The sequence below is a fragment of the Trichosurus vulpecula genome, chromosome 1 (genome assembly GCF_011100635.1).
Source record: "Trichosurus vulpecula isolate mTriVul1 chromosome 1, mTriVul1.pri, whole genome shotgun sequence".
Classification (NCBI taxonomy): domain Eukaryota; kingdom Metazoa; phylum Chordata; class Mammalia; order Diprotodontia; family Phalangeridae; genus Trichosurus; species Trichosurus vulpecula.
In genome coordinates this window covers 95,548,972-95,621,060 of record NC_050573.1, presented here as the reverse complement: position 1 = coordinate 95,621,060, position 72,089 = coordinate 95,548,972, and the positions used below count along the sequence as shown (strand labels likewise).

The 72,089-nt window shown below is 38.8% G+C and overlaps 1 protein-coding gene and 1 pseudogene across 1 annotated transcript; one reads left to right on the top strand and one right to left on the bottom strand.

Annotated features, from left to right (window-relative positions):
- Positions 1-22,717: 22,717 nt before the first annotated feature.
- Positions 22,718-24,436, top strand: LOC118834318 (WD repeat-containing protein 5-like). Its single transcript, XM_036741771.1, has one exon. The coding sequence runs from the start codon at positions 22,881-22,883 to the stop codon at positions 23,868-23,870; it is 990 nt and encodes a 329-aa protein (XP_036597666.1). The 5' UTR covers positions 22,718-22,880; the 3' UTR covers positions 23,871-24,436.
- A 633-nt stretch (positions 24,437-25,069) lies between these two features.
- Positions 25,070-62,390, bottom strand: LOC118834030 (annotated as a pseudogene).
- Positions 62,391-72,089: the final 9,699 nt, after the last annotated feature.

Below are 72,089 nucleotides of genomic sequence, written 5' to 3'. Positions count from 1 at the left end.
AATTAGAGGGGCAAAATTAGAATAGACCTACTGTTGACATTTAGTTATCTGGAGAATTATCTCAAAGGCTAATTTATGGTGATTACTTCCACAAGAAGACTAATGTTCTTTTTCCCCCTTCTTTTAGTGGGCCAGGAGAAGGAAAAATCTATGCATCTTATATGTGTGCACCTGTAAGAACTTGTGCCAGAATTGAAGGGGAAGGAGAGTTGGCTGAATTAGATTTGAGAAACTCTGCTAAAAATCCCCCTTTCCCTACTAAAGCATCAGTTAAAATCATTTGTCCGGGCTCTACTCAGTCTTTTGGTAACAGTGAACTCACTATACCTTTAAACAAGCCATTTCATTTTAAAGAACTGCAATAATTAGGGAATTCTTCCTAATGTTGAACCTAAATATCACTTTCTTTAACTACTACTAAAATTCCTATTAAAAAAAAAGAAAATTAGAAAAAGTTTTGTTTTTCTTCCCTAAGTGATTTCAGGCAAATTTTCTTTAGTTTTCTACTTGATCCTCCCTACCTAACATCCTTTCAGTTTCCCTCATCATCAAGATCTTGATCCTTTGAATATTCTTGTTTTTATGAGACATGAACCCTTAACTAAAAAAAAAAACAATTGAAGGCTTCATGATGGAGTTCCAATCATCACTGATGGTTGGAGGGTAAGGACATGTTGAGGAGACTGCCTTGACTACATAGGGGGACACCTACTGAATTTATACATGAGGTCAGCATGGTTCTTCAATTCTTAGGTATTTCTAAGTGTACATATTGCAAGACCAAGGGGTAGAACAGAGAAGAGGGAAGAACCAAGGTGAGTAATGCCTGTTCTATTCAGCATCCAAGACACCAGGGCCCTCCCAACAGGTAGGATTATACTATTTATCCACAGGGTAGAACTAGAACATTGTCCTCAGTTGTCACTAAGTGTGATAGATATTCTTACCTTTAATCAATAGTAATAAAGACTTTTAAAATTGGTAGAGAATTTAAAAGTTATTTAATCAAATTATAAAATATCATAGGGGAAAAGATAAAACCAAAGGAAGGAAAAATGGCCAATTAGGCCAAAGTCATATACCAAGTTATTTATGGAATGGGAATTAGAAGAAGTGTTTTCTGTGCCCAAGTTAAGTGATCATTCTGATGGGATTTAAATGTGAATAAAGATGTGGAGACAATATCATAGTCACCAGAAAGCTAGTGGATCAATTATACGGAACTCATAATAAGACAGAGAATCATAGGACCTTGGAGACAGAAAGACATCAGAAGCCATCTAATTAAAATTCTACCTGTGAATGAATATCCTTGGTATCATTCACTACAAGTGATACAAGTGATAATCCATCCTTTGCTGTTGTCTTTAACTCTAGTGAATTGTTTTTGAATAATCATTACTGCCTCTCTATGACATAGATATAGATTACTTAGATTGTGTCAAAGCTTTTGACAAAATTTCTCATGATTCACTGTGTACACAAGGCCCTTGACTGCTCTAATAGAGGCCTCCTTCGACAATAACATTGGACCATTAATAACTACATTTTGTGTCCTACACAAAATAGGGCATCTAGCCAAACTAGCCCTCATCTCTTCATCTTTTTTTCTCCCCTTTGACTTTTCAAACTGCACCACTCTCTTCATAAGAGGTGAATTTTTAACCAAAGGATACAAATGATTACAAAAGTGTGCTGGTAATCAAAATGGGCTCCTTAGCGCTTAGTTCAACAAGCCCCCTCGAAGAGTTTGGCCTTTGTTTCCTTTGATTAATTCAGTGTCTTTGATTGAGTCTTACTAGGTGCTAAGCCCCAGGCCCAAACCCCTATTAGGTGTAAAACCTTAGTGGGTGTGGACTGGCAACTAAGATGGGGCCCAAGGCGGGGCTAACTCCAGGGAGGGCCTAGTTTACATGTCTGGGAGAGCAGAGGCTTTTCGACCATGTGGGTTTAAGTCCGCCTCTTTGTGACGATTCTAGGTAACGTGGGTGAGTCGCATGTGTGACTCACCCCTGATGCTGAAAAAGATACAAAAACCAGGGATTGGCTGTCTGTTCCTTGGAGCTCTCTTACTCACAGCAGTGGTGGCATACGTGACTCTGAGCCAGCCCTTGTTCTGAGCTCCCAGGCTGAACCTAGATATTGGTAACTATGAATCTGTATTTGGTCTGTCTGTTGATATTTGTAATTTATTTTTATTTTGTTCTGAAGTTCAGGGTACTGGCTTTTTCCCCTGAACTAAGTGAATGCTGTCTGTATGCTGGATTAAAGTAAACTTGTCAACCCCTTCACCTTGCTTTCCTTAGTTAAGCAGATCAAAAGAACCTGTGCTGTTGGCAGCTTTCCAGGTGCTGGCTGTTGGTGGATCTTACACCCCCACAGAAGCTGCTAGCCGGATTGTGGAAACAAAAAGATAAAATAATTAATTTGTATCATGTGAAAGTGAAAAGCTTTACCATAAAAATTAATAAAACTAGGAAGATAAAAGGTCAAATAGAAAAGAAACTTTGTATGAAATACCTTTCATAAGTGTCTGAAATCTAAACTATATAAGCAACTTGCAGAAACATATAGCACACATACTCTGAAGACACTTTACCAACTCCCACTCTACTCCCATTCCCACTGACAAATAAGATTTTTAGAACATACCTGTGACATGGAGTTCTAAGGATAGGCCTAAGGAGTATGTGGGTATTCTTCTACTACCGTAATGCATGAGCCCCCACCAGTGTGTGTTCCATTATCATTATGAACTGATACCAATTATTCAGCAAACTTTTTTTTTATTTTTCCCCAACTACATGTAAAAAGAATTTATTTTCTTTCCTCCCTCCCCATACCCCCTCATGGAGAAGGCAAGCAATTCAATATAGGTTATGCATGTGTAGTCATCTGAAACATATTTCCATATTAGTTATATTGTAAACAAAAACATAGACAAAAAACTCAAGAAAAATAAAGTAAAAACATATGCTTCAGTCTATATTTGGACACCATCAGTTCTTTCTCTGGGGATGGATAGCATTTTTCATCACAAGTCCTTCAGAGTTGTCTTGCATCATTGTATGGCTGAGAAGAGCTAAGTCATTCACAACTGATCATCTCATGATATTGCTGTTACTTGGTACACAGTACATGGCACTTTGCTTAAGCTTCTGTAAGTCTTTTCAGCTTTTTCTGAGAGCATCCTCTTCATCATTTCCATCATAATCATGTACCACAATTTGTTCAACCATTCCCCAACTGATGGATATACCCTCAATTTCCAATTCTTTGCAACCTGAAAAGAATAGTTACAATATTTTTTCTACATATATGTCCTTTTCCTTTTGGTTTTTTATCTCTTTTGGGGTACAGACCTAATCGTGGTGTTATGAGTCAAAGGGTATGCATGGTTTTATAGTACATTGGGCATAGTTCCAAATTGCTCTACAGAATGGTTGAATCAGTTCACGATTGCACCAACAGTATATCAATGTCTCATTTTTCCCACATCCCCTCAAACATTTGTCATTTTCCTTTTCTGTCCTATTAGTTAATCTAGTGGGTATGAGTTAGTACCACAGAACTGACTTAACTTGCATTTCTCCAATCAATAATGAGTTAGAGCATTTTTCATATGGCTATAGATAGCTTTGATTACTTCATCTGAAAACTGTTCATATATTTTATTATTTATCAGTTGGGGAATAGCTCTTATTTTTATAAATTTGACTCAGATCTTTATATATTTGGTCTTTAACAGAGAAGCTTACTTCTATTTTTTTCACAGTTAGTATTGCTAACTGTATTTCCCTCCATCCTATTTCCCCCTTTGTTTATTCTATTCTCTCTCTCACCCTGTCCCTCCTCAAAAGTGTCGAATGCCTTCCCCAATCTGCCCTTCCTTCTATTATGCATTGCCTCCCCACCGACCTTCTCTTATTGCCTTCCCTCCTACTTTCTTGTAAGGTAAGAGATTTTTATATCCAATTCAGTGTGTATGTTATTCCCTCTTTGAGCCAGTTCTGATGAGAGTAAGGTTCCCTCACTACCCCTCACCTCCTGTCTCTTCCTCAGCACTGTAGAAGCTTTTTCTTTATTTTGGATGGGGAAAGCAGGGCAATTGGGGTTAAGTGAATTGTCCAAGGTCACACAGCTAGTAAGTGTATCAAATGTCTGAGGCCTGATTTGAACTCAGGTCCTCCTGACTCCAGGGTTGGTGCTCTACTCACTGTGCCACCTAGCTGCCCCTAGAAGTCTTTTCTTGCCTATTTATGTGAGATAATTTGCCCCATTATACCTTTCCATTTCCCTTTTCCCAGTGCATTCCTCTCTCACCCCTTAATATTATTTTTTAGGTACTGTCCCTTCATATTCAACTCACACCTCTGCCCTCTGTCTATATATACTCTTTCTAATTGCCCTAATAATGAGAAAGTTCTTATGAGTTACAAGTATCATCTTCCCATGTAGCATTGCAAACAGTTTAATCTTACTAAGTTCCTTATTATTTCCCTTTCCTGTTTACTTTTTTTATGCTTCTCTTGAGCCTTGTATTTGAAAGTCAAATTTTCTATTCAGCTCTAGTCTTTTCATCAGGAATGCTTGAAAGTCCTCTATTTCATTGAATATACATCTTTTCCCCTGAAAGATTGTGCTCAGTTTTGCTGGGTAGGTGATTCTTGGTTGTAATCCTAGCTCCTTTGCCCTCTGGAATACCACATTCTAAGCCCTCCAATTCTTTAATGCAGAAGTTACTAAATCTTGTGTTGTCCTGACTGAAGCTCCATGATATGTGAATTGTTTCTTTCTGGCTGCTTGCAATATTTTCTCTTTGACCTGGGATATGGCTATAATATCCCTTGGAGTTTTCATTTTGGCATAACTTTCAGGAGGTCATTTGTGGATTCTTTCACTTTCTATTTTACTCTCTCGTTCTATAGTATCAGGGAGGTCTTCCTTGATAATTTCTTGAAAGATCATGTCTAGACAGGCTCTTTTTTTGATCATGGTTTTCAGGTAGCTCAATATTTTTCCAATTATCTCTTCTAGATCTTTTTCTAGGTGAGTTATTTTCCCAATGTGACATTTCACAGTCTTCTATTTCCTCATTCTTCATTCCTAATAAAGTCATTAGCTTCCATTTGCTCAACTGTAATTTTTAAGCAATTATTTTCTTCAGTGAGTTTTTATACCTCCTTTTCTATTTGGCCAATTATGCTTTTTAATGCATTTATCTCCTTGTTGTTTTTTTTGTATTTATTTTACCATTTGGCTTAGTTTGTTTAGGTATTATTTTTTAAGGTATTATTTTCTTCAGTAGTTTTTTGTACCTCCTTTACTAAACTGTTGATTTTTTTCTTGATTTTCTTGCATCATTCTCATTTCTCTTCCTATCTTTTCCTCTACCTCTCTTGCTTGATTTTCAAAATCCTTTTTGAGCTCTTCAATTGCCTGAGATCGATTCTTTATTTTTTTGAAGCTTTGGATGTAAGAGCTTTGACTTTGCTTTCTTCTTCTGAGTGTATGTTTTGGTCTTCCTTGTCACCATAGTAACTTTCTATAGTCAGAGCTTTTTTCCCCATTGTTTGCTCATTTCTCTAGCTTATTACTTGACTTTTAACTCTTTTTTAAGGTAGGACTCTGCTTCCATGTTATAGGGTGCATTGTCCCAAGCTTCAGGAGTTTTGTGCAGCTGTTTCCAGAGATACTTCTAGGAATTTGTAAGTTTTTAGCTCTTCCAAGGTGGTATGATCTAAGGAGAAGTGTTTACTCCTCTCCTGGCCTGTGCTCTGATCTGTGAGCAACTCTGAGTGTTCTTTTCTGCCCTGGAACTGTGATAGTCCCTGATCCACTGCAGCCACAAACTCTGATGTGTTAGTCTTTCTCCCCACCCTTTGACTGCTACCCAGGGCTGTGACCCAGATCTGAGTATGGGAAAAGCAGAAGAGTCCTGCTTCAGTGCTAACAAAGAGACCCCTGTAATCTCCTTCTGATCAGTTATTCGACCCCCTTACCATCTGTGGGCTCAGAGCTGTGGAAGCAGGCACTGCCTTTACTGATTCTGTGGCTCCCAAGGACTGCTTCTGGTTTACTGGGGCTTGGACTGTGTTGGTGCAGCCTGCACTGGACAGTCCTTTACTCTCATCCAGATGCAATAGACCTTTTCTGCAGACCTTCTAAACTGTCTTTGGATGGAAAATCATATCACACTTTCTTTTTGTTCTGCTAATTCTGCAAATTATTTAAAGGTGTTCAGAGGGTTTTTGGGGAGAGCTCAGACGAGTCGCTGCTTTCTCTCAGCCATCTTGGCTCTGCTTCTCTATTCGGCAAGTTTTAATTGGTCTTCAGAAGTATTTACTATGGTAGGATTATTGGTATAAAACATGCCCTTCTTCCCTATCCCTAAAAAAAAGTATGTGACATACTCTCCTATCAGTTTATAAAGACAGCAAAATGCAAAGTGATCTTAATCTTATTTTTTTTATGTGAGTAATGATATTTATTAATACTGTTGAAATTGTTACAACATTTAAGTGTGTACATTTAATTATCTTACAGAGAGTGAAATCTTTAACAAAGCTCCATGGTAATTACATTATCATTTGGTTCATATTCCAAGAGAGCTGTTCAGCCTAATAGCCAGTTGCATATTTTTTTCTTTTTTTTATTTAAATTTATTTATTTAACATATTTAGTTTTCAGCATTGATTTTCACAAGAGTTTGAATTACAAATTTTCACCCCATTTCTACCCTCCCCCCAACTCCAAGATGGCATATATTCTGGTTGCCCTGTTCCCCAGTCAGCCCTCCCCTCTATCACCCCACTCCCCTCCCATCCCCTTTTTCCTTCCTTTCTTGTAGGGCAAGATAAATTTCTATGCCCCATTGCCTGTGTATCTTATTTTCTAGTTGCATGCAAAAACTTTTTTTTTTCTTTTTGGACATTTGTTTTTAAAACTTTTAGTTCCAAATTCTCTCCCCTCTTCGCTTCCCACCCACCCCCCCTAAGAAGTCAAGCAATTCAACATAGGCCATATGTGCATCATTATATATAACCCTTCCACAATACTCATGTTGTGAAAGACTAACTATATTTTGCCCCTTCCCAACCCATCCCACTTTATTGAATTTTCTCCCTTGACCCTGTCCCCTTTCCAAAGTGTTTGTTTTTGATTACCTCCAACCCCATCTGCCCTCCCCTCCATCACCCCCCCTTTTTTATCTTCCTCCCTCTTCTTTCCTGTGGGGTAAGATACCCAATTGGGTATGTATGGTATTCCCTCCTCAGGACAAATATGATGAGAGCAAGGTTCACTCATTCCCCCCTCACCTGCCCTCTCCCCTCCTCCCACAAAACTGCTTCCTCTTGCCACCTGTATGTGTGATAATCCACCCCATTCTATCTCTCCCTATCTCCCTCTCTCAGTATGTTCCTCTCTCATCCCTTAATTTGACTTTATTTCTTTTAGATATCTTCCCTTCATCTTCAACTCACCCTGTGTCTGCTCTCTCTCTCTCTCTTTTATATATATATATATATATATATATATATATATATACATACATATGTATACATATACATATACATATACACATGTATACACATAGATATATACATACATACACATTCACTTATATATATATATATACATACACCTAAATATATATCTATATATCTATATCTATATCTATATCTATCTATCTATCTATCTATATATATATCTATATCTATATATCTATATATCTATATATATATATATATATATATATATATATACACATACGCATATTCCCTTCAGCTACCCTAATACTGAGGTCTCATGAATCATACACATCATCTTTCCATGTGGGAATGTAAACAAAACAGTTCAACTTTAGTAAGTCCCTTGCAATTTCTGTTTCTTGATTACCTTTTCATGCTTCTCCTGATTCTTGTGTTTGAAAGTCAAGTTTTCTATTCAGTTCTGGTCTTTTAACCGAGAAAGCTTGAAAGTCCTCTATTTTATTGAAAATCCATATTTTGCCTGGCAGCATGATACTCAGTTTTGCTGGGTAGGTGATTCTAGGTTTTAATCCTAGCTCCACTGACCTCTGGAATATCGTATTCCAAGCCCTTCGATCTCTTAATGTAGAAGCTGCCAGATCTTGGGTTATTCTGATTGGGTTTCCACAATACTCAAATTGTTTCTTTCTGGCTGCTTGCAGTATTTTCTCCTTGATCTGGGAGCTCTGGAATTTGGCGACAATATTCCTAGGAGATTTCTTTTAGGGATCTATTTAAGGAGGCGATCGATGGATTCTTTCAATTTCTATTTTGCCCTGTGGCTTTAGAATATCAGGGCAGTTCTCCTTGGTAATTTCTTGAAAGATGATATCTAGGCTCTTTTTTTGATCATGGCTTTCAGGTAGTCCAATAATTTTTAAATGATCTCTCCTGGATCTATTTTCCAGGTCAGTGGTTTTTCCAAGGAGATATTTCACATTGTCTTCCATTTTTTCATTCCTTTGCTTCTGTTTCATAATATCTTGATTTCTCAACAAGTCACTAGCTACCACTTGCTCCAATCTAATTTTAAAGTAGTATTTTCTTCAGTGGTCTTTTGGACCTCCTTTTCCATTTGGCTAATTCTGCCTTTGAAGGCATTCTTCTCCTCATTGGCTTTTTGGAGCTCTTTTGCCATTTGAGTTAGTCTATTTTTTAACGTGTTGTTTACTTCAGTGTATTTTTCAGTATTTTTTGGGTCTCCTTTAGCAAGTCATTGACTTGTCTTTCATGGTTTTCTCGCATCCTTCTCATTTCTCTTCCCAATTTTTCCTCTACTTCTCTAACTTGCTTTTCCAAATCCTTTTTGAGTTCTTCTATGGCCTGGGACCAGTTCATGTTTTTTTTGGAGGCTTTTGTTGTAGGCTCTTTAACTTTGTTAACTTCTTCTGTCTGTATGTTTTGGTCTTCTTTGTCACCAAAGAAAGAATCCAAAGTCTGAGACTGAATCTGGGTGCATTTTCACTGCCTGGCCATATTCCCAACCAACTAACTTGACCCTTGAGTTTTTCAGCAGGGTATGACTGCTTGTAGACTAATGAGGTCTATGTTCCACATTTGGGGGGGGGGGGATTTGCCAGCCCTGCCACACTAGCACTGCTCCTTCCCCAAGAATCCCCAACCCAGACTGGGCTTAAATCTTCAGCAGGCTGTGTACTCCTGGTCTGATCTGCCACTTAATTCCTCCCACCAGGTGGGCCTGGGGCCAGAAGTAGCAGCAGCTGTAGCTGCCCCACGTCTGCTGGAATCCGAACCGTGAACTCCTTCCACTCCCGCAGCTTTTCCCACTAACCTTCTCTGCTGTCTTTGGTGTTTGTGGGTTGAGAAGTCTGGTAACTGTCACAGCTCACTGATTCAGGGTGCTAGGGCCCCCTCCGCCTGGCTCCTTGTCTGGTTGGTCCACGCTGCTCAGGCTGGGCTCTGCTCCTCTCTGTTCCCAGCTCCCAGCTCCCAGCTCCCAGCTCCCAGCTCCGTGTGGGATAGACCACACCCAGAGACCATCCAGGCTGTCCTTGGCTGGAGCCCTGCTTCTCTCTGCTGTTTTGTGGGTTCTGCAGTTCTAGAATTGGTTCAGAGCCATTTTTTATAGGTTTTTGGAGGGACTCGGCAGGGAGCTCACGCAGGTCCCTGCTTTCCGGCTGCCATCTTGGCTCCGCCCCTAATCTCATAGAACAAATGAGGCAACTCAAGAGTTCTGAATTTATAGACACACTTTCCTGTCTTTTATTGGGAGTATTCATGACATTTCTCATAAGCATGTTGCACTTTTTTAATGGCCTCCTTTATCATTACATCATCTATTGTTGCTTCTTAATATAGATACTACTTCCACTCACTGCAGTCTTGAGAATGATGCTGAGATGCTAAGCAAAAACATGAAGTCTAAAATCATCTGTACTCTTCCTTTTTTGGCCAAGGGATAGTAGGAAGAAGACAAGACCACAGTCTCCCAAACCCTTAAGTAATTCTTTGTCCAGGACTCTGCTGAAACTACACTCTCCTCTCTCTGTCTCTGTCTCTCTGTCTCTCTCTGTCTCTATCTCTCTGTCTCTCTCTGTCTCTCTCTCTGTCTCTCTCTCTGTCTCTCTCTCTCTCTCTCTCTCTCTCTCTCTGTATACACACACACACACACACACATGCATATAAATATATATATACACATATATACATACACACATATCTATCTGTCTATCTATCTATCTATGGCTTCATTAAGCACACAGCTTCTGGAATACAGAGAATATAATCTGTCTGTATTTTATCCTTGTAAGATCTCATGTGGGTGTCTTAATATATGTTAGTGATCTGAAGAGGGTCCAGATGAAGTCAGCTAGGATGGTGAAGAGCTTTGCTGTGTTCAAGTCTGTATTATATATTCCTAGCTGAAGAATCTAAGTATGTCCAGTCTGAAAAAAGAGATTTGAGAGCTGTTTTCAAATATTTGAAGATCTGTTATGTGTAAGAGGGAATCTATTTCTTATGTGTGGTACTTTATAATAGAATTTAGGCTAGATGTCATAAAAAAGAGAAAAAAAAAAACAGCTTTCTAAGAGAGTTGACCAAAAGTGGAATGTGCCTCGATAGGAAGTGAAATATTCTTCCTCATTGGCGGTCTTTTAGGAGAGACTGGACAATCAAGTGTCTGATATGCTATAACTGTGATTCACTTCATGTATGTATTGGGTCAATATGGTCCTTCTTAACACTCATATTTTTATCATTTTGTGAACAAAACAAATGCATCAGAATGTTGAGCAATTATAAGGACCATACTTGTGTTCAAAGAAGAGATGTGAGAAGTCATTTTCCTATTTTTATTTTATTTTTATTTTTTGCAGAGGTGAGGCATTGTTTGATGTGTTGGTTAATTTTGCTGACTTTTTTTTCTTTTAAAAATTCTTTGCTATATAATGAATAATTCTCTAATTAGGGAGAAGGAGACCTAGGAAACTTCAGGTGATATTTAAAAAAACCAGATCAATAACAGTACTTGGTGCATGAGTTCCTTGTGTATCCACATTGATCTGTAATGTAACTCCCTGCTGTCATCTTCTTTAGAATTTTTCTCATTATAGCCTTATGATGTCATTCTTGAGGGCTTTCTATAACTCTTGAAGAATTTTTGTCCTTTAAATTCTACTTTTTTCTGTGCTGTTGTAGCTATCTCTTGTCTATTAACATGCTGTTCTCAAGATCCATACTAATCTTTATTAAAGATCTTCATGAAGGAACAAAGTATTTAATAATAAAACAACAATAATAACATTTTTATCACACTAACTATATGTTAGACACTGTGCTGGGTGCTTTACAATTATTACATCACTTGATCCTGGGAACGAGCATGGAAGGTAGATGCTATTATTATACCCATTTTACAGATAAAAAATGGTAGGCAGGGGGCGGAGCCAAGATGGCGGCTGGTAAGCACGGACTAGAGTGAGCTCCGTACCCGAGTCCCTCCAAAAACCTATAAAAATGGCTCTGAACCAGTTCTAGAACGGCAGAACCCACAGAACAGTGGAGGGAGGCAGGGCTCCAGCCCAGGACAGCCCGGATGGTCTCTGGGTGGGCTCTATTCCACACGGAGCTGGGAGCTGGGAGCTGGGAACGGAGTGGAGCAGAGCCCAGCCTGAGCGGCGTGGACGATCCAGACCAGAAGCCGGGCGGAGGGGGCCCTAGTGCCCTGAATACGTGAGCAGTTACCAGACCCCTCGACCCACAAACACCAAAGACTGCGGAGAAGGTTAGTGGGAAAAGCTGCGGGAGTGGAAGGAGTTCGCCGTTCGGCTTCCAGCCCCGGGGGCAGCGGAGGTGGGGCAGCTACAGCTGTTGTTACTTCCGGCTCCAGGCCCACCTGGTGGGGGGAAATAAGTGGCGGATCACAGCAGGGGTGCACAGCCTGCCGAAGATCTGAGCCCAGTCTGGACTGGGGGTCCTTGGGGAAGGAGGAGTGCGGCTCTGACAGAGCTGGCACCTCCCCACCAAACGTAGAACACAGAACTCTGTAATCTACAAGCAGTCATACCCCACTGAAAAACTCAAGGGTCAAGTTAGTTGGTTGGGAATATGGCCAGGACGCGAAAACGCGCCCAGATTCAGTCTCAGACTTTGGATTCTTTCTTTGGTGACAAAGAAGACCAAAACATACAGCCTAAAGAAGACAGCAAAGTCATAGAGCCTACAACCAAAGCCTCCAAGAAAAACATGAACTGGCCCCAGACCATAGAAGAACTCAAAAAGGATTTGGAAAAGCAAGTTAGAGAAGTAGAGGAAAAATTGGGAAGAGAAATAAGAAGGATGCGAGAAAACCATGAAAAACAAGTCAATGACTTGCTAAAGGAGACCCAAAAAAATACTGAAAAATACACTGAAGAAAACAACACCTTACAAAATAGACTAAATCAAATGGCAAAAGAGCTCCAAAAAGCCAATGAGGAGAAGAATTCCTTGAAAGGCAGAATTAGCCAAATGGAAAAGGAGGTCCAAAAGACCACTGAAGAAAATACTACTTTAAAAATTAGATTGGAGCAAGTGGAAGCTAGTGACTTTATGAGAAATCAGGATATTATAAAACAGAACCAGAGGAATGAAAAAATGGAAGACAATGTGAAATATCTCCTTGGAAAAACCACTGACCTGGAAAATAGATCCAGGAGAGATCATTTAAAAATTATTGGACTACCTGAAAGCCATGATCAAAAAAAGAGCCTAGATACCATCTTTCACGAAATTATCAAGGAGAACTACCCTGATATTCTAGAGCCACAGGGCAAAATAGAAATTGAAAGAATCCATCGATCGCCTCCGCAAATAGATCCCAAAAAGAAATCTCCTAGGAATATTGTTGCCAAATTCCAGAGCTCCCAGATCAGGGAGAAAATACTGCAAGCAGCCAGAAAGAAACAATTTGAATATTGTGGAAACCCAATCAGAATAACCCAAGATCTGGCAGCTTCTACATTAAGAGATCGAAGGGCTTGGAATGCGATATTCCGGAGGTCAATGGAGCTAGGATTAAAACCTAGAATCACCTACCCACCAAAACTGAGTATCATGTTCCAAGGCAAAATATGGACTTTCAATAAAATGGAGGACTTTCAAGCTTTCTCAGTGAAAAGACCAGAACTGAATAGAAAATTTGACTTTCAAACACAAGAATCAAGAGAAGCATGAAAAGGTAATCAAGAAACGGAAATTGCAAGGGACTTACTAAAGTTGAACTGTTTTGTTTACATTCCTACATGGAAAGATGATGAGTATGATTCATGAGACCTCAGTATTAGGGTAGTTGAAGGGAATATGCATATATATATATGCATATATATATGTTTATGTATATATATAAGTGAATGTGTATGTATGCATGTATCTATGTGTATATGTATGTATGTGTATGTATGTGTATATATATATATGTAAAAGAGAGAGAGCAGACACAGGGTGAGTTGAGGATGAAGGGAAGATAGCTAAAAGAAATAAAATGAAATTAAGGGATGAGAGAGTAACTTACTGAGAGAGGGAGATAGGGAGAGATAGAATGGGGTGGATTATCTCCCATAAAGGTGGCAAGAGGAAGCAGTTCTAGGAGAGGAGGGGAGTGGGCAGGTGAGGGGGGAATGAGTGAACCTTGCTCTCATCAGATTTGGCCTGAGGGGGAATATCATACATACTCAGTTGGGTATCTTACCCCACAGGAAAGAAGAGGGAGGAAGATAAAAAAAAAAAAAATAAAAGGCAGGGGGATGATGGAGTGGAGGGCAGATGGGGGTGGAGGTAATCAAAACAAACACTTTGGAAAGGGGACAGGGTCAAGGAAGAAAATTCAATAAAGCGGGATGGGTTGGGAAGGAGCAAAATGTAGTTAGCCTTTCACAACATGAATATTGTGGAAGGGTTATACATAATAATACATGTGTGGCCTAGGTTGAATTGCTCAACTTCTTAGGGAGGGTGGGTGGGAAGGGAAGAGGGAAGGGAATTTGGAACTCAAAGTTTTAAAATCAGATGTTCAAAAACAAAAAAACTTTTTGTATGCAACTAAAAAATAAGATACACAGGCAATGGGGTGTAGAAATTTATCTTGCCCTACAAGAAAGGAAGGGAAAAGGGGATGAGAGGGGAGGGGGGTGATAGAGGGGAGGGCTGATTGGGGAACAGGGCAACCAGAATATACGCCATCTTGGAGTGGGGGGGGAGGGCAGAAATAGGGAGAAAATTTGTAATTCAAACTGTTGTGAAAATCAATGCTGAAAACCAAATTTGTTAAATAAATAAATTGCATTAAATAAAAAAAAATGGTAGGCAAACAAAAGTTAAGTGACTTGCCCAGAGTCACACAACTTCTAGGTGTCTGAAGCCAGATTTGAAGTCAGGTCTTCCTGACTCCAGTCCCAGGGTTCAATTCGCTGAGCCCCATCAATATTTCACAATATTTCTCCAGAAGAAAGAACTATTATAACTGAGAGAGTTGCAAAGCATGGTGTATCAGGTATAACAACTGGCACATTAGAAAACATTCATTTAAAATACAACTCTACCATTTACTTAATAGTCCTGGAATCCTGGGTGACTCATTTGCCTCTTTGGGTTTCCATTTCCTCATTTGTAAAATGGAGATGGGACAGCTAGGTGTTACAGTGGATAGACTGCTGGGCTTGGGGTCAGGAAGACCTGACTTCAAATCTGGTCTCAGACACAGTGTGGCCCTACACAAGTCCCTTAACTCCTATTTGTCTCAATTCCGCATTTGTAAAATGTGAAAACACTGGAGAAGGAAATGGCAAACCGCTGCAGTATCTTTACCAAGAAAATCCCATGGACAAAAATCCATAGGGTCAAGTAGAGTCTGACACAACTGAATGACTAAACTACATAAAATGGAAATAATAAGACTTGTGGCATTGATCTCATCTGCAAAATAAAGGTGTTGGACACTAATTCTCCTTCCACCCATAGTCATACCTAACATTTTTCACACAAAGACAAAATTTACAAAATATGTGCCAGGTCAAGAATTATTGATGTTAACCACAAATCACTTTTTGAAAACAAGTTTAATTGAGGGGAGGGGAGACAAAGAATGATCCTGTGGCAGAATGTACCAACTGGGGAGGGAGGAGGTGCTGAGGAACAAGTAATGAAGTAACTTGGGAGAAAGGGAAGTGATGGGAAGAAAACCCATGCCATTTGGTAGGTTCCTATTTTTATTAACTATTCTTGCTCACTCACCAGCTGCTAAGTTCAGTTATTCCTATGTTTTTGGAGAGTAAGTGGTATCAGTGCCCTCTAAACCTCAGCATCCTGGCACAACGTCCTTATTGCCCACCACAGTCATAGTGGATGTAGAGGAAGTCTGCCATGTGGTATCTGTTGCTAGATACTGGTAAGCCACACAGCCTTTGGAATTCTTGTGACTAACAGAGCTTTCAGGGCAGTCTCTCTCTCCCCAAACAGCTCCTCTGCATGGAGGACTAATATCTCAGTCAAGCCTTCCCCAAACCTCCTCCACAGCAAAGATAGCATTGGGACTGCCTTCTGGCAGAGGCCTCCACAATGAGGTTGATTAGTGTGGAACAAATCTCACTGTTGTGAGGGAACTGATGCCGAACAGTTCTCTGCTCCAATGACAAGCCTTGCCCTCAAATTTGCCTTAGCAGCTGTAAAGGCCCTGAGCAGGGAGAGAACTTGGCAATGAGTCCAGAGCTGTTTCAATCAGCTCACTCTTCATATCACAATAGCATAGAAGTTTGATTGACAGCCATTTAGCAAGCAAGGCAGAAACCAAACAGACAATTCTTTCTAACCCAATGGTGCCTTAAAGCCTGGTTTGGACGCTGGGGATCAGCTTTCCCAAGCCAGCCTCCCAGGAGGAGGATAATATATGTGCATATTTTTAATATGCTCCCCCAACTTTTCCTCAGAGTTTTGTAACCATTAATTCTAGCAGCTACTTAACTTGTCCTTCATAACCTTTCTTTGCCCAGCACCTATCTGCTCTTAGAGGGTTGAGAATGAAGATGGAAGTTCAGCGCCTTTAATGCTCAGAGTTTTCTGATCTAAGGCATATCTAACAAGAAAGAACAAGACAAGAAAGTAACATGGAACCTGACCAAATAGGCAATTGTAGTCGGGGCTTAAAGATGTAAGTGATCTCTGCTTTCTTCTTAGATCTTTTTTTTTATTCTTAATAGACATAGGAGAAAATGTTGCTCTGTTCTCTCTCTCTTTCTCTCTCTGGTGGTCAGGAAAGCCAAGACTTCTTGGGTTTACTCTGTGTCTCTCCTTCCTATTCAATAGAGCAGAGGATTCTTTTTCTTTTTTTCCCACTAGGAAAAAGAAAACTACTTTTTCTTCTATCTTCTAGTGGCTGTTAGAGAGGCTCCATTGGACACAGAGCTCATATAAATCCACAATCCATTATTATCTTCCAGTCAGCAACAGTTGTGTATCACACAAAGTCAACATTCACAATTACATTTTAATGCATGAATCATTTTTGAAAAATATGTACATTTGTACTAGGTTAGGAACTGCCTTAGTCATTCATTGACTTTTTAGTCCCCATTAAATAACTTCTAGTCATCTTAGCCAAATTGTTCATTTGTTCTGTTTTTAAAATAGGGTTTAACCTGCCAAAATGATACATTTGCTATTAGCAAAAAAAGAAAAGATTCCCAGGTAGACAGAGAATTGCCCTTTAATCCACTTAATGTGTTATAGTCTCATTAAAAGACTATAGTCCTCTTGCCCCAACAACAAGTAAACAAAAACAAATGGCAGCTATGTGACACATGGATAGAACATCAGTTCTGGAGTCAGGAGGACCTGAGTTCAAATACAGCCTCAGAAACTAGACACATATTAGCTGTGTCACCCTGGGCAAGTCACTTAACCATGATTAACTTTCTCCCCCCCCCAAAAAAAATAAAATTAATAAAAGACTATCAATAGGAATAAATTAGGTTCTACAAATAAGTTAGGTTCTAACAAATAAGATAGGCAGAGGAATACAGTAAGAATTTCCCCCAAAACTCTATGTGTTCCAAAGTTGGTAAAATGCTCTGTTTCCCTGACTGAATTTGTGCTCCTTCTGTCTGGAATGCCCTCCCTCTCTATGTTTATTAAATTCTTACTCATTATTGGAAGCCCAAAATTAACTCTTTCCCTATATGAATACTTTCCTAATCACTGCAGTTGGTAAAGATATCTGAGAACTTTGTTTTGCACTCCAGTTCACTTAGTATATATCATTTTGTATCTGAGGTGGCACCATGAATTGAGAGTTGGAGTCAGGAAAACCTGAGTTCAGATCCATCCTTACATAATTACTAACTATCTGTGTGACAATGGGCAAATTATTTAACTTCTGTCTGCCTCAGTTTCCTCATCCCTAAAATGGGGTTAATTATAGCACCTACTCCCTTATTGCACAGATAAACAAAAATTTTATAAAATATTTTGCAAACCATAAAAGATGTATAAAGTAAGCTATTATTATTATATTATTATTATTCCACTTATCTGTGTTTGTTTCTTAAGAATGTAATCTTCACAAAGTCAGCAGTCATGTTGCTATATATTTGCTATATTGAACTGCACTTTTATTTACAGGACCACAGACTATAAATGTGTTTACTCCCTTTGAGCATATATTATAACCCAGGAATTGTTGTTTTGTCCTTCATTCTTGAAGAGGACCAACCATGACATCAGGGAAATGATGACATGACTTGCAGTCGACTTTGACTTGAGTGAAGGAGGGCTGTGCAAAGTCACCAGGCTCACTTTCTCCTCCGGAGCCATTCAGGCCCATTGGTTAGATATTCATTAGGACTGGAGATGGCCCAGGATGAGGTAGCTGTGACTCAAGAGCATTTTGCTGAAAATTTACTGAGAGGAGGAGATCATGATATAGGGGATAGTCACTTCCATAGACTACTATTAATGATGTCTCTCTCTGTAGAAACATACTGAGGAGTCTACTTCCAAGAGAGTACTGATGACTTATAAAACTAGTAAAATTTATAGAGTATATGTATACCTTCTATAACTGATTCTAGTGTGCTAAACTTGTGGTTAAAAGAAGCATTTTATAATTGGCTACATAGCCAGAACCGGAGTTGTCTTCAAAAAGTATATTTTTCCTTCAGCCTATGAGAGAATAACCCTTTTTGTCTGAATGATCTAGGGGAGTTGCAGTGACTTTTACTTTTATTTTTTTTTGTTTATGGGCCAGTGAGAGACAATACCACAAGTGAAGAGGTCTTGGGGCCTTTTCCCCTCTCAGTCTATGTGTCCCTTTGAAAGGACTTTGGTCCTTGGCTTCCCCATTTGTTCATTTCTGATTTAGGTGGAAGGATTAAAGCCTCCATTGTCTTGTCTTTCAAAAGTCAGGAAGGCATCCCTTCTAGATTGTCGATTTTGCAGTACCCAGAGCAGCAAGGAGGGATATTCAGGTTATAAGGACTAACTGAACAAAAATCTAGACATTAAGTTGATGAGGATGACATTGCCAGTTAAAACTAAACTGTGTTCTGAGTCTATTCCCCCTAGAGATGGAATTATAGAGTATGCCCTCAGGTTTTGAGGAAAATGCATTTTTGTTCTTCCTATTTCTTTAAAGTAAATATGCCTTTGTAAAAACTAGTTGAAGGAATGGATGAAGCGTTCCTTAAGCATTTACTATGAGCAAAGCGCTACACTAAACACTGGAGTTACAGACAGAAAAGACAATCCCTGCTCTGAAGGATCTTACATTCTACATAAACATGTATGGAAGTTTTCAACTGTATGCCAGATGGAAAAGTCTCACGGTCCTTAGGGTACAGAGGCAAAGAAGAAGATGGTTCTTTAATATCATTTTTACTGGTAAAATGATAAAATTTTATTATATTGAATCATTGGATAGTGCTGAATATTAGGTAACATTTTTCTCCTAGGTCTTCATGAATATAGAATCTGTAGGAACAGTTTTCTGGTTTCTTTATATAGTGATGATGTTGTCTTTTTCCAGAATGATGACTGAGGCCACTGGGTTGGGAATATCACTATTCCAAAGGTTCTTGGTTTCAGAGTCTTGAGTTGTTTTCCATTGCATTATTTGATCCCCAAATGTAGAGGATGTGGCTTTTCTGTTCACTCTGATGATCTTATACTTCTCCAGGGGCACAATGAGGCAGTACAAGCCCTTGATATGTAGAAATTCCATGATAACACAGAAATTTCTTATAGCAAATGGGGCCCAGTTTTTCTATTTCTATTTTGTAAATAGTTAAGCAATGGACTCAAAGTCAGAAGACTTGGGTTCTGGCATTTATTATGACCCCAAGTTATTAATTTCACCTCTCATAAGCATCATATTTTTCACCTGTCATATGGATAATATTTGTCCTAGATAACTGCCAGGGTCACAGTGAGGTAAGTGCTTTAAACAAATGCTACGTAGGTGTGAGCTATATGACTAGCCTTAAAACATCATAAGAAACTAGCTCTGTGACCTTGGACAAGTCACTTAACCCCAACTGCCTTGCTTTCCCCCCTCCAAAAAAACCAAAAACATCGTAAGAAGCTAATGATGGGACTACAGATGGCTAAACTTTTTTTTTTCTTGCTGTAGATGCAAACAGCATCATCAAATTCCACATTTCCTCTTTGAATAAAAACATCTAGAGAAGTGAGATGATATCTCTCCTACCTTGATGGTGTATCAATCCTTTTGTTGTTGTATTTCTTCTATTTAATTACGAAAACTATATGTGACTCACGCGAGCCTTTCAAAACTCAGTTTAGCCTTCTGAATATTAATTAACATTGTTTCAAAGAAACCATTGCTCTTTATCATTGAGTTAAATTAAATATTGGGACGGAAATTAAAGGGTTTTTTATTTCATTTATTCAGCAGCAACATTACAATTTACACAAATGAAAGATAATTAAGCAGCCTGTCATTAAATTAAAATTTGCATTCCATGTAAGCAAACATATTAAAATGGAAACACTTGTCACGAATATAAAAACAGCCTGCCAGCAAGATTTCCCACATAGGATGCTTATATTTTTCCCAATTTTTTCTTTTTCCCTTTATGCTCATAATCCCATAATGCAGCTATCATGCTATGCTTATTGTTTATAATATGTGAAATTTATTTGTTTGTACATGAATGATCAAGGAGCAGATGATTGTCTACAATGAGGATGATGAGGATTTCATATTATCTAATATACTGCCAATTTAAAGTACATTAGAAATGGGGTTGCCTTAGCAATTCTTTTTAGAGACCCAGAGTGGTTAACTGGCAGTAAATAGAAGACCTAGGATTTTCACCCACCTTTCCAAATGCAAATTCAAATCTGCTTCCATGACAACAGTGATCCTAACCACACTGAGAGTAGTTATCTTATTGGTGGTCAAAGAGAAAGCATAATACAGTGGATGGAATGTTCGATGTGGAGTCAGGAAGACCTGTTTCAAATCTAGCCCTAGACACACTAGCTGTGTATCCCTGGGACCTTAAGGAACTTTGCCTCTCCTTGTTTCATTTTCCTGATCTGCTCCTCCTGGACTCTTACTTGAGGACAACCTTGTGATCTTAGACAAGAGCTTTCCACCTTATCATTATGGGAACCAAACGTCCATGTCATTTCCTACTCATCATTTACAAACCATGCTTCTTTACTCCTACCACTGCCCATGCCCTCCTCAGGCCCATCCACATACTCATCCACATGAACATGTATATCTATACATACATTTAGTTGTATATCCACATCTGTCTATGCATCCATCCGTCCATCCATCTATCTATCTATCCTCTCCATCTATCTATCCATCCATCTATCTACTTATATATCTATTTACTTATCTATCTCCCTCTATCTACTTATCTATCTCCCTCCCTCCCTTTATCTATCTATTTATCTATCTGTCTATCTATCTATCTATCTATCTATCTATCTATCTACTTATCTATCTCCCTCTATTTATCTATCTCCATCTATGTGTCTATCTATCTACTTATCTATCTCTATCTATCTCCATCTATCTAATTATCTATCTCTATCTATCTATCAGTCTATCTACAAACACACATATATTGATGTGCAGTTATTTTTTCAGTCATGTCTCCATTTGGGGTTTTCTTGGCAAAGATACTGGAGTAGTCTGCCATTTCCTTTTCCATCTCATTTTACAGATGAGGAAACTGAGTGTCTGAGACAAGATTTGAGATGAGTCTTTCTGACTCATCTCTATCTTCTGTGTCACCCAGGACCTAGATGCCTATACGCATACATACACACACATTTATATGTGTATATGTATATATTTATACATACAGATATATGTGTGTAGAGGTATATGTGTGTATATGTTTATATTAATATATACAAATGTATGTACATATATATTTATACATACATATGCATGTTTGCATATGTATATGCATATGTACATTTAAATATACATATATGCATGTATATATACATAAATACATATATACACATATATACATTATGCATTTTTAAAGTTTTAATATACATTAATAACATTTTCTCTAACACTTTCTTATGTCTAGAAAATCAACAAAATAATAAATTAAGCCCTGCGTTGTGTCATTAGTGGCTTTCCAGGGTATGAAGGCTCCCACTGAACATTTTACATTGAGTTCTTGGTGACCTGTAGGAGCTGGCTCTTGCCTCCTTCTGCCTTCAGTTCATGTATGTCAGCGACCCCTTCTAAGCCATGTGCCAACCTGAAAGATTTTCCACATCCTGCTTTTATCAAGAGGAAGACTTGTTGCAATGAACGACACTGCCATCTTGTAATATTTGCCAAAATTGTTGCCAGAAATATTTGAAGTGTAGGGGCCTATTTGCATTCTGGGATAAAATGAGTTATACCAAAACCTTAGAGTTTATTTGTGGGGCAGTTACAACCCTAGAATGTTAGAGGTGGAAAAGACCTTAGAAATCATATGGATCCATATCCTCATTTGTCAAAGGAAATATAGTGCCAGAGAAATGCTAAGAGTCACAATGAGTGGCAGAGCTAGAAGAATCCAGTGCTCTTGACTCCCATTTATCCAGCGATTTTATCACTATACCCACTGGTGCTAGCTCTTGGAGGTCAATAACAGTAATAAAAACTAACATTTCTTTACTACCTTGGCATTTACTAACCTCTTTCCTCAAAGCAATGTTGTGGTACCCAGGACATGTATTTTTGTTCTCATTTTGTCAATGACAAACCTGACATTCAGAGAGTCCAAAGTTCCTTGCCCGTAGTCACATAACTGGATAACAAATTCGTGATTCCTCTATTCTCTCTGGATCTATATATGCCTCATACAATTTGAGGTTGGCACAAACCTTAGAGATCATTCATTCCTCTCCTGTTACAGAAGGTGAAACTAAGTTCTCAAGAAGGGCAATGACTTGTCCAAGGTTACAAAGGTGAGAAAGAATCAGGATGGGGACTCAGGTTCCCTGCTTCTAATTCTTGGGCAGTTTCCATGGCATCCTGGCCCTTCACAACAGCAGACCATACCTGTTGATCTGTTGATCTCATGGCTCTGCCTTCTCTGCCTGGTAAGATTCTAATCATAGTACAGCCTGCTGAATACCTTATGACGCTGTCACAATGGGGCCTGGAATGCAGCAATAGGTAATGAATATCTAGTGAAAGCAGTAGGCCTGAGGAAGTCAAGGCAAGGAAGAGAATGAGTAGCAGTGGCCCCATGGTCCCCTCCAGTGCTTGATCATGGTTCCTCTTCAGAGGCCACTGCCATCTTTATGAGCAGCAGACAATTTAGCCATAGTCTTGGGTGAGTACAGGTGACATTCAGAACTATGGCAACAGAAGAGAGGAAAGTCGAGATAGTCAGTGGAGCACTAGCTACCTATGAGAAGAAATTGTTTGATCCTGAAATACCCAACTATCAGCTAAAATTCACTATAGAAGGGCACACTAAAGCAGTATCTGCAGTGAAATTTAGTCCCAATGGAGAATGGTTAGCAAGTTCTTCTGCTGACAAACAAATTAAAATTTGGGGAGCGTATGATGGGAAGTATCTGAAAAAACTAATTGGTCACAAGCTGGGAATATCAGACATTGCTTGGTCATCAGATTCCCAACTTCTTGTATCTGCCTCAGATGATAAAACTCTTAAAATATGGCACTGCTTCACGGGGAAATGCAGAAAAACCCTGAAGGGACACAGTAATTATGTCTTTTGCTGTAACTTCAGTCCCCAGTCCAATCTCATCTATTCAGGCTCTTTTGATCAGAGTGTAAGGATATGGGATGTGAAAACTGGGAAGTGCATCAAGTGTCTGACTGCTCATTCAAACCCAGTTACAGCTGTTCATTCTAACTGGAATGGATCTTTGCTGGTGTCAAGCAGTTATGATGGCCTCTGCCGAATCTGGGATGTAGAAGCATGTGAATATATTAGAACAATTAATTCCGATAAGAACGCTCCAGTTTCTTTTGTGAAATTCACTCCACATGGAGGGTACATTCTTGCTGCAACTCTGGACAATACACTTAAATTGTGGGACTTTGGGAAAGGAAAGTGCTTGAAGACATATACTGGCCATAAGAATGAAAATTACTGTATTTTTGCTAATTTTTCCGAGACTAATCCAAGACTAATTGTGTCAGGGTCAGAAGACAATATGGTTTACATTTGGAATATTGACACAGAAGAGGTTGTGCAGAAGTTGTATGGTCACACAGATACAGTGATCTCAACAGCTTGTCACCCAAAAGAAAACATCATTGCATCAGCTGCTTTAGAAAAAGACAAGACGATCAAACTATGGAAGAGTGCCTACTAATCTCTTTCCTCATATCATCAATGATTCTATCAAGAACCACATCCTGAGCAACAGGAAAGAGGACTATTTGAGAATGAGGTTTCTCTGCCTAAAGGATAATTCCCTCCCCCATCCTACCCACCTTTCTCCCCCTTGGTATAGATAACTGGTGAGATGAGGCAGTATCTTTAATATTGGACAGGTAGACCCCTCTTTAATTTTCTGTCTTGTCAATGGGAAACATCTGATTCTCTCATTAGAAGGCCTCAAAAGACTCTCATTATATTTCTTACCAACTTTCCCGATGCTGTCAAGATGATTTTTCATTTTTGTCATCTATAAATCAGTTCCTTCCAACATTTATAAATCGAGTCAACCAGAAGAGTGGATTTATACTTTTTTTAAAAAAAAATTTAACTGTGGAAGGATAAATTTCATATCAGTATGAGTTGTATTTCCTTAAAAAATGTTCTGTGTCTTTAAAAATTTTCTTACTCTCACTTCAACTTTATGACCAAATACAACTATGTAAATTCCCGAACTTCTTTCCTCAAAATTTACTGACCTCATAGTGAAATATCTTTTACCCTTCTAAGAAGCCGATTGCTGCTTGTCTTTTGTATGGGGGTGGGAGATAGACCTGTGATTTTGTTGGTTCAGGGAATTCAAAACATATAAGGCCTCTACTACTACAGACTGGATTCTTCTTTACAACTTAGGGTCTTAAAGAGTTGCAAGGAAGACTGAAAGGTTAACTTGCATAATTGGCATAACTTGCCCATATTTAACCAGGGTGTACTGAGATAGGATTTGAACTCAGGGCCCTTTTGCCTCCAGGGTCAAATTTCTGTTGACTATATCATAATCACACTAATTCTTTTTATGAATGATTAAGAGAAGTGCCAGTATTAAGAAGTATTAAGAATACTGAAAATTTTATACTTCAAATTTTTTTCTGACTATTAATATATTGCTGATTATAGTATTTTGTAGCATACTTTTATATCTTCTAGAAATAAGGACAAGGACTAAAAGAATACTATGAAGTTGGGTTTTGTGTTGTTGTTTTTGCTTTTGTCTTTTTTTTTCTTCATGTCTTCTTGCCAGGCTGGCACCTTTTATTGCAATCTAGGAAATATGGTGGTTTCTCTACCATCACCTCCACCAGATGTCTAGAAGAGATTCTGTGGCAGGGACAGAGGTGAGGCTTCTTCTCAATGCTATTCCTTGGGCTGCTGGGGCCACCCACCAGGAGGTGAGACCTGCTGTGATGGAGGCAGGTCCTGGATGGGCAGCCACTCTGTCAGGTCCTGGAAGGCCACCGTTTTAGCAGACAGCATTGTGCTGCTCCAGGCAGAGCTCTGCCACTTGGCCTGCTTCTCCAGCCAGTATTCAGACTTGGCCTCTGGCACTTCCATGATATCCTGTTCCCCAGACAGTCTCTCCTCCTGCTATTTTGTGTGAGAATCAATAGCTGGAGTCAAAGTCACAGTGGTCTGTCTCTAACGTCCCACAAGGCCTTTTGTTCTGTTTGTCCAGCAGAATGGCTGAGGCATCTCAGGAGATGTCTTACCCAACCTTCTTGGTTCTCAGATGCTGGACTCCATTCAGATGCTTCTTCCAAACATGGAATGTGGAGGTTGTCTTGGAAGGAATGATCACAATAATCACAGAAATATCTCTTCCCTTTGGGGCTCCCTGGAAGTTCAGGGAGAGGCTGCTTAGGTTCTAGTATCACGTCCTGCCCACTATCACAGTCTGTCCATTATTTTAAGCATGGGGCCAAGCCCTAACTCCCAAGAAGCCTTTGGACCCTGTAACAAATTGGATTTTTGTTTTGTTTTGTTTTGTTTACGTGTGTGTGTATTTAATGTAAAGACAGTCTGCTAAAGTTTATGGTATAGGACTTAATAATGGTTTGACTATATACTTCAGCCTCAAAATTTTCCCACTTGTTCTTTTAGTGATGTAGAGGTTAGACTAAGTATTAACCATGTAGAGACTAGAAATTAGAGTAATGAAGACTATAATTCAAATCCAGCATCAGATGCCTACTGGTTGTGTATCCTCAGAAAGGCACTTCACCTCTGTCTGTCTGCCTCAGTTTCCTAATCTGTAAAATGAACATAATAATTGCATATTCCTCATAGGGTTGTTGTGAGGTTCAGTGAGATACTATGTAAGTGCTTTATAAAACAAAAACAAATAATATTAGATCTTAGCTATTATTTTTACACACTCAATACTAACCTATGTTATAATAAAATGGTCTGGCTCTGTGAAGAGAGGGAGGGAAGGAAGGAAAGAAGAAAGAAGGAAGGAAAGAAGAAGGAAGGAAAGAAGAAGGAAGGAAGGAAGAACGGAAACAAGGAAGGAAGGGAAAGAAGGACAAAGGAAGAAGGGAAGGAAGGGAGGTAGAAAGGTAGGAAGGAAAGAAGGAAAGGGAGAGAGGAAGAAGGAAAGGAAGGAAGGAAAGAAGGAAGAGAGGAAGGAAGGAAGGAAGGAAGGAAGGAAGGAAGGAAGGAAGGAAGGAAAGAAGGAAGGGAAAAAGGCAAAAAGCTACATTTTTCTGGGTTGGTATATGAGGTTGTAATATCAATTAAGTTGGGTGTCTTTGATTGAGTCTTACCAGGTGCTAAACCCCAGTTCCCAAACCCCTATCCATTAGGTGGCAAGCCCATGTGGGTGTGAATTGGTAACTAAGGTGGGGCCAATGAAGGGAGGTGCTAACTCCAGAGCCAATAGTAAGAGCGTAAGTTCTGGTGGCTCAGATGACGGTTGATGATGTCTGAAACGGTATAAAATGAGAGAACAGAGTTATTTGCTTAAGGCTCTCACTCCCGGAGGGTGGGACTCTGGGCAGCCACTGTAAGGGCCTTCTGGCTGAACTCAGATGTTGATGGTTCTCTTGGTAACTATGAATTGTTTTTGGTCTGTTGATGTTTGTAATTTGTTTGTATTTGCTTTGAAGTTCAGGGCACTGGCTTTTTCTGCTGAACGAAGTGAATGATATTTGTATGCTGGATTAAGTTGATATTGTCAACCCCTTTTAACATTGCTTTCCTTAGTAAAGCAGATCAAAAGAACCTGGGCTTGCAGTGTTCTGTGAGCTGGTTGTTGTTGGTTTTACACCCCCCACAGCAGCTGCTAGCCGGATTGTTGAAACACAGGTGTTCATATGCTTTGATTGAGAACTAAATTCACAATTTATAGTGAAGGCCTACACAAAGAACTATAGTCAAAAGAAACTACTGGTTAGTAAGAAGGGAAACAGAATCACAGAATATCAGAGTTGAAAGAATACTCAGAGGACATTTAGTTTAGCTCTTATTCAAATAGAGGTGTGTTCTAATATATCTCCCACAAATAATAATACAGACCTCACATGAAGGCTTATCATTTAGGGAAATGTTTATGTCTTTAGTTTCCTTAATTTTAGGAGAATTACAATTGTTGGGAAGCTTTGTTGCTTTTGCTATTGTGGTCATAGCTGTTTTTTTTCTTTTCCCCTTTACATAGAATACAATCTGCCTTACTACAGCAACTACCCTTTGTTACTGGGACTACTTGAGGCCAAGAGGAACAATTCTAATATTTCTTCCCCTTGAAAACCATGAACTTCAATCATGCAATATTTAAGTCTTCTGTCTTCAGACTAACTCTCCCTAGAGCCTTTATTCAAAAGTACATGCTCTCCAAATTCAAACTCACCTTCCTGGATGCTCTCTTCCAGGAGTGTGCCAAGTTTTGAAAGCCCTTTCCAAAATGTAACACTTAAATCTAAACTTTATATTTCAAAGGTAGACTGCCCAGAGCAGAGGACAGTGGTACAGTGGTGTATATTGCTTCTCTCTCTCTCTCTCTCTCTCTCTCTCTCTCTCTCTCTCTGTCTCTCTCTGTCTCTTTCTTTCTCTGTCTCTTTCTGTCTCTCTGACTCTGTCTCTGTCTCTTGCTCTCTCTACCCTCTCTCTCCTCTCCCTCTCTGTCTCTATCTCTCTTTCTCTGTTTCTCTGCCTCTGTCTCTGTGTCTCTGTGTGTGTTTCTCTCTCTCTGTCTCTCTGTCTCTCTCCTGTCCCTCTCTATCTCTATCTCTCTCTGTCTCTCTGTCTCTGTCTCTCTTTCTCTGTCTCTCTACCTCTGTCTCTGTCTCTCTGTCTCTCTTTCTCTGTCTCTGTGTCTCTATCTCTCTGTCTCTCTCCCTCCCTCCCTCCTTCCTAACTAAAGCCAAGGGTTTTCTCATCTAGTGAATTCACATCTCAACTTTCCACCGTAGACTCCCCCCACCCAAATCACCCAATGTAAGTCTTAAGAGTTAGAAATAATTTTAAAAATATGCAAAAATGGGGATAAAAGGACAGAAAGTCAAGATGTTCTGATTGGAAATATAACAGGTAAAAATAATTTTCAAGGAAAGACCTTTTGCCTTAGCTGAAAGACTGGGTAAGTCCTTGATCTATTAGCCCAGAAGGATTTGGCTGGTCTCAAAATATCAGTTACCATCCTCTTGTCAATGCACTGCAAAGCTGTTATGCTATTATGTTAACTTGGCTCGTTGTGATCTTATTGTTTTCTTTCTTCAATTCTTCATATTCCTTTTATGGATACAGTGTTTCTAAAATTGGATAAGAATGAATACTCCTAAAATAGCAAATTATCACCCTCTCTCCATCTATTATAGGAGTCAGCTGGAGGTAATTGAAAACAATTGGTGTGAAGTGAAATTCATTGATCTGACCAAAAGAAATTAAATTTACAAAGAAAAAAGAAGCTTTTGAGCAGAAAGAGAATGCTCTCTTGTGGAAAAATTTAGGGAAAGCAAAAAAGACAATGAGCTTTCAAGCTGGTTGGGTTGGTTCATTTGTGAATTAAAGAATAATTTTTCTCTCTTTCAAGTAAAATTGCACATTTTCTTGAAAGTCATGATTCCATATCTCTTCTAAGGGTTAAGGAGTGAAACTAGACTATTTCAATCATTAGCAGATACTCATTCATCATATCTTCATTCACTTATTCCTTCATTTGGTCACCTATCTGTTCACTTGTTGTGTCCTTAGCTTCTTCATTCACTCACTCATTCTCAGATCAGGGGGCCATCTCCAGTCCTGATTTATGTCTTGCCACCGGACCCAGATCGCTCTAGAGGGGAAAGTAAGGATAGTGTCTTTGTCCAGCCCCACCCTCACTTAAATCCAATTTACTTGTAAGTCATGGCATCACCTTCCTAATGTTGTGGTCTTCTTCAAGGAATACAGGACAAGCAACAACAACAACAATATTCTCGAATCTATTCACTAGGGTTTTATTCAACTAATCCATCATCCATTTGCTTATTCAATCATCAGTCACTCATTCCTCTATTCACTTATTCATTCTTGAGAAATGTCATTTTATCCTGCTGCTCTGCAGGGAGAGGATGAAGTCTGGTCACCAAAAAAAATTTTGGGAACTGGGAGACTTTTTACGATAATTTTTCCCCCACCATGAAGGACAGGATAGGCATTATACTTGGACTCTATCATCATGGTCCCAGATATGCTTAAAGAGGCTGGAAAACAATCACATAGATTATTAGAATAATGTGCATGGAGGAGATCTATGCTGGTTTTGACACAATTATGGAGATATTGTGGGATCAATTGACAAGGTATTTAAATGAAAATAATATTCTAAAGGTTTATGGAAAAATATAAACTGATGGTGACTGAAACATTAACAACTATCTATATTCCTATGTTTTCAGCAGTAAAAATATTTATGATAATTATCTACATGCATTTTATAATCCTCAATAAGAGTATTTTTGTTTTCATCTGTAAGAGTGATTTTGGCAATAGGCAGGATTATATGTCCTGGAAAAGTCATGAATCTGTTGTAATGTGAGATTTGTTGGTCTTCTACTGGTGAATAAGAGAAGAAAGTTAGATTGGCTGATTACCTTACCAAGATCATTGGCCAGTAATGGGAATAGTCCACAGAGTACTTTGGCTAGATTATAAGAATTTGGTCCTTGGAATTCACCTAGAGTATCCCATTGTATATTATTTTAATTTGGCTTACTTTTTCCTACTTATTATATACTTCAAATAAGCTGTTAACCAGAATTGGAATGCATTCCCAACCTAGCTCTGTCACTTCACAATCTTCTGCCTTCAAGACCTATAAATGTGTTATTTCCTTCATTAAAGTAAAAGACAAAATAATAAAATGGTGTCTAATTATGCTCAATAAGTTCAATTCTCCTGAATATTATATCATAAATTACTTAAATAATTAGTTGCTGCTTTTGTTGGGCTGCTATCAATGGCTTCTGAGAAATTGTGGAGAATATGAGAATTGAATATATGAATAAATGTTTCCCCAATGTTCACAATAAAGAAGATGTTATTTTAACATAAAAATCATTTCAGTATAATTTTAATTCTGGGGAAAAAACCCTGAAAATTAACTATAAAAGGGTTAGCTTGGGATTATAGATTTACATATCTTAATTCACCTTAGAGGTAAACTAGTCTAGCCTCCCTACAAAATGGATGAGAACACTGAGTCCAAGAGGTGAAGAGCCTTGCCCATTATAATAAAGATAATAAGCAGTAGAACCAGGACCCGAACCCAGTCCTATGATTGTAAAGACCATGTTCTTTCTCTGTGCTACAAAATCTTTCCGCTGTACAACATTATATTTCAAATAGGGAATTAGTGATCACTAAGAGACATGTAATGGTTTAGACCTTCATTAGACCATCATATACTACAGTAATAGCAAAATGGTTGGGCAACCTAAATATGAAAGGCCATATTACTTTTAAAAAGGAAAAATTAAAAAATGTCTTTCACAACTACAGCTAATGGAAAAAAGCAACTCTTAACCAAATAAGAAATAAAGCTGATTTTAAGGGAAAAAATGTGAACAATTTCATTACACAAAAATTTTTAAATGATTTTGAATGAATAAAATGAAGATAGAATAAAGAGACTAATTACAGAATGGGAAAACAATCTGTATTACAAATACCTAATTAAAATCCATTATCCTAGATATATAAGGAATTGATACAAATATATAAAACCAAGAATCATTTCCCCTTAGATAAGTGGTAAATGAATATGAACAGTTCTCAAAAGAAACACATCTCTAAATGACCTTTTGAAGATATTCTCCACATCGCAAATAATAAAATAATGAAAACAACTCAGAAGTTTTCATTCATACCTTGTAAATTGTAAAAGAGAATTTAAAATAATGGAAACAGTCATTATTACATGGCCAGAGGAAAGACAGGCACACTAATACATTGCTGGTAGAGCTATGAATTAGTTCTACTATTATTGGTATCAGTTTGGAATTGTGTAAAGCAAGAGGCTAAACTGTCCGTAACACATGATCTAGCAATCATATTATTGGGCGTATGCCCCAAAGTCTAGTATATGCCAAAATATTAAAAGCACATTTTTTTGTGGTAGCAACAATATAGAAACAAAGTGACTACCTATTAATTGGGAAATAATTGATTGAATGACTGCAATATGAATGTAATAGAATATCATTGTGTAGTGATAAATTATGGTGGCAGATAGGTAGCACAGTAGATGGAACGCTGAGCTTGGAATCAGAAAAGACTCCTCTTCACGAGTTCAAATCCAGCTGCAAATATTAACTAGCTGTGTTACCCTGGGCAAGTCATTTAACCCTGTTTGCCTTAGTTTCCTCATCTATAAAATGAGCTGGAAAGAGAAATGGCAAACCACTATCTTTGCCAAGAAAACCCTAAATGGGGTCATGAAGAGTAAGACACGACTGATACAACTCAACAACAGCAACAGTAAGAAATTATAAACATGAGGAATTGATGAACATATGGGATGATTTGTATAAAATTATGTAGAATGAAATACTCAGAAGCAGAACAAGTAATTATACAGTGACTATAAAAGTATAATGAAAAGGAAGCCGAACTCTAAAAATTGACTAACCAATGAATATACCAGAGAAAAGACAATAAACCATAGCTCCTGGCTCATGGCAGAAAATTAGGGGTGATGGTGGGGGAGGGAGGAGCCATTAGAGGAAAATGATGCATACCTCACCAAGCAATTGGAGTATTTTAATGGCCTGGAAATTAAATAGAAGTAAACACTGTTGATTCACTGCCAAAAAAGCAAATTAGATCTTAGTCTGCATTAAGAGAACAACAGTTTCCAGGATTACCATTTGTTTATACTCTATCTTGATCAGAACACATGTAGAATATTTTGTTTAATTCTATGAATTATATATTTAAAGCACCTTTGATTTGCTGAATGGTGCCCATAGGAGAGTAACCAAGGATATTAACAACTGAAGATTATGTCATATGAACATCAGTTGAAGGAACTAGGAATGCTTAGTCTGAAGAAGAATAGACTTAAGAGGGACAAGATAACTACCATGTAGAAGCAGAGTTAGACCTAGGGATTGGGATAAGAAAAAAAAAACAAAGCTAGGGAACAACATTTTTTCTCAGTGAAAGGAATAATTTCCTAATAATTAGAGTTGGCCAAAAGTTGAAAAAGAAATATTCGAGCATACAATAGAATAGAATAGAACTTAATTGTTATTGAGAGCTACTAGGGGAAAAACATTCCTCTCCTGCCATTTTCAGAATTTATCCCCTTTACTAATTCCTCATGCCTTTACAGGAATTGAAATTTCTATATAACTAATATCTCTGGTATCAATCTACAGATTTGTAGACTCATGCATTGTTAGAGCACTAAGGAAATTTATAGAACATCTAGGCCAGAATAAGAAACTGAAGACCATAAAAGTGAAATGACTTCAATGACAACATATTAGAGAAAAATAACTGAAAATCTTTAGGAACTCTGATTAAGGAATAATAAACCACCAATCCTGAGGAATAAAACTGAATCATGCCACCCACCTCTGGCCATAGAGGAGATGAACTTAGAATCCAAAATGAGACAGAATATTTGGACATTCTTGAGAGAGTGTGTGGATTATCATGTATTTATTATTTATGCATCACTTTGTTATATAAGAATCTGCAATGAAGATTTCATTTACTTTATTACTGAGTAAGTTAGCATTTAATCTAAAAGTGTTGTTCTTTTGTGCGGAGAGTTGTATATATGAGTGGACAGATTTGGGCTAAAGAGTTACAGTGGTGAGTTGGAAGACTCTATCTTCAATAGAATTATCCTCTAGGACATTGAGAAAATTTTAGAGCAGGTGTCACTCTATTCCCCATCACTATGTGGGCTTCCTTAGTTACAAGCAATATTCCCATACATTAATTAGCAATTCAACCTCCCACATGCTGGCATTATAATAGACTGCTTTCAATATAGCACAGTCAAGATGAGGTAAATTCTCAAAACTCTTTCTAATTCAATAGGAAGACACTTGAGTCCATTGTCTTCCACATATCAGGGAAGCTCATTGATACCAAGAAGAAGGTTATAGGAATAGAAAAGAATGAATGGCATTTCCAGTAGGTGTATATGATTGTTCTCTCCTCTCTGATATTACATATAATAAATTTGCCAACAATATGACTATGGCCCTTAGAAGTTTCCAGATATGGAGAATTCTGGGAAAGGGGTCAAGACCACAGAGAGCAGGTATTTCTAGAGACAGCAGCTTGTCACTGACAAGCCTTAGGGATCTCACAGGAGTCCTCCAAAAGAAAGCCTTTTTAGACTGTCACAGATGGATTTAGAAATAGGTCAATTCACAGACCTAAAGAGCAGTTGATAATAGGTCTATGTCAACTTGGATCATGGTCTTTGAAAAGTAACAGGAGATTTGTCCTTGATTTTATGGGTGTTCATCATTTTTAACCATAACTCAAATAGCACAGATAGAATGCTTATGAAATTTTCAGATAACATAGTACTGGGAAAGATATATACTGGATGGCATAGTTGGCACCCAAAATATCTTGACAAGCTGAATAAAATATGATGGAACTTGGCTCATCAAACATTTATTAAGAGACTACCATGTTTAAAAACTTTGTTAGATAATGGGGATGCAATGACAAAAAGGAAAAAAAAATACTGATTCTTAAAAAGCTTATTTTCTACCAAAATGAAATGTAATAAAGAGATAATATATAATTATGATGCTTGCATTACAAAAAATGATCTTTGCAAATAACAGATAGAAACATACGGTTATTTAGCTACTGATTAAAAAAAGATTCAGGTGTCCAAATGGACTGAATATAGAAGAGTTATATGGCTAGCTGCCTTGCTAATGTAATCCTAGCCTGCTTTAGGAGAAATATATGATTCAAAACATAGATGGTGCTTACCCTACTATATTCTTTCCTGATAAGGCCATATTTGTAGTATCATGTTTAGTTACAGTCACCATATCTTAGGAAGGACAGTGACAAATCCACAGAAGGGTAACCTGGATGTTGAGAGGCTTAGACAAAGATGAGTTGAAGGAACTGGTTATCTTTTGCTTAGAGAAGATAATTCTTAAGGTGGACATGAGATAAACTTCCTATTGTTTAAGGGTTATCATGGAGATGAAGAATTATGCTTGGTTTTGGCCCAATCTAGGAGAACTAGGAATGGGGATGTTACAGAGAGGCAAATTTAGGTCAAAAAAAATAAAAAAAAACATACATACAAAAAAGTCTCTATGAGTTACATGAAAGTAGAATAGCCTTCTTCGGGAAGTAATGGGTTCCCTCTATTGGAGTTATGCAAGTGGCAGCAAGGAAATTTTGGATAAAGTACAAATTGGAATAGATGTCTTCACTTGTTTTTAAAGCTAAGATTCTGTGATTCTCTGACTAGCACTTAACAAAATATATTATACATAACAGGTGCTTAATAAATGCTTATCAACTGACTATATTTCCTTTTATGGACAGAATTATTAAATTTGTAGATGTGTGAAATGTGCATTTATTAAGGACCTATTATGTTCCAGTCACTATGGTAAATACTGTGGATACAAAGAAAAGCAAAATCAGTCCGTGCTCTAAAGGAGCTTGAATTCTAGTGGGAAAGATAACATGTGAACCATTAAGTAAAAAAAAATGATAAATACAGGGGAAAAAGTGGGATTGAACTGACTGGAAGGAAACCAGAGGAGGAATATGAAATAAACCCTGAAGGTAAGGCAGAGGAAAAAATACACATATCTGAACAAACAAATATATACACCCATGTGTGTGTGTGTGTGTGTGTATATATATATATATATATATATATATATATATATATATATATATATATATGTGTGTGTGTCTGTGTGTGTGTACATATATGTATGTGTATATATTTATGTATATGTGTGTACACATACAAACACAAATTAGGAATCATTCCAGGCCTTTGTTTAAGGAAGCATCATATTAGATCTGTTTATGGCAAAGATTATTGTGGCAGACCTATGAAGAATGGTATAGAGAGTAGAGAATCTCTGGAGACAAATGAAAAAAAAAATTAATAAGCTGTTATGGATCTTTCTCTCATTTAGCTATTGTGATGCAGGCACAGGTGCTGTGTGTGACAAATTATTCACCATATATTTCCAACATATTTTAAAGATCCAGAGATTTCTTTCAAAGAAGTGGATGTAAAATCATCAAGTTCTTCAATGGATTTGCATGAAAACTGGAGTAGGATCAGGGGCAACTAAAGGAAGAGACCCTGGAGAAGGACAGAGTTGGCTTATAACAAATTGCCAGAGTGATAACATACAAACTTATTCTGTACCAACTCCAAATACCTCATCATGCCACCAACCCTGATAAAAAAGTAAAGGCCACAGTCCTTTTTAGGAAGCTAGCAGATGAATGGAAAACTATCCTTGAAGAGACTGTTCCTGTTCTTTTGTTTTCATGCATTACATTGTTTGGTTAAGTAAGAAATACATATGTGACATTAACGTTTTTTTTAAAATATTGCAACAGACAAAGAGTGGGGAATAATGAGAGTCTGAACTGCGTTCATAGTATGGTAGTTGGGGTGAAGAGAATGGAGAAGGATGAGAGACAGACAGACAGACAGACAGACAGATTTCAGAAGTGGATTTGCTAGGCCTTAACAACTGGGGAGGGGATGAGATAGAGGGAAATGATAAAGATAATTCTAATGTTACAAACTTGGGTGATTAGGCAAATGACGGGTCCTTGAATAGAAATATAAAAGTTAGGATGAGGGTAATGTTTAGGGGGAAAATGATGGGTTTGGGATACAGGATGTTGAAGTTGATATATGAGTGGGACACGTAATCTTATATATTTAGACAGCTGTTGAAAACGTGACACTAGGGGGAAGGGCCAAGATGGCAGCTGGAAAGCAGGGACTTGTATGAGCTCCTCCCCAGGGCCCTCCAAAAACCTATAAAAATGGCTCTGAACAAATTCTAGAACTGCAGAACCTGCAGAATAGCAGAGGGAAGCAGGGCTCCAGTCCAGGACAGTCTGGATGGTCGCTGGGTAAGGTCTATCCTATCACATGGAACTAGAAGCAGAGTGGAGCAGAGCCGAGCATGAGCCATGCCTGGACAGATCAGGCCAGGAGCTGGGCAGAACAGGCCCTAGCACCCTGAATCAATGAGCTGTGGCAGTTACCAGACTTCTCAACCCACAAACACCAAAGACAACAGAGGTTAGTGGGAAAAGCTGCAGGTGATAGAGTGAAAGGAGTTCTCAGTTCGGCCACCACTCCAGGGGGGAGGAATTAAGTGGCACATCAGAGCTGGAGTGCTGAGCCTCCTTAAGACCTGAGTCCAGTCCAGGTTGGTGGTTCTTGGGGGAAGAGGAGCGCTGGTGTGGCAGAGTTGGCTGTATAGAAATAGCTCTGAAAACAACAGCACATCCCCTCAAACTTGGGACAAAGTACTCGCTACTCGACAAGCAGTCATACCCCGACAAAAAATTCAAGTGTCAAGTAGTTGGCTAGGAACACGGCCAGGCAGCAAAAACAGACTCAGACTCAGACTCAGACTTTGGAATCTTTCTTTGGTGACAAAGAAGACTAAAACATACAGTTCGAAGAAGTCAACAAAGTCAAAGACCCTACATCAAAAGCCTCCAAGAAAAACATGAACTGGTCTCAGACCATGGAAGAGCTCGAAAAGGATTTGGAAAAACAAGAAAGAGAAGTAGAGGAAAAATTGGGAAGAGAAATGAGAATGATGCAAGAAAATCATGGAAAACAAGTCAATGACTTGCTAAAGGAAACCCCCCAAAATACTGAAGAAAACAAAACCTTAAAAAATAGACTAACTCAAATGGTAAAAGAGCTCCAAAAAGCCAATGAGGAGAAGAATGCCTTGAAAGCCAGAATTAGCCAAATGGAAAAGGAGGCCTAGAAGACCAACGAAGAAAATACTACCTTAAAAATTGGACTGGAGCAAGTGGAAGCTAGTGACTTTATGAGAAATCAAGTTATTATAAAACAGAACCGAAGGAATGAAAAAGTGGAAGACAATGTGAAATATCTCATTGGAAAAGCCACTGACCTGGAAAATAGATCCAGGAGAGATAATTTAAAAATTATTGGACTACTTGAAAGTCATGATCAAAAAAAAAAGCCTAGATATCATCTTTCAAGAAATTATCGAGGAGAACTGCCTTGATATTCTAGAGCCAGAGGGTAACTGAATAGAAAATTTGACTTTCAAAAACAAGAATCAAGAGAAGCAAGAAAAGGTAAACAAGAAAGAGAAATCACAATGGACTTACTAAAGTTGAATGGTTTTGTTTACATTCCTACATGGAAAGATGATGTGTATGATTCATGAGACCTCAGTATTAGGGTAGCTGAAAGGAATATATATATATATATATATATATATATGTATGTATATGTGTGTGTATGTATGTATGTATATGTGTGTATATACATATACACACAGAGGGCACAGGGTGAGTTGAATATGAAGGGATGACATCAAAAAAAATAAAATCAAATTAAGGGACAAGAGAGGAATATATTGAGAGAGGGAGAAAGGGAGTTATAGAATGGGGTAAATTATTCCACATAAAAGTGGCAAGGAAAAGCAGTTCTGTAGGAAGAGAAGAGGGGGCAGGTGAGGGGAAATGAGTGAATCTTGCTCTCACAGAAATTGATCTGAGGAAGGAATAACATACACACTCAATTAAGCATCTTACCCCACAGGAAAGAAGGAGGAAGAAGATAAAAAAGGGGGGATGTTAGAAGTGAGGGCAGATGGGGGAGGAGGTAATCAATAACAAACACTTTGGAAATAGGACAGGGTCAAGGGAGAAAGTTGAATAAAGGGGGATAGGTTAGGAAGGAGCAAAATAATTAGTCTTTCACAACATGATCATTGTGGAAGGGTTTTATATAATGATATACATGTAGCCTATTTTGAATTGTTTGCCTCCTTAGGGAGGGGAGGGAAGAGGGGAGAGAATTTGGAACTCAAAGTTTTAAAAACAAATGGTCAAAAAAAGTTTTTGCATGCAACTAGGAAATAAGATACACAGGCAATGGGGCATAGAAATCTATCTTGCCCTACGAGAAAGTAAGGGAAAAGGAGATAGGAGGGAAGTGGGGTGACAGAGGGGTAGGCTGACTGGGGAACAGAGCAACCGGAATTTATGCCATCTTGGAGTGGGGGGAGGGTTGAAGTGGGGAGAAAATTTGTAATTCAAACTCTTGTGAAAATCAATGCTGAAAACCAAATATATTAAATAAATTAAATTAAAAAAATAAAATGTGAGACTAGTGTTCATTACAGGGATAAACACTAGATATAGAGATCGTGGGGTTCTTTCCATAGTTTTCCTGAACTCATGGGAGCTGAGGAGATAACCCAATGACTGGACACAAGAAGAGAAGAAAAATTTGTTCATGGCAGGTTCTTGAATTAGAGCAAGCATAGGTAGTAGGACACAGATGATGATCCTGAAATAAGAGAGTGAGACAGAGATGTCGGTCTGATAGGAGAATGGGCAGAGAATAGTTTTGCAGAAGCCAAAAAAGGAGATAGTGTCCTGGATAATAGAACGCTTAATAATTTTAAGGGGCAGATAGGTGGCTCCATTGATAAATCTCAGGGCTGGAGTCAGGAACACCAGAGTCCACACATGATCTCAGACACTAGCTGTGCATCCCTGGGCAAGTCACTTAACTCTGTCTTAGTTCCTCATCTGTAAAATGAGCTGGAGAAGGAAATAGCATACCACTCCAGTATCTCCACCAAAAAAACCCCAAATGGGGTGAGGAGGAGTTGTACATGACTGAAACAACTCAACAGCAAGTAACAATATCAAAAGCTCCGCCAAAATCAAAGAGGACAGAAAATATTATTGAATTTGACAACTAAAAGACCACTGGTGACCACCTTGGAAAAACAAAACAAAACATTGCCAGCAGATTGCTGGGGAAGATAAGTATACTATAGTGAAGAAGTAGGAGCAACAAATGTAGATTACTCATTCTTGTCATTAAGCAATGAAAAGGAACAGAACTATAGGATGACAGCTTGAGCAGATTCCCCTACAAGGTAAAGTTCTAATTTGTTTTGTGTTCTAGGACAGAGTACGTTTCTTACAAGAGGGGAGAGAAGCAGTAGAGACGAAGAGATTAAGGGAAAAAGAAGGTGAAAGGACAGACTTAGCAAGGTCTTGAATGAGACATAAAGTAATGGGATAAGGGAAAGCATGAAGACATTATCCTTGGTAAAAAGGTGGATCATCTAATCTTCTGCAACTGGAACAAAGGAGGAGAGAGAATAGTTGAGTACATCAGAAATTTTTGAGGTCCGATGGAGAAATAAGTTATCGCAAATGGATGGCCTGTCTTTTCAGAAAAAAAATAGATAATCCAATTTAAGTAGAAATGATTGGCGGTTGAGGTGGAAGCTTGAAGAGAGAAGAAGAAGAAACTTAGTGTGTCCACCATGATCAGGATGATTGGGTGTCAATGTTGTTGTTTGTCTTTCATTCTAGAAGAGGACCAATGACATCCAGATGGTGATCTCTTGACTTGTAAGTGAATTGAACTTAAGTTAGGCAGAGCTGTGCAAAGTCATCAGCCTCACTCTCTCCTCCAGAGTCAGTGGGGTCCAAGGCAAGACTTAGGTCAGGATGACTGGCGATGGCCTGGGGGACATCCATGAGAAATAAAAGAAAGCATTTCTGTGCATTGGCATGAGCTCAGCTGCTTTTAGATACCACAAATGTGTGATAAACTGAATTAACACTGTGTCACCACTTCCTTCACTACCTCTGAAACACTGTTAGAGATGTTGGAGTTGAACCAGCATTGAAGATTTTTCGTGATATGAAAAGAAGTACAAGGAGGATAGGAGAGTTAAGGGTGGAGGAAGGATGTCTTATTGAAATAGCTACCAAGAGATCCAAATAGTGAAGGGTGAAATGTGATGCTACTTGTGGGTGTGAGGTAATATGGTGTGACAACAGTAATGGACTAGGGGAACCAGAGGTAGTGTTGGGAATAAAGAGCAACTTTGGAAGCTGTGACGTTAAAGGGGCTTTAGAACAGAAGACTGTGAGGAGAAGAGAGAGGGAAAGAAAGAGGGAAGGTGGGAGAGAGGAAGGGAGTGAGGGAGGGAGGAAGGCAGGGAGAGGGAGAGGGAGAGACAGAGAGAGAGAGAGAGAGAAAGAAAAGAAGAAGAAAAAGAAGAAAAGGAAGAATTTCTGAGTTTAGAGCAATGCAGCAAAAGAATTTCAGTTTCAGTACTTACATTTATGATATGTTTTTGTTTCTTTTCTCTATTTTGTATTTGTGTTCTGGTAAAATAAAAAAAAACTGTTTAAAAAAAGAAGTTCAGGCGATGGTGAGGTACAATGTGAGACCACTTTTGATGTAAAATGGAGATAGAGGTCATGGGAATTACAATACAATATAATACAATCAACATTTATTAAAGTGCCTACTATGTGTCAGACTCTGTGCTTAATGTAGGGGATACAAATAAGAAAAATAAAGAGAGTTCCTGCCCTCAAGGAGCTTAGGAGCTTAACTGAGGAGATGTTTCCAGATCATGGACATGAAGTCAGTGGAGCTGAATCCAAGCAATGCAGCTGGTGGAAAATCAAGAATTGCCTCAGCTTCTGAGACCTCTTTAAATAGGGCCTTGGGGGGAGGGTTTTTTCTCAGCCTTCTAATCAGAGGCAATTGAGGGTACCAATAAGACGTGAGTCCCAAAGTTGATGGCATCTCCATGATGATGAGTTTGCTGGGGATGAGCTTTTTCTGGGAGGGCATGATAATGGTACAGTCTAATCCAAGGACTGCAGCTGGTGGGAAATGAAGAGCTGAGGAAGAGGATTTACTAAGAGAACACACTTTGGGCTATCATGAGATATTCAGGAAGATTTTTTGCAGAGTTAGGATCATATATTTACTGCCAGAATGGATCTTAAAATCTATTTAATTTACTCTCCCATACATCTTATTTTTCTGCTGAGAAAATAGGCCCAAATATGTTATGTGACTTGCTTAAGGTCAATGTTATATGACTTGCCCAAGGCCATATGTGTAGTAAATGATAGAACTGAGATATGTACCCAGGTCATCTGTCTTTCAATCCAGTACTCTTGCTTCTGTACCATGTTGCCTCTCACCAAGGACAGAAGAGAACCAGAGGCTATAGTCATTGAGACATATGAGATGGCAAATAATAAATGGCAATGACAAAGTTAGAATAGAGATGTAGTTAGATTAGGTGAACCTAAAAAATAAGGTGTTGAATGATGATGTTATAACAAAGGCCTTAGGGTGATAGTGGTGAGGGACAGTATGAGGAGTATAACAATGTCTCCTCCTGTCTCTGTGAGTTATAGGTCATAAGAGACATGGTGAGCTAGTATAGGAGAGAGTAAGAGGTAATGTGGTATCTTCCAGGGATAGTCAGGGTTTGATTAATACCAGAATATGGAAGGAAAATAAGACAGAGTTTAAGGATGAAAGAAAAAAAATAACAATACTTCTGTGGTCTCAAGCATCACAATGAGACCCTCCTCTATCTTAGAGGGGCAGAAAGAAAAGGATATGGAATGGGAAGAGGCTGAACAGAGGTGGGACAAGGACGTGTTGAGAAAAGTAGCAGAGGAAAGTGATTTTCATATAGAGTGGTAATGGGTCTGAATGGCAAGGATTAGGGGAACAGGATGTCAGAATTTATTATTTGTAAGGAAAAGGGATTACCAAGTAGTCAGAAGCTTATAGAATTAATCATGCTCAGTATATTAACATTTTGTTGTAATAGAGCTCTCACTGATTCTTAGTCAACTGCCTTGTTATTCTTACAGATACAATGGAGAGACATAGATTGAATGAGAGCGATTGATGGGAGTAATCAAAATCAGTTCACTGAGCTGACCTTACAAATCACTCAATAAATGCTGCTTAAGTAACTACAATTTATAAAGTACTATGTTAGATGATGGAGCTCCAAAGAGAAAAATGAAATATAACCACCTTCAAGGAGCTTCTATTCTATCAGAAGAGACTAGATTTGGTCAATCAGTTGACTAATAGATGAAAGAAATAGCAGTATCTATATCAACACCTATCTGTCTATATGTATGTAAAAACATTGTTATCTCTATCAACAGTACATATGTATATATACATATGTATGTATGCATATATATACATACATATATGTATACATATATATATACACATACATACATACATATATATATATATATATATATATATATATATATATATATATATATATATATATAGTATTTACGGGATATACTTAAAATAAATGTAACAGTTGAGAACAACAGGAGCTGAGGAGATTAAAAAAATGTGTCATGTAAAAGATGCTATTTTACCAGAGGCTTGAAGGTATTAAGGAATCCTGAGAAGCTAAGTTGAGAAGGGAATACATTCCAGGCATGGAAGAACAGCCAGGGAAAAGTCACAGAAACAGGAAATTGAACATCAGCTATAAGAAACAATAAGGTTATTTTGTCAAGCATCATATTGCCTGGCTCAAGGCAATTTCTCAATGCATACTTGTTAACTAATTGCATTGGTACAAACTGAGTAGTTTATATGAATGTGCTTTGTTTTGTTGTCTATAAGATGCCTGGCCATTGTACTCCAGTGGAATGTTACTGGGGCTTGGCCTGAGTAGTGTTCTATTCAGAGTTTCTGTAAAGGACTTGAATAGAGACATTTGTCATCTTTATCAGTTTTCAGCTGACACAAAACAAAGGCCAAATCTAAGATTAATTTTAATTGGAATAAATATAAATTCCCACACCTGAGTTCCAGTAACTAGTCTGATGATTCTGTGCTTTGGTGAAACCCTTAAGGCCAGCATAGGGGAATTGTGGCTTTCTTATACTGGAAAATATTCGTTTCTTAAAGGAAAAATAATAGAAATTGTATCTTCCAAATATGGGAGGTGCCTGTCTTGCTATGCTCTTCTCTTGTCAGGCTCTTTCTGGCCTCAGATCTTGTCCTAATCAGTTCATTTTGGAAGGGATTTTAATAAAGGAGAACTTCAGAGTGGTGTGGGAGCTGGGTCATCAGCTGGGGGAAAATGAGATCATGGATCTGGGAACTTTATCCCAGAGAAGAGACAACTGAAAAAAATATGATGATGCTCAAATATTTAAAGAGCTGTCTTCCTGAAAAGAGATTAGATTAATTTTTCTCAGTTCACAGGGCAGAACTAGGGACAGAAGGAAATTAGAAGGTAGGTAGATTTGGGTTCAGGGTATAGATGAAATAATTGCAGTTGTTCCAAAATGGTGGTACCTTAAGGCAGTGAGCTCCCTCTCTCTTTAAATATTAAAGAATAGGCTGGACAAGAACTTGTGATAGAGTACTTCTGCTTAAGGTAGGGATCAAGCTAGATGACCTTTGATGTATCTCCCAACTCTAAGGTCCTATAATTCTTGATTCCATTCCCATGCAAGACCTGTCTTTGAGCTCAAGTAGATGTGCTGAGCTTGTAGGAGTATGACTTTCTGGGGTCTTTGGACCAAGCAGTATAGTTTCTAGTAAATGAGTTTATCTGCCAGCATATAGGTAACCTGAGTAATTTATTTAATAGGTACACCTGCTCCTACCAGCTGTGAAACATTTGCTGTAGCGACTTGATACCCAACTACCTGATGTCATCGGAATGGCTGAAAGGGATGGAAGTCCTGCATAAAGGAGGAAGATGTCCTAGTGCTTTTCAAGTGTTAGCCGTTGCCATGGAAACCGCTTTTGGATGGTGCACAGAAGAAGGTCTGCCTCCAGAGTTCAGGAAAAGTTACCCTGTGGTTGCTTTCTAGGAAGGAAAGTGATTGAAGCCTATTAATGCAGACTTTAGAAATCTTAATAAAAGAATGATGCAGCCCTAAGGAGCAGAGCTTCATGCAGTGATCCTCTCATGTGCATCCTGAATCAGTTATCAGGCTCAAAGTCTCTGAGGACCCTATGATACCTCTTTTGTGTGCTTGCCAACACAATAATTATAATCACTCCACAGCCTGTGAAATAGCTCCATTTGTGGTCAACCATCGTCTCCTTTGAAAGCGCTTCCTCCTTATCCCTTCTGGGTTTGGAAAACATGAGGGAGATCTAACAGAATCCCAGAAGAGGGCCAGCATGGACTTGATGGAGGCATTGTGGTATAGTAGAAAGAACTTAGAAGCAAAAATCAAGTTAATTCAAATTAACAAGCATTTAATAAGTATCAATTAAATGCCCAGTCCTGTGCAAGGCATTGATTATACAAAGATAAAAACAGAATAATTCCTGGCTTCATGGAATTTACTTTCTACTTGGGAAAGATAACATGTATAGACATAAGTAAATCCAAACTATAAACAAAATAAATATAAAATGGCTGGGGAGCACTAATCACTGATAAAATCATGAAAGACTTCTTATAGGGGCTGGCACATGAGCTGAAATTTGAAGGAAGCTTCAAGGCTGCCTGACTTGCAAAGACAGGTCCTGTTACATCTATCACATGCAAATGCACTTCTGTCAAGTGACCCTTGGGAAATCCTTTCTCCAATCTAGCACCAGGAAAATGGCTTATACATCCCCAGGCCTTCACTCGGTAATTGGCAGGCCAAATATGAATGGCCTTGGATATGGTCAATGTGAGATCTACAAAGAGGACCCGGAATACCTGGAATAACTCATCATGTGCCAAGTCATGAAGCCTGATGATCTCACAATGGCAGCAGAACAGAAGACCTAGGAAAATCTGGAGGTAAAACCTGAAGGGACTTACATTTAGGACTGGATAAAATGTGATTCCCCCTCCCCCCACCCCAAAACCAGATACCCTATAAAAATCCTAACATCCTAGGATATATATATGTGTGTGTGTGTGTGTGTGTGTGTGTGCGTGCGTGCGTGCACACGTATGTGTGTAAATGTATATGAATATATATATGTATACATACATACATACATACATATATATATATACACCATTTTGTAATAACTAGCACACAAGATTGTCACGAGTATCTCGTGAGAAAACATCTATAGATAGGCACTATAAGCTGCGAAGCTCCAAATATATAAGAAAAGATTACTAAAATTGATGAAAGTGGATTACCTTCCTCTCATGTCCATCTTACTTCTCTTATAGAAAGCAGAATCATGTATATGAAAGAGCATTTATCCTAGAGTCAGATGGCATGGATTGGAGTTATCTATATTTATATCTCTCTGTCTTTCTGTATATATGTGTGTATTATATACACACACACGTGTGTGTGTGTGTGTGTGTGAGATGGTGATGTCACCTCTCACACTCTTCAGTAGAAGAGTGGGTTTAGGGAAAAATGATTTCAGTTTTGAATGGGCTGCATTTGAGATCTCTACATCCAATTAAAACTGTCCATTGGGAAGTTTGTTATGTGAGACTAGGGCTCACAAGAGACACTAAATTTGAATTTAAATCCTGGCTTTCTCACTTACTAACTCTTATTGTATTACTACTTTGTTACACTTAAATCATCTGATCTTTGTTTTCTTTAACCAAAACGTGGGGGAAATTAAAGTTGAGATCACTACCTCATCAAAAAAATTGAAATCCCCATCTTGTTTTGTTTACAACACCCCTAGGAGGTAACTGGTATTATCCACATTTTACAGGTCATGAAATGAAGGCCAATGGGAGTTGAGTGAATTGCCTGGTGTTACATAGTTAATAAGTGTCTGAGACCATATTTAAACTTGTGTTCCTGACTCCAGATCCCACACTCAATCCATTTAGTCATCTAGCTACCTCCTTGGTGCCAAGGCTTTAGGAGCTTTTCATTGTAGCTTGTCATGATTTGAAAATAAAAATGTAATATAAGTAAAAGTAATTCTAATTTAAAAATTTAAAAACAGGTTTTAGTGTATCATTTAATTTGTAAGACTATACATTTTTGTATTTAAACATGTATATATACACACATACATGTATGTGCATATACATATATACAAATATGGGGGCATATACATATATAAATATAAAAAGAAAGTAAAACTTTTTTTTCTTTTTGTGATCATAAGGCATTGGTAAAATAAAAACTGGATTTGGGAAAAAATATGACAATTATATTGATTAAAAAATGAAGTAAACTAACATTAATTCCCTTTCATGAGAATATATCTTGTCTTGCAAGGGGTGGAGGAGGAAAGAAACAGGATTTAATGTCATAGTCATTACATAACTAGGTGTAATAGTAATTAAGATGGGACTTTTTGCTGTTGACCTTTAATGATCCTTGCCTTTGTTTCAATGGGGCAGATAAAGTGGGATGTTTTTGTATTTCTCAGCACTGAGACAGTTGGGAACTACTGATTTGTATCTGATGTGATATTGGGGGTAGGGAACTTCTCCATGCCCAGCCTGGGTGAGGTCGGGGCCCTCAGGGCCCAGAACAGGATATATAAGCACAGAGGTCAGTGTTCTCTCTCGGAGCCCTTAGCCACAGCAAGACTAGCACATGACTCTGGGCCAGCCATTGTAATGAGCTCCCTGGCTGAAGACTCAGATGTTGATAACTACGAATTGTATTTGGTCTGTAATTCAGGGTGCTGGTTTTTTCCCCTGAACTCGGTAAATGATATTTGTATGCTGGATTAAAGTAAGATTGTTAACCCCTTAACGTTGCTTTCCTCAGCAAAGCAGATGAAAAGGACCTGGGCTTGCAGTGTTCTATGAACTGGTTGTTGTTGGATTTACACCCCCACAGCAGCTGCTAGCTGGATTGTTGATACACTAGGTTTCATTAAAAGGTTTGAAAATTATTCACATTACCCTTTTGGATGAGACATGGGTTAGAATGATGATATTGTTAGTTGGGCTTGAGTCTGGTTCAGTGATAGGACTCAATGAATATTCACTAATGAATCATTGTCAACTTGGAAAATAATTTATCTAAAGGAGAGTCCCAGTCTTGGTTTTATAGTTTCGTTAATGACTTGGCATGATCAGGGGATTTTATTGGAAACTTTGGGAGGTGTTCTAATGTCCTCCAATGACTCAGAGTTATTTAAGGTATTTCCTCTTCAATTATTTGACAAACTTTGCTGTCTGCAAGAGAGAGAATAAGCATTTATTAAGTGCCTACTATGTGCCAAGAACTGTGCAAAACACTTTACAAATATCTCAATTGATCTATCAGACACAAGGAATCAAGAAATAAGCCTACTCTCCCCTAATTCTATTTTCATAAGGAACCTCTATTTGAGCTGTCTCAAGCAAATAAGGCTTGTCACATCAACTGCCAAGCTCTAAGCAGTCACAGAGGAGACTCATGGGCCTGGGAGCAGCCTCAGAGCTACTGGAAGGTCAAACGTTCTCTGAAGGGGCAGATCCTCATGCTTACAGATTAGTTAAAGGGAAGCTTCTGACACAGAGTTGGGAGAGATAGCTAACACACTGGATGATAAGAGTTAGAACTCAAGAAGGTCTTGAGAGAGTAGAGCATTGAGTTGGATCTAATAATATCATATCCAAAAGTGGCAAATGTAAAGTCTTACCCTTGTGTTAAAAAAATCAGGTCCCAAAGTCAAGGATGTGGGAGGAATGGTTAGACAATGCGATTTTGTTTATTTTTATTTTTTTTCCTGGAACAGGTCTGAGGATGTAAGTGGATTACCAGTTAAATATGAGTGAGCCATGTGATGTAGGAGCCAAAGAAACTAATGAAATCTCCAGTTTTGTTGAGTGATATAAATAGCTTCCAGGAATAAAAGGTAGCAATTCCTTTATATCTTTTACTGGTCAAAACAGGTCTTCAGTGTTGCATTCAGTTCTAGAAGTCACAGTTTAGGATAGGTGTTAATATAAGGCTATCCAGATCTAGTCCAAATCCTCATTTTGTAGGTGAGGAAACTGAGGCAATGGGGACATTAAATGACTTGCCCAATGTCGAATAGGCAGTGAGTATCAGAGGCAGGATTTTCATAGAGTTTCTCTGTTTCCTAAGTTCCTGAGGTCCTTCCTACTATGATATGTTGGCACCCCATTTAGCTTGAAGAAAAGGCAACTAAGGGAAGGGCATAGAGAAGAGACATAATAGTTGTGATTAAGAATCTGAAGCAAGGTTGAAGTTTGATTTCTTTCCCTTCCAAGCTTTATTCCTGTTTCTGGGTTGTTTCTCTCTTGTCACAGAAGCCTTATCATGCTGGAAATTCACTCTACCATTGGATTTCTCACATGTAATCTCCATTGTTTCAGCCCCTTGTTTTGATTTGTTCTTTTCTCTTAGAATCTCCTTTTCAAGGAAAATATCCAGTTCTTGCATATTTCTTCAGTTCTCTCCAGGAGCAAAGTTTCACTATTCATGTCATCTACCTGGGTACCCTTTCTCTGCACCCTCCCCCACTTTAGCTTCCATTTACATGTTATCTTCCTCCATTAGAATATAAGATGTAAGTTTTTTAGATGCCAGGGAGGGTCTTTCTTTCTTTTTACTTGTATTTTATTCCCAATGTTTAGCATATAGTAAGTGCTTAATAAATGCTTATTGACTTAACTTGATTCAATATTCAAGTATCATGTAGAAGATGAATTAGTGTTGTTCTCTTTAGTTCCAGAAGGTAAAAGCCAACATGTCTGTTGGTCTTCAGTAAAGTATCTATGGTTGGCCCTAACCTTCCAGTTATGTAGGTTCATAATCTCAGAGCTATCCTTGATACACAAATATCTTTCATATCCACATTCTTTTAGTTACTAATTCACGTCAAAACTCTTTTCTAACTGCCACAGTGATATTCCTAAAGGACAGGTCAGATGATGATACTCTCCTTTTCAAAATTCTTCAGTTGCCCTGAATTTCCTCTAGGATGAATTTTTTTTAAAAAAATTCTGTTTGGCTTTTGAAAACCATCATAAACTTGTCCTTGCCTACCATTCTAGGTTTATTGCACATTGCTACTATCCCCCTCACCCTCAACAAACAATCTATACTTCAGCCAAACTGCTTTAATTCATGGTCTTCTTAGATAACATTATATTTCCCATCTCTATAACATCCTATAGATTCTCCACCTGCATGCCTAGAAGGCACTCCTTTCTTTCCTCTACCTCTTAGAATCCCTCTTTCTTCAAACTCAACTGAAGGCACTTCTTATATGAGGCTTTTACTGGTCCCCTCAGTTCTGAATTCTCTTTAAAAATCACTTTGTATATATTTTATGTTCACTTTTGCAAAGTGCTTTGCAAAAAGATTGAAGGTCTGTACTTGGAGGTGGATAGAAGGAGGATAACTGACAAGAAAGAGAATGTAGAAATGTTTGATTCTTCTTTGATTTCAGTTTTCTCTGCCAAGGAGAATAATCTTTTCACTGGGATGTCAGAATAAAAAATGTATAATAGGGAGTTGATCTTAGATAAGCAAGGATATAGTAAGAAAGCACATAGTTACTTTTGATAAATTCAAGTTACTTTTCCCAGATGAACTACATTCTTAGGTACTGAAGGAACTTGCAGTCCTTACAACTTTTCTTGAGACACTGATTGGAAAATTTAAAGGATCATTGAAAATGGTAAAGGATCATAATGCTGGAGAAGGTAAATGACCTTATTTCAAAAAGGAGAACAGAGCAGAGTCTGAAAACTATAAGCCAGTGTGCTTGACTTAAATTCCTAGGAAAATTCTGGAACATTAAGAAGATGATTGAGGAACACCTAGAAATGGGGGCAGGGCTAATAAAAAGCCAACATTGATCCATCAAGACAAGTCCATTCTAGGCTAGCCATTTTCCTCTTTTTTTCCCCAGGATTATCAAACTGGTAAATGAAAGAAACCTTGTACCTAGATGAGGTTCACCTAGATTTTAGCAAAGCTTTTGATAAGTATCATGTATTATTCTTGTGGAATATGTGGAGAGATATGAGATGACTTTGGAATTGGCTGGGTGTCCATACCCACAGAGCAGTGGTTAATAATTCTCTGTCTATGTGGCAGGAGGTCTCCGATGGACATACCCTAGTGATCTGTGATTAGCTCTGAAATGTTCACATTTTTATTAATGAATTGGATAATTATATGCATTACACATTCATCAGATTTAGAGATGATGCTAAGATGGGAAAGATAGATACTCTATTTGACAAAGTCAGAATCCACAATAATGTTGTCAGGGTTTGCTTATCAGGTTGGGCTGAGTCTAATATGGTTAAACTCAATAGAAATAAATGTAAAATCTTATGTTTGGGTACAACTAACTTCACACATATTTAGGCTCATAAGTGTAGAGCTAGAAGGAATGTTAGTGGCGATCAAATCTAATTCTTCCATTTTAAAGATGAGGAAATCAAGGCACAATGAGGTTAATGACATTCTTAAGATGACACATCTAGTAAGTGCCTGACACAGCACTAGATCAATAGTCTTCATAACTCCAACTCTGATGCTCTATCCACATGATGGAAGAATTATTTGTCTGAAACACTGTCTGCAAGTTTGGCGGATGGAAAGTTGATTAGGAGTCAGCAGTGAGCTGTAGCATCCAAAAAAGCTAATGCCACTTGGGGTATATGAAGACCTGGCCAGCTTTTAGCAATACAGATGAAACAATCCCTCTATATTCTGCCTTTGTCAGACCTCATCTGGAATACCTCATCTAGTACCAGACCCCATAGTTTAAAAAGGAAATTATTAAGTGAAGAATGTCCAGAGGGCAGCAACCAGGATGATGAAGGACTTTGAATTCATGACATATGAAGATAGCTTGAAGGAATGGCACATATGGAGCCTAGAGAAGAAGGGACCCAGAGGTGACATGAGAGATCTTTTGAACTATTTGAAGAGCTGTCATATGGAAGAGGCATTAGACTTGCTCTCTTTGACACCAGAGGGTAGACCAGGAGCAAAGGATGGAAATTATAAAAAAATGTTGTAGAGAAGTCATGAAGACATTTAGTTCAGGAGAAAAAGACAACAATACTTCCTCACAATTAGAGCAGTCCAAAATTGTAATGGACTACCTTGAGAGGTATGGAATTATCCTTCCTTTGAGGTCCTGCTTGCTTAGCTCTTGTTTTAAAGGAGTACAAAGGCATAGAACTGGATGGAGTTTTAGGTTCCATCAGCTCCAACCATCTCATTTTACAGATGAGGAAAATAAAGTCCAAGGAGGTCAATTGACTAACAGCTAGTATCTAAGGATAAAATTTGAATATATATTCATGACCTCAAGTGAAATGTCCTATCTACTAACTTATGCACATGATTTCATAAACTTTTGGTGAATAGATGAGATTATATGGTCACTGAGTTCCCTTCTTTCTCTTAAATTCTGTGATCCTGCCACTTTTACAGACTTTTTTCCTATAAACATGAACCCCTTAAGGATAAGGACTATTTTGTTTTTGTCATTGTAACCCCAGCACCCTAGCTTAGTGCATGGTCAAGGCTGGAGACCTTGCATAGCCCTCCCTCCCTTCCTCAAATCCAAGTCAACTGCAAGTCATGTCATCATTTCCCTGATGTCATGGTCTACTTCGAAAATGAAGAACAAACACAACTTAATAAATAGGGATAGAGATAGACCAACAACCTTAGAGAGTAACCTAATGTATTGAGAAGTTAAGTGACTTGGCTGGGGTCATATAGTCAGTTATGTGAACTTAAATCCAGGTCTTCCTGGCTCCAAAGCCCACTATAGTAACAAGTAACAAGTTACCTGTCTTTGCTTTCTAATAAGTACTTAGTGTATCATTGATTGACCATTTGAACAAGAAGCAACAAGCATAAATTACAAAGAAGTGAATTAAGCTTGATGTGAGGAATAAGTTCCTGATAAATAGAAGAAATAAATAGGTCTCTCAGGAAATAGGTGATTCCTCTTATTTGTGGGTCTTGTTGGGGAAAAAAGAAAACTGAATGAAAATTGGTTTGGTACTTTCTACTGGGGATTTCTTTTAGGGTTAAATTGGAATAGATCCCTTTAGGAGGCAGCTAGGTGGCTCAGTGGATAGAGTGCTGAGTGCGAAGTCAGCAAGACTTCAGTTCAAATCTGACCAAAGATGCTTACTAGCTGTATGACTGGGTCAGTTAAGTTGTTTGCCTTAATCCTCTGTAGAAGGAGATGGCAAATCACTCCAGCATCTTTGCTGAGAAAACCTCATGAACAGTATGGTTCACAGGATCATGAAGGATCAGATAGGACTGATGTGACTAAATATTAGAACTATGTCCTTTTTAATTCTAGGATTCTATGGTTCTGAACCATACTTTGAACTGGAAAGAAGCTTTGAAGCATCAGTCATAAAACTTACTACAAATTGGTCTTCATCAATGATTACATATGTGGTTGTTTTCTTTGTACATAATAAACGACATACAAATAATTATATGCATAGAACTGATCTGGATTTAGACGATATTCTCCAACACTTTCCCCATGTGATGAAACATGTGGCAAGTTTTGTTGTTGTGTTGTTGCTGTTGTTTTTGTTGTGTTGTTGTTGTTGTTGCTTAAATCCATTCTTATGATGAATCTGTCCCTGTAGCATGCAGTTGCTGGGTCCCATTGCCCTATGTTGAAAATCTGTTAGTATCCTTCAGGCTAGCAACCAGTATTGTAGTAAAGGGAAAATGTGTTTTATTTTATCCATTCAGTAGAACAGAAGTTCTTTATAAGATTATGTTCACCTGTGTGAGGCTCAGGGTGTTCAGGGGTAGGTCCTAAGCTGGTAAAATTGCCAGGGTGCTGTGACTGTCAATGAATGCTGGCCTCATGGTAGTACGCCTGAGCTGAGAACAAGTTGTTGAGGAATTGTTCGTTCCTGGCATCAAGGAGTTTACCTGGGGAAGGTTACCTTTCTTTCAAATTATAAGAAACAGTCTGGGGTCAACAGACCTTCTCATGACTACTGCAAACATCTTTTTCCCCCCAAACTCCTTCTTGATATATCTAGAGGAAGTTGTCTGATGATACCCTTTAGAGGAAGCACGGTATAATGAAAATAGTGGTAAAGTTAGGGGACCTAGATTATCCTAATACTGACCCTATGACCTTAAACAATTTTACAACGTTTGTAAGATATCCCCACTCTCCACCTGCTTTGGACTGTATGTTAGTTCCTTAAGAGTAGGGGTTGTCTTTGGTCTTTCTTTGTAACTTAAGCTCTTCACAGATTTCCTAGCATATTGTTGTTCAGTGGATTCAGTCATGTTCAACCGTTCATGACCCTATGGAACATATTGTCCATAGGGTTTTCTTGGCATAGATACTGGATGGGTTTGCCATCTCCTACTCCAGTGATTTAAGTCAAACTGAGGTTAAGTGGCTTGTTTGGAGTCATCTAGCTATTAAGTGTGTGAGGCTGGATTTGAACTCCACTCTTCCTGATTCCAGGCTCAGCACTCTATCCTCTGAGCCTTCTTGCTGCCCTTCAGAGTGCATTGTAGGTATTTAATAAATAGGTGATTGATCTATCTCAAATGGTTTGTTTTGTTTTTCTTTTTGAGAAAAGAGCTATTTTTTAAAAAAATAATCCTATTACATTAATTTGGCATTGTTTTTGTAGATTACAGGGCCCGTCATTTAAGGGACACCACAATCTGGCTGCAATGTTATTTCACTTGATTTTTCTTCACATGCTCTACATTATAGTCAAACTTTTCTACCGCCTGCTTCATGCACTTTACCTGACATCACCTGTCTCCGTGAATTTCACAAATGCCAAATTCCATTCCCTCTGGACCTATACCTGTCAAATTTCTTATTTTCCTTCAAGGGTCAGTTTGGATGCCAGCACCTCTAGGAAATCTTCCTTGATACACACAGCAAAAAAGTATTGTCTCCTTTCTTCTCAAATTTGTTGAGAGTTCTTTGTCCAGACATTCTTTACTTTTATCCTATCCAATCTTGCATCATACTTATCCCTAGAAATGTTGTGTCCTTTGTGTAGAGTATAAGCTCCTTGAGGGTAGGAGATTTTTTTAAACTTTGTATCCCTTCTTCTTATGTCAGCACATGTAGGCAATTAATCAGTGCTACCTTTAATTTAATTCACTTAAATTAGAAGAAAACCTAAGGAGGAACGTACAGGGCTAAAAACACTAGCTTAGCTCCAAAATTCCCTCACCTACATCCAGAAGAACACAATTCTCTTTTAACCTTTCTTACCATATCAGAATTATCCAATGGGAATTATGATCAAATCAAGTTATTATCCCTTGCAATGGATTAAAATTTGATCATTTTATTCCCAGTTCGAAAAGGCTTGATTCTGGAGCCAGACTGTGAGCTGGATGTCTGCTCACCTCTCCCTCCCTAGCCCCATCTCCTTTCAGCAATCAGTGATTTTTTTTTCCTTTTTCAAAAATATGACCAACTGTGCTCTCTTGCTTTAAATTCTCTTTGCTGTCAGGGCATCTGAGACTACTTTGAAGATGAGACAAAAAGATAGAGCAAGGGCCAGGGACTTCACAAGGGAGGCTGGGACAGCTGCAGACAAGCATGGTATGGTGTTGGGGAAAAAAAATGGTACCATGATCTCATCTAATCTAGTCGTTACAGAGTTGTATTGGGTTCTCTGTGTACTAAGAGATTTGAGATTTTAAAGTAGGCCAATTGGGGAGCCTTCAAAACGGGTATTGCAGGGTGGTTTGAACAGTTTGAAACTCTGAGTGTGTGTGTGTGTGCGTGTGTGTGTATGTGTTTGATTGTTAAGGGGAATTATCATGTCCCAGCTTAAGAACTTTAATATCAATAACTTCAAAATTGTAGAGATAATTTTTAGACTTACAAAGTGCTTTCCCCTTTCCTCAGACAATTAGAGCAAATATTATTGTCTCTATTTCATAAATGAGAAGACAAGCAGAGAGATTAAATGATTTGCACATGATCACACACATCCTAACTTTAGAACTGGTAGCCAAACCAAGGATTCCTGACACAGAAGATAGCCCTTTCTACCATACCACACTGAAACTTGCCTCGTATATGTTTTTGGCTTAGTATTGCTTTGTTATGTTTTGCTTTGCTTGTTGAGTACCACAGAGTAGTTCCTGGTTAAAACCTTATTAAAATTTTGCCATAATCAGAGACACAGTATATTATAAATTATGAAATTGTAAATTATGAAAATAGAATCGGTCTTAGATTTTATAGACCTGGGCCTGGATTCTGGCTCTGTTATATAATATGTCACTTCAGCTTGCTGAACACCAATATCATTATGTGTAACATGGAGATAATACCAACCCTTCCTCCCTCACAGAAGTATCGTTAGGATAGATTTAAATGATAGATTTAAAGCATCAATATAACCCCTTGTAATCCCCAAGTTGCAATGTTCCCCTGAAATCTCCTCAAGTTTGAGACAGTCTATGGGTCAATAGCCACTTAAAACTATTACTCATAAGTACTCAATGAGCTAGCGCATTTACTTTTACTGGTTGGGTGAAGACAAATGAGTTCAAAACTAAAAGGTATTTACTAAAACAACATAGTAAATAAAGTGACAAGGTATGAGTTCCCCATTTTACTTTGAGATAGACTTTTTCACACAGTAACCATATCATCAGAGATGAAGCCACATATACAGAAAACATGTAGGACCAGGGGGCAAAAAAAGGAAGGACAAACATGTAGGAAACAGGTGAACAAGAATATGTTCAAAGGGACACACACCAGAAAGACACATTCCCAGAGAACAAGTCGAGAAGAGAAGGGATACATATGCCAGGATGCAGTCGGCCTTAGTGATTCATATCAGCAATACTTTCAGGATGTTCAAGTCTTAAGGTCAGGTCTCTGTTGAGGACCATGTCTAAGCATTTCACACAACATAGCATCTTTGCCCAACACCATTTTACTCCTCTTGTGTTTGCTACTGAGGGTTCCAATGGTCCTGTTGTCGTTGCTGTGTTTTTGCTTCATTAAATTGAAGTCAGACTCTTTGTGACCCCCTTCCCCCTTTTTAAAACTTTTGCTAAGCCCTACCCTAGGCCAACGTGGGGTAGGCAGCATTATCAGACAGATACTGGTGGAATTGGTAAAGATATTGAAGTGGTTTGCCATTTCCTTCTTCAGCTCATTTTACAGATGAGGAAACAGGGTTAAGTGACTTGCCCATAGTCACACAGCTACAAACCAGATTTGAAATCAGATCTTTCTGACTTCAGCCCAGTGCTCTCTTCACTGTACCACCCAGCTGCTCAATGGTCTTGCACTCATCAAATTTCTCTCTACTAACCAAAATCTAATGTTCACTTCTTCAGATCCATCTACTGTCATTCTTGGCTCCTATCTGCCAATGGGAATTTAAATTAATCTAACGATCATTTATTAAAGGCCCACTGTGTTCTAAGAACTGTGCTGGTCCCTTGGAATACAAAGACAAAAACAAAAAGAAACAAAACAGAATAAAACATTCCCTACATTCAAGAAGCATATATTCTAGGGGCAGCTAGGTGGCTCAGTGAGTAGAGCACCAGCCCTGGAGTCAGGAGGACCTGAGTTCAAATCTAACCTCAGACACTTGACACACTTACTAGCTGTGGGACCTAAGTCACTTAACCCCAATTGCCCTGCCTTCCCCCCTCCAAAAGAAGCATATATTCTATCAGCAATATGGTGCTATAGAAAGACTGCTGAACTCAAAGTCATGGGACCAGAATTCATATGCTGGTTCTGTCACTTAATATCTTTGTGACCTTAGGTAAATCAATTAACCCTCAGCATCCTCATATGTAAAATAAAGGAGTTGGTGTGATTTAGAGGAAGAAGAAGGGAAAAAAGCATATGTCAATTCCTACTATGTGCCAGGCACTGGGCTAAAACACTTTACAAATATCATTTCATTTGATCCTCATAAAAACCCTCCAAGGTAGGTGCTCTTATTATCATCCCCATTTTACAGTTGAAGAAAATTGAGACAGGAAGTGCCTAAGCAACTTGCTCAGCCTCACACAGTTAAAAAGTATCCAAAGCTGAATTTGAACTCAGGTCTTTCTGGATGCAGTTCCAGCATTCTATCCACTGGCCACCTCTAAGTTTCTTTGTACTTTTGGGTCTATGATCTTATCATCTTATGTGCACACAGAAGTGAATGTGAAATACATACATGATAACTACTAATAAAAATAAATTAGTTGTGGATGTAGTTACCTGACTTAATGCCTCTGGAAAGGTCTCTCATAGGTAGTGGCAATTAAATTCAATCTTTAAGAAAATAAGGATTTCCAAGAAGTGGAGATGAGAAAGAAGTGCTTTCCAGGCATTGGGAAAAGCTCTTCCGGAGGTCATGGAGACAGGAGATTGGAGGCCATCTACAACAATCATCAAGTCTCCCAGTTTACTGGGAATAGAGAATGAATGGGGGGGGGGAGGGGTGGTGCTATACAATGAGCTTGGGAAGGCCAGAAAGGCCAGAAAGAACAACATTTTAAATATCAAAGTATTTATATCTGTATTTTGTCCTAGTGATAAAAGGAAATCCCTGAAGCTTCTTAAACAGGGGAACGAAAAGATCTGACCTGTATTTTTAAAATGTCAACTCAGCAAAGAATGACCCTAGGGAAGAACAGGGTATAAGGCAGAGAGAACAGCTAGACAACTACTGCAGTATGAGAGGATGGGAGAATGGGAGCCTGAACTAAGCTGGTAGTGGTCATGTAAAGGGACCCAAGTAAGAAATGTGGAGGAAATAAAATCGACTTTCTTGGCAACCGATGAGATACGGGAAGTGAGAGAAATTGAAGAGTTGAAAATATCTCTGAGATCATGAACCTGATTGACTGAAAGGATGGTGGTGCTCTGGAAAAAAGTAGAGAACTTATCAAGATAGGTGGGTTGGGGGAGAAGGAAAGTGAATTCACTTTTGGGCATTGTTGAATTTGAGATGCTAATGGGACATCTGGGTGAATATGTACACTCTAAATTTGGTTATGGATATTGGGGCTCAGGAGAAAAAGATTCGGGCTGGATATATGTGGTTTGGAGAATGTGCCAAAAGATGATAATTGAACCAATGAGTGTAATGATGGGCTCAGTAAGAGCTTTTGTCTATTGTTCCTAGTACTGGCTTCCTTACAACTTGCATATAGGACAAAAGACATAGATGATAATCCAAAAAAAGGAAACCATGAAAAAGGAGACATAAAATTAATAGGATTACTGAGAGAGTGTTGAAAACACCTAAAAAGAAAAAAAAGTAGTCAAAAGGAGAAAATGGTCAACAAGATCAAGGCAGCAGATTTAGAGCTGGAAGAGGGTTTAGAGGTCATTAAGTCCAACCTTCTCATTTTAGAGATGAAGAACCTGGTGCACAAAGAAGATAGGTGTCTTTCTAGAGACAGCTGGTAGTGCAGTGGAGAGCATCCTGGGGTGTTGTGAGGCTCAAATGACATAGTATTTATAAAAACGCTAAGCAGAGTGCCTAGCGCATAGTTGGCTCTATATAAATATTTATTTCCTCCTTCCCTCCTCTGTCGAGGGTCATGTGGCTAGTTAAGTGCCAGAGGCAGAATCTGAATCTATGCCTTTTTTATTCCAAATCCTGCACTCTCTACCATAAATTGTGCTGCTTCCCAAGGTGACATTCAACCAGAAATCACAGAGAAAACAGAAGTAAAATCAAAACAAATTCAATATATTTTCCTTCACTGTGCTTCAGCTTCCTGTGGCTCCTGGTTTTCTATTTTGAGCATATTATGGATGGGTGAGTTGATTTGGGTACTAAGTGCTTAGATATTACACTGATCAGTAAGTACTTTGAAATACATTTCCAGATTGATAGGCAGCTAGAAAAGTACAGCTAGAGGTTTTGAGATACCAATCATATCCCCCATGTGGAATTGTCCCACAGGGTTCTGTGAGGTTTGATTTGGATGGTCTATAAATAAATCCTATTTATAACAAGGAAATAAAACCCAAATTGACCTCTCCTCTAATCTTAACGTATGACAGGACTGAAAGATTTGTCTGTGGCTTAGAATTGCTTGTCTCCCTTTTCCTCTCTTTTTTCTGGTTTCCATTTCTCTTATATCCCTGAGTATGTTATTCATCACAAATCCAGGGAGGAAGTTTCACCAGGAAGCTAAGCAAGGGACTTGCTATTTAAAGATTTTCAGGCCAAATTGTTCCCAAAGTTTTCTCTAAAAGGATCTCCGGCTAGAAGGAACTACAGTACCCATTTACTTCAGCTGTGCCTGAAACGCAAATCTCCTATAAAATAATCAATTCAATTAAACTCAGCAAGAATTTATTAAGAAGCTAGTAGATTATCTGAAGTATGTGTAATGAGATGCCCCTGTAGTGTGGTGCGCTGGTGTCAATCCCAAAATAGAAATGAGAGCCACTAATCCATACATAAGGATCCCTGCAGGCCCTATGTTGATAATTTTAAAATGTTTTATTGAATTTTTGTTTATTTAAAAAAATATTTCCCAATTCCACTTTAATCTGGTTCCCATAAAACTCATGAGCTTTGTAGACCCCATAGGAGATGTGTTTGACACCTCTGTGTGGTAGATAGAGAGCTGGCCTTTGAGTTAAGATCTATCTACATTCAAATCTATCTTAAGATACATATAAATTGTGTGACCCTGGGAAAGTTACTTAATCCTTTTAGTCCCAAGGCAATTTTCTAAGGCCATCAATTGTAAAGTCCTTATCTGCATTGGTCCAGAGAATTTCATCACTAAGAGTTTTCTATAACAATGAAATTAAATTGGAGGGATGATCTCTGGGCAGCTAGGTGGCACAGTGGGTAGAGTACCAGGCCTAGAGTCAGCGTGACTCTAATCTAACCTCAGACACTCACTAGCTGTTTGGCCCTAGCCAAGTCACTTAACCTTGTTTGCCTCAATTTGTTCATCTGTAAAATGAGCTGGAGAAGGAAATGGCAAACCACTCCAGTATTTTTGCCAAGAAAACTCCACAAAGAGGTCATACAGAGGTGGCAGGACTGAAAAAAACTAAACAACTCCTCTACCCTCAATCCCAATTCTCCCCAAAGGAAGGAAAAAAAAAAGAAGGAAGGAAGGAAAGAAGGAAGGAAGGAAGAAAAGGTTCTAGGAGCAAGGTATAAAAAGACAAAACCTACAATAATCTGTGCCTTCAAGGAGTTTACATTCTACTGAGTGGTAAAGTGGATAGAGTACTAGGCCTTGAGTTATGATGAGCTGAATTAAAATCTAGCCTCAGATATTTTTCTAGCTGTATGACCCTGGACAAGTCACTTAACTTATTTGCCTCAGTTTCCCCAACCTAAAATTGGGGATAATAATGGAACCTGTATCATAGGGTTGTTTTAATGATTAAATGAGATACTATTTGTAAAAGTATTTATCATAGTGCCTGGTACCTGGTAGTCACTATGTTAATGTTTAACCTTTCCCCCTTCCCCTATTAAGGGAATTTGGCACAGTTAAATGACTATAGGTTTGTATTTGCAGAGGGAGAAAATGGTAATAAAAAGAAATGTTATCAAATGATTTCTGTAGGCAAGAGTATCTCAGATAATCTAAGTATAAGAGGCAGAAGTGATAAGGGAGTTTTTACTCATTGTGTAGATTGTACGGTGCAAAGGCATGAAGGTGGAAGATAAGCTAAAAGAAAGCTCACCAAGAAATAACTCAAATGTAAGCTGGTAAGTTAGTGGCCTTAAATATTAAGATCTATAGTTTATAATTAATTATTTAAGCAATTTTGAGCCATGGGAGATTTAGATATGCACTAGGATCATTGGATTTTACGGCTGTCCAAAAGTGGAATGAGCTAGATTAGGAAGTAATGTGCTCCTCATTTGGGTATTCTCAAAACTGAAGGCATATGATTTTTTTTTTGTCTTAGATATTGTGGAGAGGAATCTTATGCAAAAAAAGTGTTATTAGACGATCTTTGAGAATGCTCCTTCCGAGGTTCTGGCTTTCTGTGATATGTCTCAAGTCAATAATCCAATATCTATTTCCAGAATGTGCAATTAGGTGGTGCAGTGGACAGAGCGCCTCAGGAAGACCTGAGTTCAAATCTGGTCTCAGACATTTACTAGCTGTGTGACCCTGGGCAAGTCACCTAACCCTGTTGGCCTGAGTTTCTTCACATGTAAAATGAGCTGGAGAAGGAAATGGCAAACCACTACAGTATCTTTGCCAAGAAAACCCCAAATAGAAGTATGAGGAGTCAGACATGACTGAAACAAGTGAAGAACAACAAATTGGCAAAACATCGTTCATTAAGGTGTTTTTTAACTTCTTGTTAACTAATATCCATGTATGAACCTGCACAGCGCAAACTCTGTGATGCCATAATTATATTGTTCTGAAGATGTATTCTTTTGAAATACTAGGTAAGTCTGTGTGTTTTTCTAGACTATAGTTCTTCTATCTATAGTGTGAGGAAGTTCAATTAAAAACATCTATGATTTTGAGAATGTGTCACCTATCCCAGAAACACTAACCTTCATATTTTAGAATAATAGGTGAAGAGCACAATGGGACCTTAGTTGCCATCTAATCCAACCTTCTCAGTTTCTGTCTGAGTCAATTGCTATCATTCATAAAATTACAGATGAAGATTTGAAAGAAATCTTAGAGGTTATCTAATCAATCCCCTTCATTATAAAAGATGAAATTAAGGCCCAGAGATGTTAATTAACTTTCTCCCAGTCATATATTATCCAGTAGCAGAGATAAGACAGGAACCCAGACCTCTTTTCTTCAAATCTAGCAATCTCCATGCTGTGCCATATAGCTTCTTATAATTGTCAGCGAATATAAGAATTCTTTGGCTATCAAGCTTCTGATCCTATAACAAAGTTTTAAAGAGCCTTGTTTTCTGCTTTTATAATATAGTCAGTCCTCAACTTTTGTGGGGGTGACATTCCTGGAATAGATCACAATAGGAAAAAAATGCAAATGTTGTTACACTGAACTTATGGGAATAAGGCGGTTAGGTTCCCCCTGCCACCAAAACTGTAAGCTTTTGCTAGAGAGTGCACACTTGAGAGGTCACCTTAGCACTTTATGGAGTGGTTTCAAGGACACTTTTTGTGAATTCTTTCCTCCTTTTTGAGGATATAACTCACCATCGATTAGTACCAAACTCGTAGATGACAGCAGCTTCAGACATGCTGGCTCAAAGTTTATCTAACACCATTATTTTCTCAATAAGCTGTATCACTAACTTTGCAAGCTTGGATTAGTATCTAAAGGACTTGCACAACACTTTGGGGGCATAACTGCAATTTAAAGCTTGGGTTTTAAAGCAACAAAAGCACAGGGAGCTCTTTACTCTAAAACAGTAGGGTGAACAAGACCAGTGAAGCACCTAGCATTGTACCAGCCATAACACGAACTTGTGTACGCTGAGCCTCATGGTTGCCAGCCCAAAAGTAAAAATGAGATTACTAATAAAATCATGGGAATGCTTGAAGTAGTGGTTAAATGAATGAGTGTTGAGAACTGAATAAAATTATGATTCTAAAGGTTAAACCCATCCTTCCAAATACCCTACTTTCTCGTAATGATACACGTTGAATCTATCATTCATCAAAAAAAATCAGCACTATTTGTTCAGTACCTATAGCATACTGAGAACTATTTAGAGATAAAAATTAAAATAGTTCACGCCCCACTGGGCAGTCATAATTTGTTCAAAAGTAAAATAAATGCAAGATGCATATGAAATATGTACAATGATTGGAGGGTGAGGATTAATGAATGGGAGAATGAGAAAATGCTGCTAGAAGGAGATGTGACCCTTCAGGCAAGATTTGAAGGGCTCAAAGCATTACAGGATGCATACATTTATCTATGTATTTGTGTTTTAATGATCCTTCATATTTCCTTATTAGAATATAAGCAACTTGAGGGTAAGGACTCTACCCCCTTTATTTTTATTCCTAGCGCTTAGCACAGAGTAGCACCTAAGCGCTTAATAAAAGCTTGTCAGTTTGCAAGGAATTTTATAGCTTTACTATCAAAAGTGTGATTTATGTAGATAGCCTGGGGATGTGGAGACTGAAGAGGAAGTAAATTAGTGGTACCTTGTCTTTTAACTCTTGCAAGATGACAGCAAGGATGGAGAATAGAGTAGAAAATGCAAGGCCATATCAACCATAGTTGCAAAGAAATCAACAAATATGTATCTGTAAAGATCAGGGCAGGCATGTTTAATTCCAAACTGTTGACCATGAGGATCTCTGTACCCAAACAAAGGGCCACCAGTAACCACAAATACAAGATACTATGAGAGTAAGGGCATTAGGAAGTAAAAGAGAGAGTGCTGGCTTCTAGAGGACTACATTATAAATGAAGAATTCCCCAAAGTTTTATGGGTAACCAATGTACTAATGGTAGCCTTTCATGGGAGAAAATTCCAGGCAAGGATGATGGAGAATCCTACTAACTGATTGTATCCCACAGGATCCAAAATTATTGAATACATTACCGTGTGAAGCACATAGTAGGTGCCTCAAAGAGTGTAAGTTGAATTAAATTTCTTGGCAAAGAGTATGAAAGTGTGATTGGAAATAGCCAATGATATGATTAAATGATCAAAGATCAAAATCTTATTGGAAATAGACCATGATATGATTATATGGTCAAAAATGAAAATGTCTATGTGCAGTGTTCAATCATTTTCAGTCATGTCCAACTCTTCCTGACCCCATTAAGGGTTTTCTTGGCAAAGATACTGGAATGGTTTGCCATTTCCCTCTCCAACTCATTTTACAGAAGAAGGACTGAGGCAAAGAGTTACAAAGGGCATAATTTGAACATAGATCCTCTGGAGTCTTTGTTTTTCCAGTTCCTAGCAGAGTGTCCAACTCATAGTAAGGGCTCCATTAATGCTTGTTTAAATGAATAGACTTCCACACATAAACGTTTTGCAGGTGATATACAAAAGTACTCATAAGAGCTATCTAAAATTAGAGAAATCTGCACAGGGTAAGGATGAATATGTTAAAAATTGGAATAATCATTCTCAAGAAGAGTCTGCTTGTTTCATGAGAACCAAAAACATCTGACTCATAGATTTATAGGTGGGAAACATATTAGAGGCTTAACCTCACTCTTTTCATTTTACAGATCAGAAGAGGAAACAATTTATCCTTGGGTCAATAACTAGTAAAGGATTTGAATGCAGGACTTATCTGATTCCAAGCCAATCATTCTTTTCACTATGCTATCTAGTTGCCTAGCCGTGCCCTATCCTCCCTCAGCTTTGCGGGTGTTGCAATGGACCCAGACAACAGCCCATTTATTCTCATGTACAGCAAGTCTGTACTCGCACGAGGACGAGCACTGGTAAATGCCCATCTTGAAGAATATTTGTTATTAATCAGTTCTTTTTTGAGGAAATAAAAAAAAAGTGTTTAGATTTCCATAGGCAAGAACTTTGCTGACCATCCAAAAGATGAGCTCTAGGAAGCTCACTGATGTCTTGTTAACAAATTCCCTACACAAATACAGTGAGATTCTCTTCTTCATTCAGTATGACATTGAAACCAAGAAAATTTAATTTATGAGCATTTTAAAACATTTTAAATAAAATTAAGCATGATTATACCTATCGTCCTACTCTGATGGATCTTCATAGTTTCATGATGTACTTGGTTTCTTGAAACCTATGCGAGGAGAGTATAGGTTCTCATAGAAGCGTTCTCAATGTCAGGGCAATAAAATTGTTTGTCTATTTTGAATATATTTTGGTAACTATATTTCAGTATATTTGCTTTGGGCATACCTGGGTGGCACTGTGGGTAGAGAGTTGTGCCTGGAGTGAAGAAGACTCATTTCCTTTAGTTCAAATGTGGCCTCAGATGCTTACTAGCTATGTGACCCTGTGCAAGTCACTTAACCCTATTTACCTCAGTTTTCTCATCTGCAAAATGAGCTGGAGTAGGAAACGGCAAATCACTCCTATTATCTTTGCCAAGAAAACACCAGATGGGTTCACAAATAATCAGAACAGAAAAGGACCAAACAACAGCAACAACAAACATTTGGTTTCCTTTATGATCCTATGTACTTAATCTTATGCATCTAAAACCTTTATTCTAAGAAGAGGTCTAGGGACTTCACCAGACTATCAAAGAAGTCCATACCACAAATAAGATTAAGAACCCCTAATCTAGTACATCTTACCAAACTGGCAAGGTTGATCAATACTCATGTGTGTAGACTCATGACCAGAAAGTTAGCCATGTAAGCATGAGTATTTCAGCTAAAGCAACTCATGAAACTTGGGTGTGGTTCAAAGGAGACAAAGGTAAATTTTCATCAAGAAGAGCTGAATTCAGATGCTGTCATTACCACATCCTACTTGTGTGATCTTGGGCAAGTCATTTTAAACCCTTAGGGCTTTCAATTCCTTTGTCTACAAAATAAAGGGATTAGACTAGATAACCTGTGATTCCCCCATTACTAAGATCCTCAAGCCTGTTAGGTGTCTGACTTTAAGTACATCACTTAACATTCCTTTAGGACAGCTAGGTAGCCCACTGGATAGAGTCCTGGGCCTGGAGTCAGAAAGACCTGAATTCAAATCCAGCCTCATACACTTACTAACTGTGTGACCCTGGGCAAGATACTTGCTTACTTCAGTTTCTTCATCTGTAAAATAATAAGATAATAATAATAATAATAATAATAATAATGGATTTTATTATTATTATAAAATAATAATAAATTATTATAATTATATAATAATTTAATAATAATAATAAGGGATAATAAGAGCCCCTACCTCCCATGCTTGTTGTGAGAATAAATGAGAAAATAATTATAAAACACTTGGCACAGTGCCTGGCACAAAATAAATCTTGTTATCATTGTTATTATGCCTCAGTTTATTTCTCTGTGAAATGGGAGTAATAACATTACCCTCAATTACATATCTCACAGTAACAAGGATTTATTCAAATAGCATTTCTTGTAAGTGCCTTCTATGTGCAAGGCAATGTCAAGAGATGCATAAAAAGGGCCCCCAGCTTCTTGGGTGAGCCTCCTTTAGCAAATTTATGAAAGGATATAAACGAGAGTCACAAAGGATACGCAGACATGGGCAGATTGCTATCTGCACAACTGGAGGGATTACTCATTTGACAGGTTCACAGAGTATCCATCGAAATACCAGATGAGGTGCCAATCACAGTTATTTGTGTAGTGTTCTCCCAAGGATTGCTTTGTTTCATGGTGCTATTTTTCTAATCAGTAGCCTAATATTTTTTAAATTTCCTGTTAAATAAATGAAAGTTTAAGCTGGGTTTTTAGCTCCAGGCCTGTGGGTTGCTGGTCAAAACCATCATAGATAGAAAATGACACTTACCTAGGGTGCCAATATTATCAGCCTTCCTTTGAATGTAGCTCAGTGGTTTGTTTCCCTCTTAACCTTCCCCCACTATACTAGCTGGATGCACCTAGGCTAGACTGGGCTTCCCTTCTCAGTGGCATTTTCTACCACTGAATAACGTACTAGTCTTCCATATGGCCACACCAGAGGACTTAATACAGGCTGACCAGGGGAAGAAAGGACCAGGGACAAAGATACCCCACTGATTAGGGTTTTGTTACCTCTTAGCAGGTGAAGGATACTCTCAAAATTCCACCGGCTCAGGATCATTAGAAGTTGAGGGTTTGGGGCAATTTGCAGCAGGTGTGGAAACTCAGAGAGCTATAAATTATCACTGCATTTGGCACCAAACTGGGCTGTCTTTTCTGAAAAATTCTCTCATGCTTGTCATGGAATTTGGCAGCCAATCCTGCACTGTATTCCATGTCAGAAATATGATAATTTTGCTTTGTTTCCACCCAGTAAAACATAGTGTTGTGCTAAATTTGGGAACAAACACAATTAGACATATAATCAGTCGTAAAAATTCTTGAAAATAGTTTTTTTGGGCAACAAATCAGCATTAATAGGTCTGTGAAAAGGGGAAATACAATAATTATAGAATAAATTGGCAAAAATAGAACTGAATAAGGATCATGGAAGAAGACAAAGAAGGTAAGATGGATCAACTGGGTGAATAGGAGTTGGTGGTTGGTGGCATCCCCTTATTGGGAGTCTTTGAGCAAAACTTGGAGGACCATTTTTTTTGTTAGCTATGTTAAAGCAGAGATTCCTTTTCAGTATGTGTTAGATAAGATAGCTTCTGAGGTCCTTTCCAACTCTAATTCTGTGATTCTGTTATTCTGTACATGAGATAACATATCACAAACAAACAAACAAAAAAAACATAATCCTTTATCCAGGACCAGGCCAGTCTGTCAGTCAGTCAACAAATATTTATTAAACAGCTACTGTGTGCCAGGCACTGTGCTAAGTGCTAGGAATACAAAAAAGAGGCAAAAGACAGTCTCTGCCCTCAGGGAGAAGAGCCCTGGAGGAAAAAGAATATTCCAGGATGTATGATAGTTACTGAACTTCTCAATGACCCAGGAAATTCTCTAAGCCTACAAAGTTACTTAATAGTTTATTATTTTTATTTTTAAGTGGCAAATAATTTTAAATAAATTTGTTCCTTGCACTGTCCCCTCCAACTCATTGAGCAAATTTGAAAAACAACAAGTGAAAAACAAAACAAAGTCCTCAATACTTGGTACATAGACACAAGAAATTCCTATATTAGCCATAAGGCTCTACATTGTAAAGTAGGTGCCAATCTGCTTTGGTAGAGAGGCTATCTTCTCTTGTGTTTTCCTGCACCAATGGAATCACAGGCATATTCCATGTTATATCTCCATTATCCAATGCACAGTAAATGAGATGCATGATTGATTGAGTTCCATTAATGCCAACTTTCAATAAGTTAGACTTAGAAATGGTTGAGTGATGTTACCCAAATATCAACTTTAGATCAATTCTTAGATCTATCATTGACCCTATACTATTACAAAAAATGTATCAGTGAATTAAGTGAAGGCCCAAAGTGCATGCTTATTACAATCATAAATGATAGGTGACTCAAAGGAATGGCTAATTAATTGGGCAAAAAATTTAGGGTTCCAATAACATTATTTGCCAAAAAGATAAGCCTGATCTAATACATGGAAATTTAATAGGGATAAATGTAGATTCCCTTATATATAATTCCACAATTATTTGTTAAATCCCTCTTTTATGTTTAAATGGTTTAAAACTTGAATTAGCATGGCATGGTGGAAATATCACTGGCTCTAGAATCAGAGAACCTGGGTTTGAATCTCTCCTGTAACACTATTTTTTCCAACCTTTGGAAAATCACTTAAAATCCCTGATTTCTGGTTTTCTTATCTGTAAAAGGGGTGGGAGTGTATGTGAACTAAATGTCCCCTCAGTATGCATGCATATCTAGATCTATGATCCTTTGAGCCTATGAATTAGAAAGAGGGAAAGGTAAAATCTGTGTGCACAAAAAACTAGGAAATGAGATACTAGGAAATAAGAGTACTGGGGCAGAGAATTCAAGATAAAATAATAGCTGTAATAATAGCCAGCATTTATTGTTGTGCTGAAAAAAGGCAAGTGAGACCCGGAAATAAATTTAGATGTGGATTTATTGAAGCGCATTTGGAGTAATTACTCAAATCAAATAGCCCTGAGCAAAGGGAAAGAAAGAATATTTAAAGGGAAAGAACACAATTAGATTTCCATGGAGATGGGGACACAAACAGTGGGACAAGCTGAGGCAGGATCATTTCTGTGGAGAAGGGAATACAAACAGTGGGGTCCGTGGAGATGGGAGAACAAACAGTGGGGTCCATGGAGATGGGAGTAAAAACAGTGGGGTGAGCTGGGGCAAGATGGAGAAACTGGAGGGAGGGGCAGGCCATAACATTCCCCACTTTCTTTTCAAAGTGTGTCAATTCTTTGACACATTCTCAAGGAATCTGTCGCAAGAATCGGGGGACTGGGATTTGCAGATCGGTAATGGAGATCCCTAATCCATAGCAGTTTAACAGAGTTTATGTGGGACTTGACAAATTGCAGAAAATGATTAATGAGGCAGGGGCCCACAACCAGAGCTATAATGAACAGGAGGAGGGGCCAGCCAGGGTCATCAACAAGGTAGTGAGCTAAGAGGATCTACGGAACAGGGACTGGTACCAGTTCTCAGAGTTTTCCAGCTCCTTTTGTGTATTGGCAATATTTTGGCGTACCAACCTCAGACTTTCCTACACCACCCCAGAGTTGTTAGCGTAGAAACAACAAGCCTCTCCCAGGGCCACACATAGGCCACCCTGCTTGAGAAAAAGAAGGTCAAGGCCTCTGCGGTTCTGGAGGGCCACCTCTGCCAACGAGTCCACTTGTTTTTCTAGGACTGAGATGGACTGCTCTATGTGGGAGAGGTCAGTGTTTACCTGTGCATTTAAGGCCTTATAGTTGAGATCCCCTTTGACTAGGGCTGCTGTTCCAGTGGGTGAGCCCCAGGCCCACTAAGATGAGGATGAGGAGTGGTATTGCTCGCCTTTGATGGTAACTTGGTTGCCCTTAGGGAGAAAAATAGCGCCAGCCTTCCTCACACAGGAGGAGGGAAACCTGGGGAATTATGGCCACCAAGATGCACAGGGGGCCCTCCAGGTGTTGTTGGTGTCTGAGGAACACAGTAGCAGAGACACACTAGGTAAAGCCATTGTGACATGCCCAGCAGGCTCCTGGAGGGGCCGGTAAGTAGTCTGAGCTGGAGGCCTGAATCTCCTGAGTTTGTTTGCAAATGGAGCCATACTGAGAACTGGATAAAGTGGTGTTAGATGATGTAAGGCAAAGGCCTGTTCCCCGTATATCCCCAAGGGTGAGCCGTGGTTGGTTCCACTCACAGTTCTCTGTGTTGGAGGTAGGGGTGATGGAGGCATTTAGTGCCACCACTACACAGTAAGGAGGTTGGGGCTTAACACAGATCCAACACCTTTTGCCCAGTATGTGGTTAGAGCTGTTAAGTGTCTTATGAACAGCCGATAAAAGCGCAAGCAAGGAAACCTGATAGGTATGGGGTTCCTGAGAAATAGGTGTTGAGGCAGGGATGACTAAGTTCCCTAATGGGGCAGGGATGGCCAGGTCCCCTATTGGGCCAATGGGATTGGGACCTGGTAAAGGCTTCTTGGTCACAGTCAGGGTCACTGTCTCTCCCACGTGTGGCAACCCCATGGTCACCCAAGGGATAATAATGAGTCCCAATACCCGAAAGATCGGGCCTCTCTAGGCAGGGTCAAAAGGGTTTAGGACAATAAGATCGAGTTTGGGGTGCCAGCGGTCAGATTTGATTATATGGATACAGAGTAATGGGTCTGAGGGTTAGTTCAAGCCCCTAATGCTGCCCAGTGGGACACACAGGGAGTCACTAAGGTCAGTTGAGGGGAGGGTGTAGGCCGTGACACAAGGGCAGGAACATGTGGTTGGGCATCCTGAAGTAGAACAGAGCAGGTAGCCTGCGTCTGCTGGTGGGGCCTCAAAAAGGGTATTGAGGGTGAGATGTACGTCTTTGTGACTTTGGAAAGTCCAGGACTGTTTGTTCCCTGTAGTGATTACCCAAGTAGAGCTTAGCTTGGGGTCATGGGGATTGCCAGGGACCACGGAAGGGGTTAATAGGAAGATTAAGAAGGAGATCCGAACAGTCTTAGCTTTAGGGGGTCGTGGAGGGGCTCTGCCTTCCGTTGTGTGGATGTAGCTGCTTTCACACTGCTGTGGTGGAGCCAGACAGAAATGGAGTTAACCTTGAATGCAGATGGTGTGGTCAGGATGACGGCGTAAGAATCCTTCCACTTAGGCTCGAGACCAGAGGCTGTATGTTTACGGACTAGGACAGAGTCCCCAAGGCTGGAAGTGGAGGTGGTCAGAAGTTGGAGTAGGCAGGGCTTCCCAGACAGATTTATGAAGCTGAGACTGGGTATGTTGCAGACCCTATAGGAACTTAATGAGGGAAGCATTTAATAGGAGGGGGCTGGCCAAAAAAAATTTCAGAGGAGGTCAAACCTAGTTTATTAGGGGTGCATTGGCTGCAGAGCAAGGTCAGAGGGAGTAGAGTGACCCAGTTCTCCTGGGTTTCCAGGACAAGTTTAGATAGAAACTCTTTAAGGGTGTGGTTTGCTCATTCAATCTGACCAGAGCTCTGGGGCCATGGGCACACCTTAAGATAATTTGGCAACAAAGCTAGGGCCATTATCTGAGCCAGTGCTAGGGGTAAGGCTGAAATGGGGATCAATTCATTCAAGAGTTTCTTTACAACCATCGGGCTGTCTCTTTCTTCAGCAAAGACCAAGAGACATTTAAAACCTGCTGCTGGAGATTTGACTTCAGCAAAATCCATTTCCCAATGTTTCCCTGGTTGTGCTTCCCCGGCAGCCCCACCCCCAGTGGAGCTGTCTCTGCCTACTTTGCACTCACTTGGGTGCAGGATGCTCATCTGGTGACTGTGCTGGTAAGGATGTTGTCTAGGTGGGCGATGTAATATCTGTTCCTGAGTAGCTTCCCCCCAGGGCTGTAATATGATGGAGTCTTCCCACCCAATCCCTCCCCAAGACCTCAGGAATGAAAGTTTGGCCGTCTCCCAAAAGTCACCACCTGGACTCCTTCTTCCCCTCCTTTTTTTTTTCCTTTTGGCTGCAAAGGAATTGTCCAAGGGTCAATAGGGTGGAGGAGGGGTGGCAGAGGGGAGGGGGTCTGAAACAAGAAGAAGGGGGGCCGCTTCCGAGAGGGGTGCTGCCCAGGCAGTGGCATTGGCTGCGTGGTTGCCAATTGCTTCAGGGGAGTTGCCGGGCAGTGGACAAGAGAAACTTGAGAGGGGAACCAAATAGAGTCCAGGAGGGTGAGGATCTCCCACCTGCCACTGACTGTCCTACTAAAAGA

Bases quoted from the DNA above. Each gene is read 5' to 3' on its own strand.
- LOC118834318 (XM_036741771.1), top strand. From the start codon at position 22,881: ATGGCAACAGAAGAGAGGAAAGTCGAGATAGTCAGTGGAGCACTAGCT.